This window comes from Haliotis cracherodii, unplaced genomic scaffold (assembly GCF_022045235.1).
Source record: "Haliotis cracherodii isolate W230 unplaced genomic scaffold, xgHalCrac1.p SCAF_7, whole genome shotgun sequence".
Taxonomy (NCBI): Eukaryota; Metazoa; Mollusca; class Gastropoda; order Lepetellida; family Haliotidae; genus Haliotis; species Haliotis cracherodii.
Window position 1 is genome coordinate 55,176,791 of NW_027266330.1, and position 72,089 is coordinate 55,248,879.

Sequence of the window (72,089 nt, forward strand, 5' to 3'; positions counted from 1 at the left end):
TATGTACACAGTGTGTCGTCCTGTATGTATGTACACAGTGTGTCGTCTTGTATGTATGTACACAGTGTGTCGTCCTGTATGTATGTACACAGTTTTTCATCCTGTATGTATGTACACAGTGCGTCGTCCTGTATGTAAGTACACAGTGTGTCGTCCTGTACGTATGTACACATTGTGTCGCCCTGTATGTATGTACACAGTGTGTCCTCCTGTATGTAAGTACACAGTGTGTCCTCCTGTACGTATGTACACAGTGTGTCGTCCTGTATGTATGTACACAATGTGTCGACTGTATGTATGTACACAATATGTTGTCCTGCATATATGTAAACAATATGTCATCCTGTATGTATGTACACAGTGTGTCGTCTTGTACATGTATACACAATGTGTCATCATGTATATATGTACACAGTGTGTCGTCTTGTACATGTATACACAATGTGTCAACCTGTATGTATGTACACAGTGTGTGATCCTGGATGTATGTACACAATGTGTCATCCTGCATGTATGTACACAGTGTGACGTCCTGTATGTATGTACACAATGTGTTGTGCTGTATGTATGTACACAGTGTGTCATCTTGCATGTATGTACACAGTGTGTCGTCCTGTATGTAAGTACACAGTGTGTCGTCCTGTATGTATGGACACAATGTGTCGTCCTGCATATATATACACAATATGTCGTTCTGCATGTATGTACACAGTGTGTCGTCTTGTACGTATGTACACTGGTTCTCGTCCTGTATGTATGTACACAGTGTGTCGTCCTGTATGCATGTACACAATGTGTCGTCCTGAATGTATGTACACAGTGTATCGTCCTGCATGTATGTACACAGTGTGTCGTCTTGTATGTATGTACACAGGTTCTCGTCCTGTATGTATGTACACAATGTGTCGTCCTGTATGTATGTACACAGTGCGTAGTCCTGTATGTATGTAAACAATGTGTCGTCCTGTATGTATGTACACGGTGTGTCGTCCTGTATGTATGTAAACAATGTGTCGTCCTGTATGTATGTACACAGTGTGTCGTCCTCTATGTATGTACACAATGTGTCGTCCTGTCTGTATGTACACAGTATGTCTTCATGTATGTATGTACACAGTGTGTCGTCCTGCATGTTTGTACACGATGTGTCGTCCTGCATGTGTGTACACAGTGTGTCATCCTGCATGTGTGTACACAGTGTGTCATACTGCATGTGTGTACACAATGTGAGTTTTTACATAGGAACTATGCTCGGGCACTCTAACACTATACACACACACTTTACATAAATAAAAGCGACATATGACATTTACATAATCTTAACTAAAAATATGTACTTGACCAACATTACATGGGTCAAGGTGACCTTCTCGCTATGTCATTGTCTATGTACATTATGCAGTCTGTCCCTTCTGAAGTACGAGTTGCGAAGCATATGACTCATGTCGCATTCACCTGGCAAGGTTAATGAAAACATCTGTATACGCCCCCAGGGCATGCCGTGGAGACGTAGCTTCACATCAACTAGGCGATAAAAAAGCACCAAGCCACTGTGGCTCACCAGGTTAATTCAAAATGTGTGTTGTTTAAAGCCACACTCAAAAATATCCCTGCTATATGACAGTAGGTACATTTTCGAGTCTGGGCTAGATGATGCAGTGACTGAAATCATGAGCAACCATCCTTGTCGTCGGGACACGATGACAGGCCACCAACCACGTCATCAAGCCTGAACACTCGATTCATTATTTCGCCCCTGACGTTCAGGCATAGGTTGCTGGGTATCAGTTCTAACCCGGAATCCCCACTGGGAAAAAAATCAAGGTGAGTTAACTGCTGTGTGTAATTATCCATCATGCAATGAGGGAGTGGGATGGGTCTGGGATTGGTCGGTGAGGTCAGTATGACGGTCAATCAATGTGCCATATTCTTTGAACATTACCATCGCATTTAATAACATTGCTATGGTAACAGAAGTTCATGTACATTATCACTGCATTTATTAAAGCAGTTTCCGAGATGTTGGCCACATATATCTACACTGTGAGTCTTTACATGAAATCAATGTTCGGGCACTCTAAGCAAATTTCAGTTACGTCGTTCAAACACTATATTAACACAGACAAACTTTACATAAATAACGACATAAAACATTTACATAATCATAAGAAATCTTAACTACAAATATGTACTCGTCCAACAATTCATGGGGCTAGGTGACCTTCTCACCATGTCTTTGTCTGTGTCCATTTTGCAACCTGACACTTGTGAAGTACGAGTTGCGGAGCAAGTACTCACGTCGCGTTCACGCCCTGGCGGCATGCTGTGGACATGTAGCTTTACATCAAATAGAGCGACAAATTAAAGCGCCAAGGCACTGGGGCTCATCAGGTCAATTCAAACTAAAACATATCCCTGCTATTTGACAGTCGGTACATAATCGAGTCTGGGTCAGATGATGCATTGATTGATATCAACCATCCATGTCGTCGGGACACCAAGTCTAATCACTGGATCCATTATTTCGCCCCTGACGACCAGCATAGGTTGTTGGGGATCCATTATAAACCGGAATCCGCACTTGGAAAACATTAAGGTCAATTGACTGGTGTGTGTTGTAATTACCCATCATGACCATCAGTATGTTGTCTATGTACTATATTCTTTGAGCATTGCTGAACATTACTATGGTAACAACAATTCATGTACATTTTCACTGCATTTATGAAAGGAATTTCCGAGATGTTGGCCAGATATGAGTGAGTGAGTTGGGTTTAACGCTGCTTTTAACAGTATTCCAGCTTTATCGCGGCGTGTCAGCTTAATGTGGGAGGAAAGCTCGAAGTGATGCAGGTCTCAGACGTTTACCACTTCGGTGAAACCCCCGAGCACGGGTATGGTGCTGACAAGCCTAGAAACATAATTGGGGCGAACCGGGATTCGAACCCACAATCATAGGTTTCTGGCGTGTCCAAGGGACGCAACTCTGCACAGCGAATAAAACGTAAAACGTCACAGCAAAATACATCCTATAGTTTATACGTGCTTCACGCAGCAGCGCAACACACGTGTGCGGGATGCAATTCCTGATTGTGACACCTTTATGGAAGGTCGATTAATCTCTGTGGACCGTTATTTCCGTCAATCTTATTGAATCTGTTGATCATACGCTTGTGATTTACTTCATATCATTCAGTGTTTCTGTATGAACTAGCGATCTGGCGTCAGCAACGCGCGGGGCCGTCTACGAGCTTGGGACGTGCTTGAAACTGACAGAATATATATATAAAATACAAAAGTCCAAAGATGAGCTGTATTATTACTCAACCGGTTTCACGCATGTGATTTTCAAGAGTACAGTTATACCGTTACGCTGTTTTGGCGTCACAGTACACTCTAACATAGTATGACGTCATAGTGTACGGCGTACGACACATACAGAAATAAGTATTGTAGTGGCAGTAAAATGTACAATATATAGAATCAATGTCTGTACAAATACATTAGGGACAGGGCCGCCTAAGGTGGATAACTTTTGCCCAATCCCGTTGCCAATTAGGTATGTTTAAAACAAACCGACCATTTCATATTCGGGGTGGGTGGGCTTGGTAATGTACCGTAAAATATAAAATGTCCCAGCTGGTAAACAGTAACATCATGCTACAAACTGCTGAAAGACGGTTAGATCGTCTGCCACAAAAATAAATTTTTGCATTGTTTTATTTTGCCCCATATTTTTTAATCTAGTCTGCATTAAATATCTAAAAATCTCAACCCTCGAATAACCCCCACCCCCTACCCCCTATCTATATTACTGCCTAATAAGGCTTCTAGAAAGGCAGGGCAATCTAATGGTAGAACCGTGTTGACACAACGCACACACTGTTAAATTCAAAGCCATGTACATATATAAAGGACATCTGAGCCTGGGTAGTACACAAGAGAGGAGATCGCTGTCATCATGGCACGCTGACCTTCTCACACACTGCATCAGGTCTCACAGCAGGTAGGTAAACGCTAAGAGCGCAGCTATGAGCTGATATTGCAAGGTATGTTAAACGATTTGAGTTAAAATGAGATTGGGTTCAATTGCAAACGTCGTGAGATCGTTGAAAGACGGTTGTAAAATTAGGCTTAAGGTATGTATGCCATAGAGACACGAGATTACGATGCATTCTGATAATGGTTGTCATTTAGATACAGGTTTTGTAAGGATCGCTTGAGCCACTACTTATCTTGCCCCTTCCTACCCCTCCCCCCCCCCCCCCCCCCCCCCACACCACCACCATCCTTCTTTTTTCCAGCTAATCTAACATTTTTACATTCGGACATTTTGCAGATGATCGGGTCCAAGTTATTCGTTTTCAACAACATTTACTAAAAACATTCCCCCCCCCCCCCTTTTCCCCTAATATCTGTAACCGCGCCACCTGCATCAGGTACTGCCTCACAAAAGACATTTTGTTTACAGATTGCAAATTTGCTCTTCACCAAACTGGACGATTTTGCCCTGTGTTGTATAAAGGTGAGTAATGTTTGTTTATAATGCTTTTCTGGTTGAATGAGGAAAGGTCAAACAACGTTTCCATGTAGCCATGGTCATATATTGCCTTCCGAATGATATTGCTGGAATATTGCTTACTCACAACTTTAGTTTTACATTTAGACCAGGTCTAAAAGTTAAGATAGTTCTTATTTAGAGACTCCGTCCATGTTTACCATGCGCTATGTTTGAACCGACCCTGTATTATAAAACACCTGCCGCTTATTTCATTTATCAAAGCTACCCATAGGCCTGACTCATAATAAAGAAAATACGGTATACTCTAAGGCTAATTCTATGCGATCATGATCTTTGTGTTTGATATTGGGACTATTTAGATTCACATATTACCAATTATCATATAATGGATAGGTTTCTCGGCAGGATAAAGCCAACGGATAAAAACGATATCCGTTGGGGTCATATGCGGTTAGAGGTGCAAATATCAAAGGTCAAGTAGGACTACTTTCTCTGTTTATAAACAAACATGGTGTCGCCCTCGTCATTCGGCGATCGAGTCAGAATTAACCATCGGGATTCTGGATAAACTGAAGGGACAATTGCTATCATTATCAAAAGAACAGTCTAATATACTGAAAATCAGTGTCTAACCGTGACGTAGCTAAGGCATTTGATAAGTTTTGGCAACTTTGGAGATATAAATTTCGACACAATTTTGCGAGGGCACGAGGCCTAGCCAAGCGGGATCAGTAGCCATATCTGTGCTTGTAGACCTCTGCGGCTTGAAACCTTCTCCACAAATAAAAATAGTTGGATTTGGCCGAAATATCTTTGAATTGTTACCTTTGTTTCGTTTTGTCGCTGTGTGTACATGTGACTACACTTCTGAACATTATGACAGGGCAGACCGACTGTCAACAACGTCTGACCGTGGCCGTGACGTTTCATAGACTAGGGTTAGAGTAGCTTCTTTGTGTAAGAAAAAGGTTTCAGTTGGAACTATTTGTCTACTGGCACAGTCACATCACTTACCCTGTGACGTAATAAATATTAATGCGTGCATTCCAGGAAAACTCGCAATATTTCGGTAATGTTTGTGAGAGAGGGAAAGCGGTTTTAAAGCACAGAATTAAAGAATGACATTATATGATAAAGAGGTTATAAGGAATAAACACTATGTATTTAACTCGCCAAGGCTCGCTAAATACAATGTTTATTCCTAACTCAGGATATTTACCATCCCCAAACACACAAGCGTGATAACCTCTATATATTTAAAGTGTACCGGTACTTAGAATTTTACAGGCCACCGTCGCATGGCAGGAGTTCTGCCACATAAACACACACTTACGTGTTCACGCAGATTGTGTGAGTGCCGGGTACTACTGGTAGGGCTAGGCACACGTACCATTGTCGCGAACTTAGTGTCACCACTGGTACTCGAGACCGGTAGTTCTCTGGCGTCGACGTTTTATATATTTACACAAGTTACCGTGAAATGTCGGTTGATTTTCTTTCCAAATTAGATGTGAATATCAATTTGAAAGGGAAAACATTTTAAAGCTTTAAGTAGACAACAACGAAGTAAAACAATTTCAAGCTACCTTCCTCTGTCTTGACAATTGGATTGTTGTGTACACAGTTAAATATTTATGTAATCAAAACCTCATGCATGTTCAGTTATACATAGATCATTAAGATCACAGTTACGTTTGCCAACTCTCTTAACATCGTGCTGTACCGTTTGTATCAATACAAGACTACCCCGTTGTTCCTTTGCAAACAGTGAAGACGCTACGATAACAAGGATGCACACGGACGACATCATCGAGGCCGTCGGGGGCATGTCCCGCTTCCAGATCCTCATGGTTGTCTTCATATGCGGTCCAAAGATGCTGATGGCGTGGGGGATGTTAATGATGTCGTTTGCGGGGACTACTCCAGATTGGTGGTGTGTCCCAGCTACAGCGCCCTCTGTTGATGGGACCGACTACATGAACAACGTCACATTGAAATTGTGTCCTTCCTCGGACAACATCACCTGTCAGGTTGTGTACAGCCAGGATAAAAACACTGTCGCCAGCGAGGTAGGTAACCATAATTCAGTCCTTTTTAATTGAGTTATTGCAACCGTGTAACATCTAAGGTGTGGTAGCGAGCCATAGTATGATATGGATGCAACCCAGACTTGAATAGAGAGCCACAGTATGACAGTGATGGGTGCAACTCGTATAGCACGCCATACTGTGGTATGTACACAACCCAAACTTATGTAACGAGCCATAGTATAATATGGATCCAGCCTACGCTCGTGTATCAGTATGATATAGATACAAGCCACACTTACGTAGCGAGCCACAGTATGATATAGATACAAGCCACACTTACGTAGCGAGTCACAGTATGATATAGATGCAACCCGCAGTCATGAATCGAGCCTCAGTATGATATAGATACAAGCCACACTTACGTAGCGAGCCACAGTATGATATGGACGCAACCAACAGTCATGAATCGAGCCTCGGTATGATATAGATACAAGCCACACTTACGTAGCGAGCCACAGTATGATATAGATGCAACCCGCAGTCATGAATCAAGGCTCGGTATGATATAGATACAAGCCACACTTACGTAGCGAGCCACAGTATGATATAGATGCAACCCGCAGTCATGAATCGAGCCTCAGTATGATATAGATACAAGCCACACTTACGTAGCGAGTCACAGTATGATATGGACGCAGCCAACAGTCATGAAGCGAGCCTTGGTATGATATAGATACAAGCCACACTTACGTAGCGAGCCACAGTATGATATGGACGCAGCCAACAGTCATGAATCGAGCCTTGGTATGATATAGATACCCGCCACACCTACGTAGCGAGCCACAGTATGATATGGACGCAACCCACAGTCATAAAGCGAGCCTCGGTATGATATAGATACAAGCCACACTTACGTAGCGAGCCACAGTATGATATAGATGCAACCCACAGTCATGAATCGAGCCTCGGTATGATATAGATACAAGCCACACTTACGTAGCGAGCCACAGTATGATATAGATGCAACCCGCAGTCATGAATCGAGCCTCGGTATGATATAGATACAACCAACACTTACGTAGCGAGCCACAGTATGATATGGACGCAACACACAGTCACGAAGCGAGCCTCGGTATGATATAGATACAAGCCACACTTACGTAGCGAGCCACAGTATGATATAGATGCAACCCGCAGTCATGAATCGAGCCTCGATATGATATAGATACAAGCCACACTTACGTAGCGAGCCATAGTATGATATGGACGCAACCAACAGTCATGAATCGAGCCTCGGTATGATATAGATACAAGCCACACTTACGTAGCGAGCCACAGTATGATATAGATGCAACCCGCAGTCATGAATCGAGCCTCGGTATGATATAGATACAAGCCACACTTACGTAGCGAGCCACAGTATGATATGGACGCAACCCACAGTCATGAAGCGAGCCTCGGTATGATATAGATACAAGCCACACTTACGTAGCGAGCCACAGTATGATATAGATGCAACCCGCAGTCATGAATCGAGCCTCGGTATGATATAGATACAAGCTACACTTACGTAGCGAGCCACAGTATGATATGGACGCAACCCACAGTCATGAAGCGAGCCTCGGTATGATATAGATACAAGCCACACTTACGTAGCGAGCCACAGTATGATATAGATGCAACCCGCAGTCATGAATCGAGCCTCGGTATGATATAGATACAAGCCACACTTACGTAGCGAGCCATAGTATGATATGGATCCAACCCACACTCGTGTAGCGAGCCATAGTATGAAATGGATGCAACCCACACTCGTGTAGCGAGCCATAGTATGATGTGGATGCAACCAACACTCGTGTAGCGAGCCATAGTATGATATAGATCCAACCCACACTTGTTTAGCGAGCCATAGTATGATATGGATCCAACCCACACTCGTGTAGCTAGCCATAGTATGAAATGGATGCAACCCACACTCGTGTAGCGAGCCACGTATTTTATGGATCCAACCAACACTCGTGTAGCGAGCCATAGTATGAAATGGATGCAACCCACACTCGTGTAGCGAGCCACGTATTTTATGGATGCAACCCACACTCGTGTAGCTAGCCATAGTATGATAGGAATGGGAACAATCCACATTCGTTGAAAGAGCCATAGTTTGATATGGATGCAAACCACATTCGTGTAGCGAGCCACAGTATGATATAGATGCAACCCGCAGTCATGAATCGAGCCTCGGTATGATATAGATACAAGCCACACTTACGTAGCGAGCCACAGTATGATATGGATGCAATCAATACTCGTGTAGCGAGCCATAGTATGAAATGGATGCAAACCACACTCGTGTAGCGAGCCATAGTATGATATGGATGCAACCAACACTCGTGTAGCGAGCCATAGTATGATATGGATGCAACCCACTCTTGTGTAGCGAGCCATAGTATGATATGGATGCAACCAACACTCGTGTAGCTAGCCATAGTATGATATGGATGCAACCAACACTCGTGTAGCTAGCCATAGTATGATATGGATCCAACCCACACTCGTGTAGCGAGCCATAGTATGATATGGATCCAACCCACACTTGTTTAGCGAGCCATAGTATGATATGGATCCAACCCACACTCGTGTAGCGAGCCATAGTATGATATGGATCCAACCCACACTCGTGTAGCGAGCCATAGTATGATATGGATCCAACCCACACTCGTGTAGCGAGCCATAGTATGATATGGATCCAACCCACACTTGTTTAGCGAGCCATAGTATGAAATGGATCCAACCCACACTCGTGTAGCGAGCCATAGTATGATATGGATCCAACCCACACTCGTGTAGCGAGCCATAGTATGATATGGATCCAACCCACACTTGTTTAGCGAGTGAGTGAGTGAGTTAAATTTTAAGTCACATCGGCACTATTTCAGCCATATCGTGACTTGAGCAAGTTGTGTATTTATATAATATATTAAAACCTGTCGTCGACGGACAGTATAACAACTAGCAAAATATCACAGATTCTAATTGTAAAACTAGTTTCAGAGCAATAAAATAAGCAGATCATAACAAACGACACAATTTAAAAACGGGCTATAGATCGTCAGCAACTGAAGGCAGACCACCATACTGGGGACCATGGGGACTTACAGTACCTTTGCTACCTGCATGGACCCCAGCAGGATTTACATCATACCCGCAGCAACTGGCGATTGTTTGCAAAGTTAGCCACAAGTAAAAAGACAAATATACTACGTTTAAAACACTAGTATCCAGAAATATTCTTTGAATGACATGGACTTACAATATCCTCTCAGGGGGACAATAATTTTACACTACGTCAACCCCCTTTGAGGATACGGCCAGTAACAAACTCAGATATAATTTCGTTCTACTAATTCTTAAAAGGTCATTCATTTTATACAATATATATCATCAAAATTTGTGAAACAATTGTATCTCTTTTAAAAACCCAATAACTAAATGAGAATTAATATTATAAAAAAGATCCTTGAGAGATGATGATTTGAAATATTCATCCCTTGTGATGGCAAAATCAACACAGTCAAGCAAGACATGCTTGACCGTGATTCTGTCATCACAAGGGATACAAAATGGAGGATCTTCACCTTTCAACAAATATTCGTGAGTGTATCTGCAATGGCCAATACGACATCGTCGTAAAATGACCTCCTCAAATCTGTACAGACAACCCAAGTAGGTGTAACCGATAGTTGGTTTTATTGCATGTAATTTATTTGTACCTACTTGGGTGTCCCACTTCTTTTGCATAAGGTCTTTGATATAGCATCTAATTAAAGGTTTGTAATCGCTGTATGGTATAAGAAGTGGGGTCACAGATTTATTTAGAGCTGCTTTTGCTGCAGCATCAGCCATAGAGTTACCCGTGATTCCAACATGACTGGGTAACCAGCAATAGACGATGTCGTATTGGCCAGTGGCCAGAGTATTGTGTAATTCTAAAATATCAAGAATGAGTGGATGACTTGAGTGGACATTTTTTAAAGCCTGTAGACATGACAAAGAATCAGAGAGGATGATGTAGTTTTTGCAGATATTTTGTGTCTGAATATATTCCAAAGCTGTTTGAATAGCCTTGGCCTCAGCAGTAAAGATAGAACAATTGTTTGGTAATCTGGAAGAAATAGTTTTTGACCCAACGATGGTAGCACTGGCAACTTTGCCACCATCCTTGGATCCATCAGTGAAAATGGAGCGGTGAGAATCGTACGTTGATCTCAACTGGATATATTCTTGCTGAAAGACCAACTGATTTGTGTCTGATTTTTTAAAATTAGTAAGTGTGATGTCTACAACGGGGTGGACTAGTTGCCAAGGAGGTGTAGAGAGTAAACGGTATGGTGCAACAAAATCAAGGTCAATATTTGCTGCTGTTATATGAGGTTTTATTCTAATCCCTAATGGAGGAACAAGCTTCGGTTTTGTTTGGAATAAGTCCTCGTATGGAGGATTAAATATGCAATCATAGGCTGGATTGGACGGATTTGATTAATTTTGAGATATATTGTAAAGCAAGTTTTAAACGGCGGTGTTTTAATGAAGGTTCATCAGCCTCCACATAGAGACTGTCAACAGGAGAGGTCCTGAAAGCTCCAAGACAGAGCCTCAAGCCCTGGTGATGAATTGAGTCCAGTTTTTGTAAGTTACTTTTACAGGCTCCACCATAAATGATGGAACCATAGTCTAATTTTGAGCGGATCAAAGATCTGTATAAATGGAGAAGGGTTGTTTGATCTCCTCCCCACTTAGAGTTTGAAACGACTTTCAATAAGTCTAATGCTTTCAGGCAAGAAATATGGCAAGAATGTCAGGTGGCGGTCAAAAATAAGCCCCAAGAACTTGGTCTCCTCAACTACCTTTATGGGTGTGCCAGATAGAAATAGTTCAGGGTCCTTGTGCTGTCTATATTTCCTGAAGAAGTGTATACAATTAGTTTTTGTTTTAGAAAATTTAAAGCCGTTAGCAAGCGACCATTTCTGGATTTTATTGAGACAACTGCAGTTGTCTCTCAATAGTGTTCATGTTTTTCCCGCGACAAGAAATGTTAAAATCGTCCACAAATAACGAGCCATCAACTGAATCATTCAAAACGGTTGACAGACTGTTTATCTTGATACTAAATAATGTTACAGACAAAATACTGCCTTGTGGGACACCCTGATCCTGAGTATAATGGTCAGACAGGGTTGAACCCACTCGGACTTGAAATTGCCTGTCTGATAAAAACTGTGATATAAAATGAGGTAAACGGCCTCTCAAACCAAAATCATGTAAATCCTTTAGAATGCCGTGCTTCCAAGTAGTATCATAGGCCTTTTCAAGATCGAAAAAGACTGACACTACATGCTGTTTGTTTACAATAGCATTTTTCACAAAGGATTCTAATCGTACTAGATGGTCGATAGTACTTCGATTTTTTCGGAAACCACATTGGATATTTGTAAGTAAATTATTGGTTTCCAGATACCAAATTAATCTATTATTCACCATTCGCTCCATGGTTTTACACACGCAACTTGTTAAGGATATAGGTCTATAGTTAGAGGGATCAGTATGATCCCGACCAGGCTTTGGTATCGGAACTACAATGGCATTATGCCATGAAGGAGGAAAATTCCCAGATATCCATATTTGATCAAATATATCTAAAAGTGTCTCCAGACAGGATTCAGGTAAATGTTTTAAAAGCTGATAATGTATGTTGTCAGCTCCCGTTGCTGTGTCATGAGCTTGCCCAAGGGCGGTGTGTAGCTCATGTAATGAGAAGACTTCATTACAGTCTTCACCATTATCAGAAGTGAAATTTACTTTGATCTTCTCCTGTTGTTTCTTAATTTTTTGAAACTCCAGGACATAATTAGATGTTGAAGAATGTTTTGCCAACGTTTCTCCAAGCTTATTGGCAATGTCAGTTTTATCTGTTAATAACGTGTCATCATCCTTAAGATGATGAACAGAAGATTTTGAGCCTTTGCCTTTTATTTTCTGAACCATGTTCCACACCTTGGACATGGGCGTACGGGAATTTATTTTGGAGACATAGTTCCTCCAAGATTGACGCTTATGCTGTTTAAAAGCACGTCGTGCCTTGGCATTTGTAATTTTAACTCTATCCAAATTATGGACTGTAGGATGTCGGCGAAAATATTTTTCTGCTTTCTTCCTACACTTTCTGGCCTGTTTGCAGTCATTTGTAAACCATGGTTTACGAATATGGGGATTCGCTGAGGACTTAGGAATGGTTTGGTCAGCAATGTCATTCAGTAAATCCGAAAACAACTGTATCGGATCCGGAATATTCTGGAAAATATCATGTTTTATTTTGTCAGTACACAGTACCTCATATAAGGACCAATTAGCCTTGGCAAAATTCCACCTACATGATGGTGGCTCATCAGTAGGATTAACAGTTTTAATTAAGTGGGAAAATGATCACTCCCGCAGAGGTCATCATGGACTGACCATGCAAATTCATTATACAAGTTTGAGTCTGTGAGTGACAGATCGAGGGCAGAATACGAGCCCGTGGCTGGATGTAAATATGTGGCAGAATCATCATTAAATATACACAGGTTGTTGTTAGAAATAAATTCCTCAATGACTTTTCCTTTAGAACTTGTATTTGCACTTCCCCAAAGCGGATTGTGTCCGTTCAGATCACCCATGATGATACAGGGCTTTGGGAGCTGGTCATATAGATTTTGAAGATCAGACTGTCGCATATCAGAAGAAGGAGGGATATACAAAGAGCACAGCGTAAAAGCAATGTGCAGAGTAAGACGAACAGCAACAGTTTGAAGATTGGTATGTAGAGGGACAGGACTATGTATTATCCCCTGTCGCACCAAGATAGTAGAACCTCCCGTTGCTTTATCTCCTGGAGGAGAAAATGAATGATAGTCATTGTACTTTCGTGAGGTGAACTGATCTGTAGTTTTCAGGAATGTTTCCTGAAGACACAATGCTGACGGTTGAAAATCCTGTATTAATAATTGTATCTCATTAAAATTATGCCTAAGTCCTCTGCAATTCCACTGGATTATGTTGGACAATTGAGTCATGGTGGCTCAATTGGAGATCGCTCTCGTGAATGTGAGGAGGAACTACTCCTCCGCCTGTCCGGTGAGGACAGAGTAACCTCCATGTCCAGTGGCCCAAATGAGTTCTGTAAAGGAACCTCTGAAGGTGAAGGGACGATCGGTGCTTGTTTTCTATTCAATTTCTTTTTCCCTTTTTTTGACTGAGTTACTGGTTCTGTTGTTTGAGAATGTTTCTCAGGTTGAATCTCAGTCTGAGATCCTGAACTAGATTGAGTGGCAGGAATAGGTCGATGGATTTGAACAGTAACAACAGGTTCTTCTGACTTGACCCATGTCAAGTCAGTCTGACACGAAATGGATGATGTTGCTGCTGGGCGGGATACTGCAGCAGAGTAAGAAATAGTAGATTGAGTTGTTGACTGATCTTTGATGAGTTTTTTGGCATCCACGTAAGAAATGTTTCTTTCACATTTTAGTTTCATGTTTTTAGATTCCATTTGCCACACGGGGCAAGATTTAGATGAAGCAACATGTGAGCCAGAACAGTTAGCACATTTCAAATCATGATTACAGTCAGTGCTCTCATGATTGTCACCACAACGATGACATATCACAGAATTACGACAAGATTTGGAACCATGACCGAAATGTTGGCACTTGTAGCATCGGAGTGGATTGGGGACATACACATCCACTCCGATGTGGAAATAACCAGCTTTAATTGACTGGGGAAGAGAAGTACGGGCAAACGTCATGAGATAAGTATTTGTGTTTGTGACGACACCATCTTTCTTTATCGTGAAACGTTTAACCGCAGTAACAGCCTGGTCTTCCAACTCCGTAGCGATTTCTTCTTCAGACATGTCGGACAGACAACGAGCCCTGTCACGAACAATGCCTCGACATGAATTTAATGTTCTGTGCACAGACACAGCAACCTCAATATTGGCAAATGTAGAAATAGATAAAAGATTGAGAGATTGCTGTCTCCGTGCACACTCCACAAGAAGCGAACCACTACGGAGACGGGTGACGTTCTTGACTTCACCGCAAATCCCGGATACAGCCTTAGAAACAGCAAAAGGATTCAATTTGATGGGTAGGTTATCAGTAGCCTCAATCACCAGGAATTTAGCCCAGGAATCAATATTTTGAGAACGATTTCCAGCTGAAATTTCAATTTCCTCAAGACGTCTCTTTTTTTCATTACGAGATGAACCAGATTGTGGGAGAGCCATGTTGAAAAGAAAATGATTCAGCACCCCTGTTCCCCACCCGCCATCGAGTGTCAACAAGGACAATGTTATATTGCACCGGATATCCAGGATGCAAACACCAAGGATACAGGGATGTTATACTCCAGCGAATATGACTTGTACAGCTATATTTATCTACCAGATTTAGTGCCAGGCAGGTTCAGTCCATGACAAGAAACTGGAGACATACAGAATACAGAGGTCAACATCACCAGATTGGCCCATGAGCCACCGCCTTCTGGCGTAAGACTCTAGGCAATTAATTCCATCAAAAATTGTTAATACATACAAAGTATGCATGGCCAAGACCAAAATATACAGTATAATACAAGACAGTAGTGCATATACAATATTACGCACAGAGCCTGGCATGACCAGCCGATTGATAAGACCGGGCCCATCTTACCACCCGTCTAGGCGAAGTAAGGGTCAAAGTAGTGTGTTGGGCAAAGGAACACAGTTCCAGGAACCAGTGCCCTCAACTACCAGACTCCCGTCCTCCGCCGACACAGGGACGCAACCCACGGCAAACAGGTTGCCCATTTTAGTCGCCTCATACGACCAGCAATGGGAGGCTGTGGAAATATTCTGCCCCGGTTCCACACGGGGGAAGAGCTATTAGCGTTACCCAGCATTCACCACGAGGAGGTTGCTCTTCACGAGTGCCTTGTTTAGCGAGCCATAGTATGATATGGATGCAACCAACACTCGTTTAGCGAGCCATAGTATGATATGGATCCAACCCACACTCGTGTAGCGAGCCATAGTATGATATGGATCCAACCCACATTTGTTTAGCGAGCTATAGTATGATATGGATGCAACCAACACTCGTGTAGCGAGCCATTGTATGATATGGATCCAACCCACACTTGTTTAGCGAGCCATAGTATGATATGGATGCAACCAACACTCGTGTAGCGAGCCATAGTATGATATGGATGCAAAGCACACTCGTGTAGCGAGCCATCGTATGATATGGATCCAACCCACACTTGTTTAGCGAGCCATAGTATGATATGGATGCAACCAACACTCGTGTAGCGAGCCATAGTATGATATGGATCCAACCAACACTCGTGTAGCGAGCCATAGTATGATATGGATCCAACCAACACTCGTGTAGCGAGCCATAGTATGATATGGATCCAACCCACACTCGTGTAGCGAGCCATAGTATGAAATGGATCCAACCCACACTCGTGTAGCGAGCCATAGTATGATATGGATGCAACCAACACTCGTGTAGCGAGCCATAGTATGATATGGATGCAACCAACACTCGTGTAGCGAGCCATAGTATGAAATGGATCCAACCCACACTCGTGTAGCTAGCCATAGTATGATATGGATCCAACCCACACTCGTGTAGCAAGCCATAGTATGAAATGGATCCAACCCACACTTGTTTAGCGAGCCATAGTATGATATGGATGCAACCAACACTCGTGTAGCGAGCCATAGTATGATATGGATGCAAACCACACTCGTGTAGCGAGCCATCGTATGATATGGATCCAACCCACACTTGTTTAGCGAGCCATAGTATGATATGGATCCAACCCACACTCGTGTAGCGAGCCATAGTATGAAATGGATCCAACCCACACTCATGTAGCGAGCTATAGTATGAAATGGATCCAACCCACACTCGTGTAGCGAGCCATAGTATGATATGGATGCAACCAACACTCGTGTAGCGAGCCATAGTATGAAATGGATGCAACCCACACTCGTGTAGCGAGCCATAGTATGACATGGATGCAACCCGCACTTGTTTAGCGAGCCATAGTATGATATGGATGCAACCAACACTCGTGTAGCGAGCCATAGTATGATATGGATGCAAAGCACACTCGTGTAGCGAGCCATCGTATGATATGGATCCAACCCACACTTGTTTAGCGAGCCATAGTATGATATGGATGCAACCAACACTCGTGTAGCGAGCCATAGTATGATATGGATCCAACCAACACTCGTGTAGCGAGCCATAGTATGATATGGATCCAACCAACACTCGTGTAGCGAGCCATAGTATGATATGGATCCAACCCACACTCGTGTAGCGAGCCATAGTATGAAATGGATCCAACCCACACTCGTGTAGCGAGCCATAGTATGATATGGATGCAACCAACACTCGTGTAGCGAGCCATAGTATGATATGGATGCAACCAACACTCGTGTAGCGAGCCATAGTATGAAATGGATCCAACCCACACTCGTGTAGCTAGCCATAGTATGATATGGATCCAACCCACACTCGTGTAGCAAGCCATAGTATGAAATGGATCCAACCCACACTTGTTTAGCGAGCCATAGTATGATATGGATGCAACCAACACTCGTGTAGCGAGCCATAGTATGATATGGATGCAAACCACACTCGTGTAGCGAGCCATCGTATGATATGGATCCAACCCACACTTGTTTAGCGAGCCATAGTATGATATGGATCCAACCCACACTCGTGTAGCGAGCCATAGTATGAAATGGATCCAACCCACACTCATGTAGCGAGCTATAGTATGAAATGGATCCAACCCACACTCGTGTAGCGAGCCATAGTATGATATGGATGCAACCAACACTCGTGTAGCGAGCCATAGTATGAAATGGATGCAACCCACACTCGTGTAGCGAGCCATAGTATGACATGGATGCAACCCGCACTCGTGTAGCGAGCCATAGTATGATATGGATCCAACCAACACTCGTGTAGCGAGCCATAGTATGATATGGATCCAACCCACACTCGTGTAGCGAGCCATAGTATGAAATGGATCCAACCCACACTCGTGTAGCGAGCCATAGTATGATATGGATCCAACCAACACTCGTGTAGCGAGCCATAGTATGATATGGATCCAACCCACACTCGTGTAGCGAGCCACAGTATGAAATGGATGCAACCCACACTCGTGTAGCGAGCCATAGTATGATATGGAAGCAACCAACACTCGTGTAGCAAGCCATAGTATGATATGGATGCAACCCACACTCGTGTAGCGAGCCATAGTATGATATGGATGCAACCCACTCTTGTGTAGCGAGCCATAGTATGATATGGATGCAACCAACACTCGTGTAGCGAGCCATAGTATGATATGGATGCAACCAACACTCGTGTAGCGAGCCATAGTATGATATTGATCCAACCCACACTCGTGTAGCGAGCCATAGTATGAAATGGATCGAACCCACACTCGTGTAGCGAGCCATAGTATGATATGGATCCAACCAACACTCGTGTAGCGTGCCATAGTATGATATGGATCCAACCCACACCCGTGTAGCGAGCCATAGTATGAAATGGATTCAACCCACACTCGTGTAGCGAGCCATAGTATGATATGGATGCAACCAACACTCGTGTAGCGAGCTATAGTATGATATGGACCCAACCAACACTCGTGTAGCGAGCCATAGTATGATATGGATCCAACCGAAACTCGTGTAGCGAGCCATAGTATGATATGGATCCAACCCACACTTGTTTAGCGAGCCATAGTATGATATGGATCCAACCAACACTCGTGTAGCGAGCCATAGTATGATATGGATGCAACCCACACTCGTGTAGCGAGCCATAGTATGATATGGATCCAACCCACACTTGTTTAGCGAGCCATAGTATGATATGGATGCAACCCACACTCGTGTAGCGAGCTATAGTATGATATGGATCCAACCCACACTCGTGTAGCGAGCCATAGTATGATATGGATGCAACCCACACTTGTTTAGCGAGCCATAGTATGATATGGATGCAACCAAGACTCGTGTAGCGAGCCATAGTATGATATGGATGCAAACCACACTCGTGTAGCGAGCCATAGTATGATATGGATCCAACCCACACTCGTGTAGCGAGCCATAGTATGATATGGATCCAACCCACATTTGTTTAGCGAGCCATAGTATGATATGGATCCAACCCACACTTGTTTAGCGAGCCATAGTATGATATGGATGCAACCAACACTCGTGTAGCGAGCCATAGTATGATATGGATGCAAACCACACTCGTGTAGCGAGCCATCGTATGATATTGATCCAACCCACACTTGTTTAGCGAGCCATAGTATGATATGGATCCAACCAACACTCGTGTAGCGAGCCATAGTATGATATGGATCCAACCCACACTCGTGTAGCGAGCCATAGTATGATATGGATCCAACCAACACTCGTGTAGCGAGCCATAGTATGATATGGATCCAACCCACACTCGTGTAGCGAGCCATAGTATGAAATGGATCCAACCCACACTCGTGTAGCGAGCCATAGTATGATATGGATGCAACCAACACTCGTGTAGCGAGCTATAGTATGATATGGATGCAACCAACACTCGTGTAGCGAGCCATAGTATGATATTGATCCAACCCACACTCGTGTAGCGAGCCATAGTATGAAATGGATCCAACCCACACTCGTGTAGCGAGCCATAGTATGATATGGATCCAAGCAACACTCGTGTAGCGAGCAATAGTATGATATGGATCCAACCCACACTCGTGTAGCGAGCCATAGTATGAAATGGATGCAACCCACACTCGTGTAGCGAGCCATAGTATGATATGGATGCAACCCGCACTCGTGTAGCGAGCCATGGTATGATATGGATCCAACCCACACTCGTGTAGCGTGCCATAGTATGATATGGATCCAACCCACACTCGTGTAGCAAGCCATAGTATGAAATGGATCTAACCCACACTCGTGTAGCGAGCCATAGTATGATATGGATGCAACCAACACTCGTGTAGCGAGCGATAGTATGATATGGATGCAACCCACACTTGTTTAGCGAGCCATAGTATGATATGGATGCAACCAACACTCGTGTAGCGAGCCATAGTATGATATGGATCCAACCAACACTCGTGTAGCGAGCCATAGTATGATATGGATCCAACCCACACTCGTGTAGCGAGCCATAGTATGAAATGGATCCAACCCACACTCGTGTAGCGAGCCATAGTATGATATGGATGCAACCAACACTCGTGTAGTGAGCCATAGTATGATATGGATCCAACCCACACTCGTGTAGCGAGCCATAGTATGATATGGATCCAACCCACACTCGTGTAGCGAGCCATAGTATGATATGGATCCAACCCACACTCGTGTAGCGAGCCATAGTATGAAATGGATCCAACCCACACTCGTGTAGCGAGCCATAGTATGATATGGATGCAACCAACACTCGTGTAGCGAGCCATAGTATGATATGGATCCAACCCACACTCGTGTAGCGAGCCATAGTATGAAATGGATCCAACCCACACTCGTGTAGCGAGCCATAGTATGATATGGATGCAACCAACCCTCGTGTAGCGAGCCATAGTATGATATGGATCCAACCAACACTCGTGTAGCGAGCCATAGTATGATATGGATCCAACCCACACACGTGTAGCGAGCCATAGTATGAAATGGATCCAACCCACACTCGTGTAGCGAGCCATAGTATGATATGGATCCAACCAACACTCGTGTAGCGAGCCATAGTATGATATGGATCCAACCCACACTCGTGTAGGGAGCCATAGTATGAAATGGATGCAACCAACACTCGTGTAGCGAGCCATAGTATGACATGGATGCAACCCGCACTCGTGTAGCGAGCCATAGTATGAAATGGATGCAACCCACACTCGTGTAGCGAGCCATAGTATGATATGGATCCAACCCACACTCGTGTAGCGAGCCATAGTATGAAATGGATCCAACCCACACTCGTGTAGCGAGCCATAGTATGGAATGGATCGAACCGACACTTGTGTAGCAAGCCATAGTATGATATGGATGCAACCAACACTCGTGTAGCGAGCCATAGTATGATATGGATCCAACCCACACTCGTGTAGCGAGCCATAGTATGATATGGATCCAACCCACACTCGTGTAGCGAGCCATAGTATGATATGGATCCAACCCACACTCGTGTAGCGAGCCATAGTATGATATGGATGGAACCAACACTCGTGTAGCGAGCCATAGTATGAAATGGATCCAACCCACACTCGTGTAGCGAGCCACAGTATGAAATGGATCCAACCCACACTCGTGTAGCGAGCCATAGTATGATATGGATCCAACCCACACTCGTGTAGCGAGCCATAGTATGAAATGGATCCAACCCACACTCGTGTAGCGAGCCATAGTATGATATGGATGCAACCAACACTCGTGTAGCGAGCCATAGTATGATATTGATCCACCCCACACTCGTGTAGCGAGCCATAGTATGTAATGGATGCAACCCGCACTCGTGTAGCGAGCCAAAGTATGAAATGGATCCAACCCACACTCGTGTAGCGAGCCATAGTATGATATGGATGCAACCAACACTCGTGTAGCGAGCCATAGTATGATATTGATCCAACCCACACTCGTGTAGCGAGCCATAGTATGTAATGGATGCAACCCGCACTCGTGTAGCGAGCCATAGTATGATATGGATCCAACCCACACTTGTTTAGCGAGCCATAGTATGACATGGATGCAACCCGCACTCGTGTAGCGAGCCATAGTATGATATGGATGCAACCCACACTCGTGTAGCGAGCCATAGTATGAAATGGATGCAACCCACACTCATGTAGCGAGGCATATTATGATATGGATGCAACCCGCACTCGTGCAGCGAGCCACGTATGTAATGGATGCAAGCCGCATTCGTGTAGCTAGCCATAGTATGACATGGATGCAACCCACACTTGTTCAGCGAGCCATAGTATGAAATGGATCCAGCCAACACTCGTGTAGCGAGCCATAGTATGATATGGATCCAACCCACACTCGTGTTGCGAGCCATAGTATGATATGGATGCAACCCACACTTGTTCAGCGAGCCATAGTATGAAATGGATGCAACCCACACTTATGTAGCGAGGCATATTATGATATGGATGCAACCCGCACTCGTGCAGCGAGCCACGTATGTAATGAATGCAACCAACACTCGTGTAGCGAGCCATAGTATGATAGGAATGGGAGCAATCCACATTCGTTGAAAGAGCCATAGTTTGATATGGATGAAAACCACATTCGTGTAGCGAGCCATAGTATTTAAAGGATGCAACCCACACTCGTGTAGCGAGCGACAGTAGGCTATGGATGCTACCTACACTCGTGTAGCGAGCCACTGAATGATAGGGATGGGAGCAGCCCACATCCGTGTGGCGAGGGAGAAACCTTTGAACACTGCATCTCTGTATTCACTTCCTGACATCATCATCGAAAAATTCGTTGGGTCATCGGGTGAAACGTGAAACTGTTACTAAGAGACTCTAGTGCAGAGATGAAGTACTTAGTATTTATGTCTTGTTGATCATACAGGAATAGAAACAGGGTACCCTATTCCAGTGTGATAACACAGTACATACTGTACATAACTCATCGTGTTACCCAGTGATATATTTGTAGATGATCTAGATAGACGTGTTCGACTTCGATCACAACAGGCAGTGTTTGTATCCCAGGCACTTGGAGGATATACACGACATGTGTAACCTAATGGTCAATTGTTCGCTCTGACGTCATCAATGACAGTTGCATACTTATAATCTTCGAGCCATTGAGTATAATACCAAAAATGCTTGTTTTTTTGTCTGATATAACTCTCGCCTTTTGAGCTAGCCGTCAAATCAGGCGTACAGCCGCCTATACCAATAAAGCAACAAAACCCTTTCCATATGCAATAGATATATCTGAATATAGCAAAGGAATTGTACAATTCCAATCTTATCGTGAGCGTGTGTTTATGAATCACAATCAAATAGTGATGATACCAGGTGATCGCGAAAAGGCGAGGGTATCCTTCCCCACCGTTGGCATCTGTTACAAACACATGCAAAGGCAAGTCAATTGTTCACCTGAAAAAAAACATGGGTTAATATGGTACAAGTCTAAATAGGGAATTGCACTGGACATCATTGTTGGCACTGATGCGTGAAATTTGGAAACGTTGTCCTCATGCCTACCATAAAACTTTTGTTGTAACCATGATCAAAGAACTTCTGAGGAAGAGTCGTATGAGCTCTTTGAAATCTTGGTCGAAAAAGCATGCTCGATTGTATCTCAAAAGTTCTGTATCTTAATGCAAGGATCTAAATATGAAACATATGAGGCGGTCTCACTGGTCTCCTTTATTTCTAATTCAGACGTGTAAATCAGTGGAAGGGAATTGGCTACTAGTATTTGATTGTTATTGCAGCCTAGCTGCATGATCAAATGAACTTCACACCTTATGTTTATGTAATGTATACTACAAAGCCATACGTTACATGGGTTCAGTTGATCAACTGCCTTCTTATCTCATCAACATTATAACAAATAAAATGTCTTTTTTTTCTTCCAGTGGGATCTCATATGTGACCAGAATATTCTCAAGTCCATTATCACATCAGTTCAAATGGCCGGGGTGTTCTTTGGGGCACTGTTTGGCGGACAGTCTGCTGACGTCCTAGGTCGGAAGTGGACTTACTTCATCAGCCTGGTCCTTCAAAGTGGATTCAACCTGGTGGCAGCATTCTCCGTCAACTGGCAGATGTTTACAGCGTTGCGTTTTCTCATCGGGATGACGATTGGCTCTCTTCTGGTTGTAAGCTACCCGTATTTCATGGAGTTCATTGGAAGGAAATGGAGACCAATTGCATCGGCAATGCCAGTCTGGGTAACGGGTGTATGTGTATTTGCCCTGTCCAGCTGGTTGAGGCCTGACTGGTCTGATCAACACATCATAGCGGCTGCCCTTCATCTACCCTTCTTCGCCGGATGGTTGTAAGTATCCCGGTATCCCGAAATTAATGGTGATATATGGTGATTGCCAATGTTCAAATCCAAAAAGTCTCATTTACGTTCTGCATTATTCAAAATATGTTTAGATAACCATCTAATAGTCACCAATGGAGATTCGGTTCCTCGTGCAAAATAAACGGTATACATCTCCTCCCACATTCCACGATTCTGAATACATCATGGATTCCTATCACAAAGTAATGACACAAGGTGTTCGCTTAAAGATAAAGGGATCCTGCCCTACCGGTGACTCTCATCAAAAGCACACGCCTGTGAAGTAAACATGGGGTAAAACACGAGAACATATGATACAAGTCAAAATGGGGAATTTCATCGAACATCCTTTTCGTCACTCATGCATCAAATTTTGAAAGTCCTTCAATTGTCCACCACAAAACCCCTTGGAAGATTTACCTTGGCCTTCAATGTTGGAACAAGGATTAAAGAACCTCTGAGCAAGAGTCGTGTGATGCTCTTTGAAATCTTGGTCGGAAAAGCATGCTCAATTGTATCTCAAAAGTTGCGAAATGTGTACATCAAAGGGTTGAGCTGCTGGAATATCGCTCAACAAAGAGCACGCTGTTTAATCCCATCTGTGCACCGTGACCTCACACTGCTCGACAGGTTCATAATGCCATCATGATGTATGGTGTTCGAATCCTGGATTAGAGATGGTTTCGGATACCCCTCCCAGCTCTAAGAAATACTTCAAACAAACGCAGTAAGCAGCCAGCAAGTCTTTAACCGCACCTGTCTGATAGGGTACCTTGTATACGCCTATTGTAAGTAGATAGGGGACCGATACAACCCCGTCAACGTCAAGACTGGCAGTCACCTCCAGTTAGGATTAGAGCCTAGCTACAAAATGCAGAAGTCTGTATCCGACTGACCAATCACAGACTTGTTCTTAGCACAATCAGCACACAGACACATGTAGAGCCGAGGTGCGAGGTGCGAATACTCCACGACTCGTCCAAAATTGCATATAACAGGATTGCATTTCCTGCTTTCATTGGTTGGGGTATGTATATTTGACACATAGTATATTGTTATATCAACTTTAAAGTAGCAGTTGTCTTAATGTAGACGATTAAGAATATCCATGTTCAGAGCTCACACATACACTTCTTTCTCCTTCAAACTCGCGCCTGCTTGTACAGTCTTTCAAATTGAGATTATTGCAAGATTCCACAGAAAAGATATTGTGATTTACTTCATCCCAAGATTGCATATAACTGCACCGCCACCAAACTGCACTCCAGCATCATCCGGAAAACGATAATGGCACCGCCAGTTAACAGGCATAAACTGGTCGTCGTTCCAGGCTGATAGATGACAATGGAATGTACATTCAATTTGTCATGACGTCACAGGTAGAAGTCGGTGAATTGGCTTTAAGAACAGTACGGGTAGCACACACAACTACTTATATATTAACAGTGGGGAAGCAGCCTTGACGTGGATAAATCTAGAAATAAAGCTGCCGGCGACACTGACATGACTTAAGAAACCTGTTACGCATGTCAAGGTCAACAATGTACAAGCCTGCCCCGGGGTTGTGACCCCGGGACTATCGACATGTGCAACTGGACCACGGGCTTGGTAACCCAATCCCAATCTCAGCGACGTCAACACGTGTCAGCACCTGCTCTTAATATCACCCTTGAGCATCCCAATGTTTCTAGCACGATGTTCAAGGCTTAGTTTCTCTAGTCATCTGCTAACTGAGTTTGGAATGTGTGCCCATATCTCGTTTTTAACGTGCACAAAATGAGTATTTGTTGTGTTCAGGTGTGACTCATTGTAACAATGAACGCAAGACAAGTAGTGACAATTTTGATCAGTGTTGAGCTGTTTCTATATAATTTATCCTTCTTCCCATATTGTTTCCATTATTAATGTCAAACATGTTCATCATCATTTGGTGTCAGACAACTTAAGGGTTGGGTATTTTCATTTTTTGTTTTCGAAAAGGAAGGCTTTCGCTCTACCAGTCTCAACCTTATTCGTTAAAAATATTATCTTGAAAATATAGCTAATGGTTTCAACATCCATTTTTTAGTTTTACTGATTTAATTCCATCGACACTGCCAGCTTTGTCCCAGAGAGTCTGCGCTGGTTGGCTGTAAAAGGGCGGACCGATGAAGCTGAGAAAGTCGTGGATCAGATGAGTCGATACAATAAAAGAGAGAAGCCCACCAACACACTGCAGCTGCTGAAACAAGTGGCAGAAGAGGAACAGAAATTGAGGGCGTCTGGCAGCAGGTACACGTACCTAGACATCTACAGGGGCTGGAGCATCTGCTGGAAGTCTCTCGTCATTCAGTTCATCTGGTGAGTATAGAAGTGGATCAGGTATGGGAGGGGGTAGGTACTATTCTGTTTATCTTGGGATATGGAGATTGAGTTATGAAACGGAACACATGTGTTGAGTGAAGAGAAGATGCCAAAATTTACAAATACTTGGCATTGTGTGACGAAATACCCAAGCGGTTCTATGTTAGACCAGTTTAATTACACGGGATGGATATGGAAAAAGCCAAAGAGTCGAATAACTTCGACAAGCCTTGTCTATAAGCATCAAAGATGAGGGCAAGTTCCCCCTCGGAAGAAGCTGACGCGCGTAATATCATGGAAATATTGTTCACAGATGTGTAAAATTACTCAAAAATGAAGGGGAATGCCTTTCTTCCCGATTGTGATCTGCATTTTATCTCAGGTGTCGTTTTGTTGGTGAAGTTTTATAAAAGGAAATTACACAATAATTTGTCCTACAGGATGTGCATGTCGCTGGTGTACTATGGGATATCATTCGGTGCAGGGAGACTCGCAGGCAACCTGTATCTGAACATCTTCCTTCTGGGAGTGGTGGAAGTGCCAGCCACTGTGATGACGTTCTTCATGAACAACAAGTAAGAGAAATCTGTCATGAAAACTATGACTTGATTATTTGCAAAACGCTGTCAAAAAGCTGGAATATTGCGGAGTTCGGCGTTGAATAACAAGAAACTACGTCACACGTGTGGCGTGCAAAGTCCACCTCGTTTTATTTGTTTCAGTATTGACATTTTATGATAGGTTGGTTGCATGGTTTGTTGTTTAACACCGCACTCCGTAATATTCCAGCTATATGACGGCGGTTTGTTAATAATCGAGTCTGGACCGTACTATCCAGTGATTAATATCATGAGCATCGATCCACGCAATTGGGATCGATGACATGATATTTTAAGAGCCAAAGCATATCAAACAATTCAAATTTAGATGCCAAGTAAAGGATCAGTTTGGTTACCAGATACATTGGAGAAAGGTAAAGGTCCAAGTTTACACTATGAATAAACCTCACAACTGAGTTATGTACAACCAGTACTGATATTGCAAACAAAAGGTATACAAAATAGAAATGCTTATTTCACCATTCTGTCCAGAGGTACGTAATATCGTATGTTGTATTTTTCTTTTGTGTTCAAATAAAAGCGGCAAACACTTTCCATATTCATAAGAAATCTCGAACAAAAGCAGAGTCGATTGTATGATTCCGACTACATCATGAGCATGTGTTCACTATCAAATAATAATGATAACAGGTGTTTGCGAAGAGGTGAGCGTAACAGTTGGCACCCTTCACAAACACATGCCAAAGCAAGTCATTTGTTTACCTGAAAAACATGGGGACATACGGTACAAATCAAAATAGGGAATTGCATCTGAAATCATTGATGTCATTGATGCGTCACATGAAGAAATGTCTACCATAATTACTTTTTACTTTACTGAGGTCTTGAACTTTTGAGCTAGAGTCGCCTGACGCTTTTTGAAATCTTGGTGGCCTAGCATGATCGATTGTACCCCTGAAGTTATATAAACACGAAAGCCTCGAGCTGCAGGAATATTGCTTGACATGATGGGAAAGTTGGCTTTTGGAACGTTGAGTGAGTGAGTGAGTGAGTGAGTTTAATTAAAGTCACGTCGGCAATATTTCAGCCATAATGTGACTTGAAAGAGTTGGACAAGATTAATAAAAAACTGTCGACGAAGGACAGTAGAATAACTAGCAATATATCACAGATTGACTTAAAACTAGTTGTAGAACATTAAAACTATTTGAACAGTTGGATACGACACAATATAAAAATGGGGCTATAGATCACCAGCAACAAGGTTAAGGTCACCATACTAGGGACCAAGGGGACTTACTGTACCTCTGCTACCTGCATGGTTCCCCAGCAGGATTTACACCTTTACCCAAGTTACCGGTGATAGTTTCAAGTTTAGCCAGAGATTAAAATCAACAAATATTCTGCAGTTAAAATAGAGGTAGATATAAATATACATTGAAAGAGGTGGTCTTACATACCCTCTCAGGGGGACAATAATTTTACGCTACGTCAACCCCCGTCAAGGGCATAGCCACGAACAATCTCTGTTAATAATCATACACTACCGATTCATAAAATACATATCAAAATTTGTGAACTAGTTCAATATCTTTTAGAAAGTTAAGGATTAAATATGAATTAACATTGTTAAAAAGGTCCTTAACTGTTTTGACACTGAAATATTGATCCCTTGTGATGGAAAAATCGATACAGTCAAGCAGGACATGCCCGACTGTGATTCTTTCATCACAAGGGATGCAAAACGGAGGATCCTCACCTTTCAATAGATAATCATGCGTATATCTGCTGTGGCCAATACGACATCGTCGCATAACGACCTCATCAAATCTGGACTGACAACCCAAGTAGGTGTAACCAATATTGGGTTGAATGGCATGTAATTTATTGTCTACTTTGGTGTCCCACTTCTGTTGCATTAGATCACGGATGTAAGATCTTATTGCAGGTTTCAAATCACTATATGGTAGCAGAAGTGGTGTCACAGACTTGTTGAGCGCCGCCTTTGCAGCAGCATCGGCCATGGTATTTCCAGATATGCCCACATGGCTCGGCAACCAACAAAATACGATGTCGCATTGGCCAGTTGAAAGATCATTGTATAGTTCTAAAATATGTAAAATAATCGGATGAGTAGAAGATACCTTAGTTAATGCCTGAAGACAAGAAAGAGAATCCGAAAAAATGATGAACTGTTTACATGAAGACTGTCGTTGAATATATACCAAGGCTGTAAGGATAGCATTGGCCTCAGCAGTGAAAATAGAGCTATTGTCTGGTATTCTAGACGATATAATCTTGGATCCAACGACAGTGGCACTTGCTACTTTGCCACCGTCCTTGGATCCATCAGTAAAAATTGAACGGTGAGTGTCATATTTGCTTCTCAGTTGTAAATATTCCTGTTGATATACTAGTTGATTTGTGTCAGATTTTAGAAAGCGTGTCAGTGAAATGTCTACTTCTGGCCTCACCAACTGCCAGGGAGGAGTAGACAAAAGCCGGGAAGGAGAGATAAGATCCAGATCTAGATTTGCATCAGTAATATGGGATTTGAGCCGGATTCCAAGTGGAGGGATCAGTTTCGGTTTCTTCTGAAATAGATTTTCATACAGGGGATTGAAAACGGAGTCATAAGCAGGATTAGAGGGGTTCGAACGTAATTTAGTAACATATTGAAGAGACAATTTAATACGGCAGTGTTTTAAAGAAGGTTCATCAGCCTCGACATAGAGGCTGTCAACCGGAGAAGTTCGAAAAGCACCAAGACAAAGTCTTAATCCTTGATGGTGGATTGAATCCAGTTTTTTTAAATTACTCTTACAAGCTCCAGCATACACAATGGAGCCATAGTCCAGCTTAGAGCGAATAAGAGATCTGTATAAGTGAAGAAGGGTTTTCTGATCCCCTCCCCACTTTGAGTTTGAGACGACTTTTAGCAAATCTAAGGCCTTCAGGCATTTTGTCTTTAGATATTTAATATGTGGCAAAAAAGTTAGATGATGGTCGAAAATTAATCCTAAAAATTTGGCTTCTTTTACAATCTTGATTGGAGTGCCATCTAAAAAGAGTTCAGGATCTTTATGAGGTTTATATTTCCGACAAAAATGGATACAATTGGTCTTGGTCTGTGAGAACTTAAAGCCATTCTCAAGACACCATTTATGAATTTTATTAAGACACAACTGTAATTGGCGTTCAATAGTACGCATATTTTTACCACGACATGAGATATTAAAATCATCCACAAACAAAGACCCATCAATTGAGTCATTTAATACTTTAGATAAACTATTTATTTTTATGCTAAACAATGTAACAGACAAAATACTGCCTTGTGGAACCCCCTGATCCTGATTATAATGATCAGACAGGGTTGATCCAACACGAACTTGAAATTGTCTGTCCGTTAAAAACTGCGATATAAAATGAGGCAAACGGCCTCTGAAACCGAAGTCGTGTAAATCTTTTAAAATACCATGTTTCCATGTTGTATCATAAGCTTTTTCAAGATCAAAAAAGATTGATACAGCATGCTGGCTATTTACAATGGAATTTTTAATGAATGATTCTAAACGAACCAGATGGTCAAGAGTACTTCGATTTTTGCGGAAACCACATTGAATATTGGTAATAAGATTATTGGTTTCTAAAAACCATACCAAACGGTTATTGACCATGCGTTCCATGGTTTTACAAACACAGCTAGTCAACGAAATAGGTCGATAGTTAGATGGATCAGTATGATCCCGGCCAGGTTTCGGTATAGGGATAACAATGGCATTGTGCCAGGAAGGAGGAAAGTGTCCAGTTGTCCAAATATGATCAAAAATATTTAGAAGTGTTTCTAGACATGGATTGGGTAAATGTTTAAGGAGCTGATAGTGGATATTATCAGCTCCTGTTGCGGTATCACGAGCTTGCGTTAGGGCAGTATTGAGCTCATGTAGTGAAAATACTTCATTGTAGTCTTCACCATTATCCGAATTAAAGTTAATAGTTTTCTTTTCTTGTTGATTTTTATATTTCTGAAATTTAGGATTATAATTGGCTGATGAAGAGTGTTTGGCTAAAGTTTCACCCAACTTATTTGCGATGTCTACTTTGTCAGTAAGTAGACCATGACCATCTTTAAGATGATGAACGCCAGAATTTGAACCCTTCCCTTTGATTCTTTGTACCATGTTCCACACCTTTGTCATTGGTGTACGGGAATTAATCTTTGATACAAAGTTTCTCCAAGACTGTCGCCGATTTTGTTTGAACGTACGTCGAGCCTTGGCACCATTTATTTTTACATTATTGAAATTGTGAACTGTAGGGTGACGGCGAAAGTATTTTTCAGCCTTCCTCCTATTCTTCCTAGCCTGTTTGCAATCATCTGTAAACCATGGTTTACGAATGTGTGGTTTAACAGAGGACTTAGGAATAGTTACATCAGCAATATTATTCAGCGTGTCCGTGAATAACTGAAGAGGATCAGGGACGTTAATGAAAATGTCAGATGTCAATTTGTCAGTACAAAGTGTCTGAAATAATGGCCAGTTGGCCCTTTTAAAATTCCACCTTGACACAGGTGGCTCATTATTCGGGTTAATAGCAGAAAGTATCGTTGGGAAATGGTCGCTTCCACATAGATCATTGTGGACTGACCACTCAAATTCGTTATATACATTTGGATCTGTGAGTGACAAATCAAGAGCAGAATAAGTTCCAGTAGCGGGATGTAGATATGTGTCTGATCCATCATTATATATGCATAAATTATTATTTGAAATGAAGTCTTCCAGGAGTTTCCCTTTGTTGTTTGTATCTCTGCTACCCCACAGAGGGTTATGCCCATTCAGGTCACCCATAATGACACAGGGTCTTGGGAGCTGATCAAACAAATCCTGAAGATCAGACTGCTGAAGAGGAGACGATGGTGAAATGTATAAAGAGCAAAGTGTGAAAGTTATATGTAAAGACAGACGGACAGCAACAGCTTGAAGGTTGCATTTAAGAGGGACGGGGCTATGGATGACATCCTGCCTCACCAAAATGGAAGCGCCACCTGTTGCCTTGTCACCTGGAGGTGAAAACGAATGATACGAATTGTACTGACGAAAATCAAATTTATCTGTATTTTTCAGGTAGGTTTCTTGTAAGCAAAAAGCTGATGGTTTAAAATCTTGTGATAATAACTGTAGATCATTGAAATTGTTCCTAAGTCCTCTGCAATTCCATTGTATTAAATTGGTGGCTCCACTCATGGAGGTTCAACTGGGAGACGTGAACGAGTAGAAGGAACATTCCCATGTACTGGGAGAGAAGGAGTGACCTCCATGTCCAATGGTTCATAAGAATTATGAACCGCTACAGGGCACGCGTCAGGAGAAGGCTCCTCCAAGTGCTGGAGTGCTCTGGCCTTTCTCCTCATTTGCTTTTTGGTCTGTTTTTTAGATAGATGGGCTTCGCCCTGAACTGATTCGATTTCCGTTATAATTTCTGGTTCAGTTGGTTGAATATGCGAAGTTTGCAAGTTTTCCGTTTGAGACGAAGACGTCGTTGTTGATGGCTTATCCGGAGACAATTTAGGTGCGTCATCAATGATGATCTGGTCATTGTGGACCCAAGAGATTTCAGTTTGACAATGAGTGGATCTCATGGTGATTTTGTGACCTTGACTCGGAGAAGAGACTGCAGCTGAATATAATTTATTTGAAGTGGTCTGAGAGGGAACAAGGAGTTTTTTAGCATCAGAGTAGGAAATGTTATTTGTATGTTTGATTTTTAGTATTTTCGATTCATGATCGAAAATCGGGCATGATTTGGATGACGACAAGTGCTCACCGCTGCAGTTAGCACATTTGATCTCATTTGTGCACTCTGTGCCCTCATGAGGACCACTGTAACGGGAGCATCTTGTCTTGGCCGTGCAAGATTTGGCCCCGTGACCGAAGTGTTGACACTTGAAACACCGGAGTGGATTTGGAACATAAACCTCCACTCCGATGTTAAAGTATCCAGCTTTTATTGATGATGGAACAGTAGATGTTGAAAATGTGAAAAGATATGTCTGAGTTTTTAATATATTTCCATCTTCTGTTTTGCGTGTGAATCGCTTGACAGCGGTGACACCCTGATGCTTAAGTTCTGCTGCAATCTCTTCTTCTGTCATTTCTGAAAGACATCGTGCTCGATCACGCACGATACCACGACTAGAATTCAATGTCCTGTGCACTGAGACAGCAACCTGCGTGTTAACAAACTGCTGGAGACCCAGCAAGTTGATAGATTGCTGTCTCCGTGCACATTCCACAAGTATGGAACCAGAACGAAGACGTGTAACGTTCTTCACTTCACCACAAGTACTTTGGATGCCCTTTGATATGGCAAACGGATTAAGTTTTAAAGGAGTTTCATCGACTGATGCGATAACAATGAACCGTGGCCAAGAATCTGCAACAATAGGCGAAACCTCATCGTCAGACGAAACAGAATCGACATGACGACGTTTGTTTGCTTTGAAAGAACCAGGGGATTTGTTGTGAGACATGGTGTGAGTATGTAATTCGACATCTCTGCTCCCCACCCGCCATCGAGTGTCAACAAGGACGATGCTGCAGAGGAAACCAATCTACAACACCAGGGTTACAAAGGTGTTATACTCAAGCAATATAAACATAGGTAGCTATTTTTGACAAACAGAAGTTAAAGTCAGGCTGGTTCGGCCCTTGACAGTAATCTGAAGTCACATAGAACCTAGAGGTTGATATATAGCCAGATTGGCCCATGAGCCACCGCCTTCTGGCGTAAGACTCTAGGCAATTTTTCAATACAAAATTGATAATTCACACAAATTATGTACGGCCAAGACCAAAATATACATAAAAATACAACACACGTGTGCATATACAATATTACGCACAGGGCCTGGCATGACCAGCCGATTGATAAGACCGGGCCCATCTTACCACCCGTCTAGGCGAAGTAAGGGTCGAAGTAGTGTGTTGGGCAAAGGAACACAGTTCCAGGAACCAGTGCCCTCAACTACCAGAATCCCGTCCTCCGCCGACACAGGGACGCAACCCACGGCAAACGGGCTGCCCACTTTGGTCGCCTCATACGACCAGCAATGGGGTGCTGTGGAAATATTCTACCCCAGTTCCACACGGGGGAAGAGCTATTAGCTCTACCCAGCACTCACCACGAGGAGGTTGCCCTTCACGAGTGCCTTTGGAACGTTGAATTCATCACTCTTGTTATACAATCTTGTAGAGAGTGTTATCAGTGCTCTGGATCTTTATGCATTGATCGATATGTATGAAACAGAATAACTATGCATTGGAGATTATGCCTATGTATTTAAGTACATGTTATATGGAAGCGACACAGTGAGTAAAAGACACATGTAATGCTTCTATGGAAAGTTTAAAATAATACAGACAAATTGACTTAATGTGAGAAGACATCCCCCTGTGATGTATAGCAAAGACGTTCCCAACTGTAAAGAAACCCATGGACATCGGTTATTTTTGCATAGACCATGATTTATAATTGGGATACCGGACAGTTTTTGATGAAAATGTTTATCCCTTTGTCTTCATGGAATAACTTCTTAGTTTATGTTTATAGATTTGGCAGAAGATGGACGGCTTTCATTTTCTTTGCTGCAGCCACTGTCGGTTCCTTTGGTGTTTGCATCGTCGCTAGAACAGGTGTGTAATCAAAACTTTTACTCCAATACCAAACATTTCAGCGTGTATATCTGATGGCACCTCCATAGAAGGTCGCATCAGCTGAACCCTCAGAGAACTCTGACTGCACAGTCTAAAGGACGGATGAGTTGTTCAGCTTTCTAAGACAACAAGATGCTGGGTTAATCGTCTTTTGAAATGATCAAGAGAATTCGCTCTGTACTTTTTAAATCCAGCATAATGTTTTTTTAAACTAAACTGTAGTTTTATCCATATGTAAAGAAAAGTGTAAAGACCAACGTCCTACTGTTAAATGCGATCGTAATTTAAACAAAACGGAACGCAAATAGTGACTCCTATTCCACTATTCTCATGAAACATTTAAAACAATAGACACAACTTTAATAACCATTCACAGTTTCCGGTTCTATGCCAGTGTACTAACACCATAAATACCATGTCTTCCGTACACATTGCGTTCTTCCTCTGCATGTTCAATATAGTCAATTCCGTTAATGTGTTCTAGTCGCTAAAGATGACCAAGGGATCATTATCAACGTCTTGGCTATGGTGGCCAAACTCGGTGTTGGTGCTGCTTGGTGTGTTATTCAGTTGTTGTCAAGTGAGACGTACCCGACTGTCACAAGGTAAATTGAATAGTGGGATCTCCCCCATCATTACAAATAGGAGTACATGTACCGGCTTATCCCACCTTCACAGGTTGGGGAACAATATGGCGGTTTATCAAACATTCACAATAAAGAACGTATTATAAGAACTTATCCCCCTCTCATTATAGTATTACGGCCGTGAAGATCCGGGATAGAATAAGTCTTCAGGAACACATTCTTGCCGTAACAGGTGTGCTTGTAGTAAGAGGCGACCAACGGTATCGGGTGGTCAGTCTCGCTTGGTTGATGCATGTCATCAATCCCAATTGCGTAGATCGATGCTCATGATGTCAATCACTGGATTGTGTAGTTCATACTCGATCATGTACAGACCCCCGTCATAAAGCTGTAATACTGCTGAGTGCGACGTTAAACAACAAACAAACAAAATCACATGGTATTGTAAATTTTGCTGATCTCTCTCAAAGGGGTTTTCAGGTTAGCATAGGTAAGAGCTCGAGGCGACTGGACGTTTCCCCTCGTTACACTCACACAACTGCAAGAATGCACTTGACAGTTATTAGTTTGTGCATAGATGCTTTTACGTTTTTGTTTTATCTATTCTTTTCAGAAATTTGGGTTATGGTGCGGCTAATACAGCGGCTCGCATTGGCGGAATACTTGCTCCATACATCTTTGCAACGGTAGGTTCATTGTGTTGGGATTCATCGTTTTTTAGGATGGTATCGTTAGCTGTGAATGTAGGCATAACATGAGACGAACTTGTGATGCAAACTTGACATGAGAAAGTGTTTCGTTGATCTTTGTTCTGATGAACATACTTGGGCACCGGCAATGTATTGACCCACACCAGATACATCCAAACGTGCATCGTCGAGCTAAAATGACAGCATGCGTCAGGATGCCATTTCAACAAAGGATTCCTCTGCAATCTAGTCCTACCTAACATATCAACCCAAACAATGTTCTCTCTTACCAACCTCAGATAAATTAGGCTGATATAGATATATTTTAATAGAAAGTCATGACTTTGTCTGCAGTTCCCCGTGTAAATACATTTATCGCTACTTAATAGAATGTTCATTTTATGAAACTGCATGGAAGATAATGTTTGTTATCTGAAATTTGTAAAACCAAGCTAGTCACTGGTGTATCAGTATTGTTAAATGGGAGTTCCAATCGCAGTTACAACGAAAATGTACAGTTATATCAACCACACTAATAGATTCAAGTATATGTGAAACCCTGTTTCCTGCTGCTTGTCTCTGTATAGACTCTGCCTTCAGTGGGTGTCTCTTGTGTTATTGCATAACTCTAATCATGTACATATTTAGGTTGGTTGGTTGGTTGGTTGTTTAACGCCGCACTCAGCAATATTCCAGCTATATGACGGCGGTCTGTAAATAATCGAGTCTGGACAAGACAATCCAGTGATTGACATCATGAGCATCGATCCACGCAATTGGGAACGATGACATGCATCAACCAAGTCAGCGAGCTTGACCACCCGATCCCGTTAGTCGCCTTTTACGACAAGCATAGGTTGGTACATATTTAGGGCGTGGAGTATGACTATGCCCTATACATCTAATTGTAAATAAAATCAATCCAAACTAATCTACTTTTTTAACTATTCTACTTGTCTAGGATGGGGTCTTAATTTGAGAAGCTTCTCGATAACATCCGATGAAGGTCAAGGTCACCAAGACCATGTAAAGCATTGAATAATTGATTTTAATCCATGATAACACACAAAATAATATCACTTTCTTTTATACTTACCATGTGAAAAGGCCATGTCAAATGTCTAGGTCATTCACACATTGGTTGAGTGAGTGAGTGAGTTAAAATTTAAAGTCACATCGGCAGTATTTCAGCCATATCGTTCAAGAAGAAGACTATTATTAGCGTATGATTATACACGTTGCCAAACAAACACACGTTCACAGAACACTTTCCATATCAATGTTCATTACATGTATCGTTTAATTCTCAATGCTGTGGATTATATTAAACAAACGAATACATATCTTACAGCTTCACTGTGATGTGTCATCACCACACCTGCACATACAATATACGATTCCTTGCGTGTCCTTTGTATGAACTGTTGAGGGGTGTGGATGTGAACTGTCCAATAAAACCTCATTTGATAATTATGTACAACGTTATGTCCACAGGGAGGAGATGGTGATATCGTGGTGCCTTTCGTCATTGTTGGATCAACCATGGCCGCCTGTGGAGTGTTATCTCTGATCCTGAAGGAGACGGGGGGTAAACCCCTCGCCGACACCATTGGGGGCCAATTGAACTCATGTGGGGATGTGCAGATGGTGGTGACAGCAGCTGACGTGGAAAAGACGAAGCTGTAAACACACTGGCTCAAACAAACCGGCCACAATCCGATGGACAGACTCAAAAGAAACAAATATCTAACTTTTCATATCCAGTGAGAGAGAGAGAGTGTGTTAATTGTACTACATGACGACAGTCTGAAATAATTTAAGTTTGGACCAGACAATCAAGTGATTGACTACATGAGCATCAATCCACGCAATTTGGATATGACGACATGCATCAACCAAGTAAGCAAGACTGACCGCCCGATCTCGTTAGTCGCCCATCACCACAAGTCGCCTTTTAGAACAAGCATAGGTTGCTGAAGACCTATTCTAACTAGGATCTTCGCTGGTTGCCATGTCCAGCAATGGCGTATCACAGGTTATAGCACCTGTAAACCTCAGTGACAGTCACTGACTCTAACACAATTATTTTTACACACCACAATCAAAATCTTGCAAAGTATCCAAAACGTGTTTTGTTGGTGAGCATAAAGGAACCAGTTTTCTACTGACAGCCAGACTTGGTATTACACTCTTCAAAAAAAGTAACGCACAGGTAGATTTTAAGTAAATTTATTGTAAATAAATCATGGCTATACATCTCCTCGGCACTGACTGGATAGGTGTACAAATTCTGTCCTGCGGAATTCTGCGCCCTTCTGCTTGCAACGAGCTGGCCAGTTGTGGCAGTGTCTTCGGCGTGTTCTCACGTTGACGTACACGTCCATCGAATTCAAGTCAGAGGTGTTCGATTTGGTTGAGATCTTGAGAACTCGACTGTCAGGGCAAGACGTTGATGTTGGCATTATGTAGGTAGTCTACAGTGACACAGCTGTGTGCGGTGGAGCGTTGTCCTGTTGAAACAGCTCCCTCTGGCGGTAAATGATTGGAAGAAGGTGAGGTTGTAGAATTTGATTGATGTAGAGATTTTTTGTCATATTCCCGTGAACCACAACCAAGTCAGATGTCGTGGTATAGGATATGACACCCCACACCATGACGCTGCCGCCACCGAATTGTCGAATTCAGGTATACAATGAGGGGCAAAACCTCATTTCGATGACGATAAACATATTGTCTTCCATCTCGCCGGTGAAGAAGCAATTGTGATTCATCGCTAAACCACACTCGTCTCCAGTTTCTTAAATTCCAAGGCTATAGGGTATGACACCAACGCAAGCGTCGCTGTCGATGGATCTGTTGCAAAAACAGGGACGATGATTGGTCTTCTGGTCTGATTCCAGCCTCGCAAATATGGTTCCTGGCAGTCTGGTGTGATATCCTCCTCAAACCAGGGATGCGTCCTGCAGTCTCTGTGGCTGTAACGATCTTGCTCAGGGGTGGTAACTCTTGTTCGGCCAGTTCTCTCGGATGGTCTGCAGTGGAATTGAACTGTGTGTATCGCTCACAAAGGAGGCAAATGGTTCTGTGGTGGACGTTGAAGCTGCCTTCAACGGAAGACTGCGATTCCTCTCTTTGGATACGTCCTATGGCGATGTTCCGATGTGCCGATTCTCGGCATTTTTAACTTGAGAAATATTTACATTTGAATGACATTTTTGTCAATTTTTGGCTCATGCTTGCCTTTTGATAACCACTATCACGAGTTACGAATGCCATAACATGCACAGGCATTTCAGGCCACCAACATTTTCAAATAAGATATATCCAATTTACATACCGGATTTTTTTATTTCGTTAGGTTCAATGAACTACACACTACTTGTGCGTTTCATATTTTGAAGAACGTTGATGATTTGCCTGAATAAGAAAGTGTTTTAACTACTTTCAAGCGTTGTCTATAGGTTATGGAGTCGAGCCACAACCAATGCCCTAAAGTGTGCACATATAGCCAGGATAACAATTAAATTACAATGGTTTTAATAAATATAACACTGCATAACTCGCCAATTCACGAGTATATAAACCCTTGGAGCCCTCCGGGTGAGGCCCAGAACAACCCATTCTTATCATAAGAGGCGGCTAACTGGATGGGGTTGTCAGGCAAGGTAACTTGCTTTGTTTGCATGTCATCGTATCCAATTTGCGTGGAGAGATGCTCATTATGTCAGTCACTGGACTATCTGGCCTAGAATAGAGTATGTACAGACAGTCATTATATACACCGTTGAGAAAAAGAAATGCTTCCACTCAGTTTATTCTATGATATGTTTGATATCAATTGAAAATATCTTTTCCTAGCATTATTGTATCCGAAAAATGAACTGTACTGGCACTTGGTCAGCACTCAAAGAATACTTTCACTTGGTTTTATTTTGAACTATATAATTTGATTTTTAAACTTAATTATTTTTTTTAAAAAAACATTCGCGTCATACTTATCTGCTGATGGGTATCTCTTATCTTTGACATTTGCATTATTCGGCACAACTTTAAAACATTAAAAAATGTAGAGGTGATTGGGTTGCAAATTCATTTCTCACCACAACTTTCATTGAACTATAATTTCTTTTGGCATACAAATTTCCCACCCAACAGATAACTTTTTGAAAACCATGTTGCAGGAATGAGTGATGGTTAAATAATTAAATTTGACAGTTCTTTCAATTTTCCATAACATAATAAAGAAACTCGCTTTTGTTTCTTTTGCCACTCACTTGACAGCGACAATAAACAACGAACCAAAGTATTTGGGTTTTTTTAAAATGAGATACATAAACGATTCACACAGCTACTTTTCAAATGATACAGAAACAATTTCACATCTCTTCTTCAATAATAAAGCTCGATCTGGTTCACTATGGAAAACTGGCTTTCGAAAGGGGATATTATCACATATTTTATAAGGATATACGCTACAGAATACCAATATAGTTAAGACAATAATAATATTAATTTTATTCGTTTAATATAAGTTACTGTGACAACATTCTGAGAAATCCAGCTGGAGATTACTAAGTACTACCTGCTCACAAAGCATACAGCAATAGCTAAACTTATAACATTGGATACTTCAACAGTCATTGGCCAAGCTGTCATTTACACTTTTCTTTCTGTATTACTCTATTAACTTTTAAGCGTGCGCAAATGTGACACGTGACAACAAAGGTATAAACAATTTTATATATTTAGAGCTTATAGCGGGCTGGTCAAAAAGTTCTAAGCCTGACTAACTTTCAACTGTGGGCCATAACAAAGTGAACTTATCAATGTAGTACATTGTTTGAATAGTTCATTGCAAGTGTATTTGGTCTGTTGAGGCCGTTTGTATAAAAGTGATACACTGTTGAACATGACAGGGGTCCAAATGGACACAGAAATGGAAAAGAATGAGTACCGAGCAGTCAGTATTCAGAAGTTTTTTACTTTCGAGAAAAATACTCTCCAAGAAATTCATGACCGGATGGCTACAGTGTATGGGAATAAGTGCCCTAGCTATTTAATGTTTAACGTTTTGTAGCTATGTTTAAGGCCTTGATGATGACGACCCTATGCCTCGACGTACTTCAACTTCCATCAATGGAGATTCAATCAAGGAGAAAGAAAAATGTATACTGTCAGATAGACGTACTACCATTGCTAAACACGAAGAAGACACATGTCTAAGCCATGGATCCATTGACACTATTATTCATGAACATTTTCATATGAATAAGATATCCGTTCCTGGTGTGCCAAAACTTCTAAATTCTGATCTAAAGGGAAAAACCCTGACATTGCCAAGGACAATTTAGAGCTAACTGAGGAGAGTGTCGTCAAATTCAAAAAGAGATCAGTAAGGGGTGATGAAAAAATGGTCTACCATTATGATCCCGAGGCGTCAATGCATCGAATGGCACCATTCCACTTCTCCGACACCAAAGAAATTCAAGTCCTCAAGATCAGTAAAGAAACTTATGGCCAGTATTTTCTGGGATGAAAGGGAGTGTTCCTTGTTGATTAGAGACTCTATCAAAGAAAAGCGGTGGAATGCTGACTCCTGGAGTTCTTCTACTTCGTGACAATGCCTCTTCTCACACCTCTCGACTTGCAAAGGCTGCTGTGCGACAATGTGGGTCCGAAGAGCTTCCTCACCCTCAACACTCGCCAGACCTGGCACCAAGTGAATTCTGCCTGTTTCCTAAACTTAAAGAACACCTTCGTGGAACGTGCTATGGCGACAACAAAGACCTCAAAATTGACAGGAATGGGTTTTTCAGGGTGGCTTCAGAAAACTGCTTCCTGACTGGAATTGAAAAGATTCACTAGCGATAATTGAAGTGTATTGAAAAGATTATGTCGAAATCTAAAATTAAAAACACTTTCACGAGTGTTGGTTTTGTTTCTTAGGCTAAGAACTTGTTTACCAGCCCTCGTACATGTAGTGCCGAATGGTCAAACTCCATATGACAATGAAATTCACACATTAGTTTCCTCTTTGCATATGAATCACTCTGACCTTTTAGCGAACACCTGGTATCATAACTATATGCTATAGTCGGAATCGTACAATCGACTCGAGAGTTCTTATGAATATGGAAAGGGTTTTGTAGCTTTTATTTCTAATACTCAAGAAGTAATGTGAATATATTGCTGCACGCTTATCTTAATCATTAGATGTTTATTTATCGTGTTACAAGATCGTGAATGTAAACAGAATTATGATTTTATGTACAGTAGAGATAGTTTACATATGGGGTCGTTATCTTCATGCCTCCAACAGATTCGTCAGCTGAAGTGATGTCAGTACAATCTAGAAACATGTCACATAGGTCATTTTCAGGAAATGTGTTACCAAATAAAAAATATATATTCATGTTTTTTTAAGTGGATATAATAGAATCACTCTTGGTCTACGTATTGCAACAGGAACACATGAGCCATGTGGTTAAAATGCCTTTTTCAGAGAGAGTGAGTGAGTTATAATTTTACATCGCATCGGCAATATTGCAGCCATATCGCGATGAGAACAAATTGATTATATTAAAATTTCTGTTGTCAAAGGACAGTAAAACAGTAAGGTAATTATCAGTGGAGACAGAAAACTTACCTGAGCAATAGTAAAAAAAGACGTTTTCAATTCAGTTATTAGAAAGTAAAACCTGGCTAGAGAGCACTGGCGACTAAAGCTAGACCACCTAACTGGGGATCATGGGGACTTACAGTGCTTTTGCTTCCTGCATGATTCCCAGCAGGATTGATGCCATCACTTTGGTCACTAGTGGTTGTATGAAATATCAACCAATATTAAAAAACAAAACACAATCAAGGAATTACCTTTTAGGTATTTTATATGTGGAAGGAAAGTTAAGTGGTTATCAAAAATAAGTCCCAAGAACTTGGCTCCTTAACAACTTTGATAGGAGTGCCATTCAGAAATAGTTCAGGGTCCTTATGTGGCTTATATTTTCTGCAGAAATGTATACAATTAGTTTTTGATTTGGAAAATTTAAACCCGTTTTCTAGACACCACTTGTGAATTTTATTAAGACATAATTGTAATTGCCTTTCTATTGTGCGCATTTTTTTACCACGACAAGATAGATTAAAATCATCCACAAAAAGTGATCCATCAAATGAATCATTTAAAACTTTTGACAAACTGTTAATTTTTATACTGAATAAAGTGACAGACAAAATACTGCCTTGTGGGACACCCTGATCCTGATTATAATGATCAGACAGGGTTGTACCCACTCGGACTTGAAATTGCCTGTCTGTTAAAAACAGGGATATAAAATGAGGCAGACGGCCTCTTAATCCAAAATCATGAAGATCTTTTAAAATACCATGTTTCCATGTTGTATCGTAAGCTTTTTCTAAATCAAAAAAGATCGATACAGCATGTTGTCTGTTTACAATGGAATTTTTAATGATTCGGGCAAGTGTTTCAGTAGCTGATGCAGCAGCAGCAGCATAAGATTGTTTGGATGAAGGTGTCCGGCTATCAAAGAGTTTTTTGGCATCGAAGTAACTGATGTTGTTTTGACATTTGATTGTCAAAATGTCTTTTTCACGTGTCCAAAAAGGGCAGGATTTAGATGATACTACATGTTGACCCTTACAATTTGTACATTTCAGGTCTGCTGTACAGCCTGAACCATCATGATTTCCACCACAACGGTGGCAAACAGTCGGACGATCACATGATTTGGAGCCGTGCCCAAACTTCTGACATTTGTAACATCGGAGCGGATTGGGGACATACACCTCCACTCCCATGTTAAAATAGCCTGCCTTAATAGATTGTGGAATTGTTGGAAGAGAAGTGAGCGAGTATGGTTTTACGCCGCTTTTAGCAATATTCCAGCAATATCACGGCGGGGGACACCAGAAATGGGCTTCACACATTGTACCCATGTCGGGAATCGAACCCCGGTCTTCGGCATGACGAGCGAACGCTTTAACCACCAGGCTACCCGACCGCCCCACTGGAAGAGAAAAGGAGAACAAATAAGTATTGGTTGGAACGATATTTTCACCATCTTTTCTATTGAAACGTTTCACTGATGTGACACTTTGTCCTTTGAGTTCTTCCAAAATGTCTTCTTCTGACATTTCTGCCAGGCAACTCGAATTCAACGTTCTGTGTTCGGAAACAACAACTTCCGTGTTAGCAAAGCTAGTACATTTTAAAAGATTAATAGCCTGCTGTCTCCGTGCACACTCCACCAAAAGAGAGCCGCTCCGGAGCCGTGAAACATTCTTCACCTCACCACAAATCCCTTCAATGGCTTTAGATATGGCAAAGGGATTGATTTTCAAAGATAGTTGATTTTGTGATTCCACTACGATAAACCGAGCCCAAGAATTTGAATTTTGTGAAATAGATACATCGTCGTCAGATGAGAAAATCTCAGCTTCTAGACGTCTCTTCTTGTCATTGCGGTTTGAACCAGATATATAGTGAGCCATGATGAAATAAATGTATTCAGCACCCCTGCTTCCCACCCACCACGGGGTGCTACAAAGAGCGATGTTTTCCTGCACCGGATCTCCAGCATGCAAACATCAGGGATACAGAGGTGTTATACTCCAGTAAGAACAACATGAATAGCTGTATTTGTCTATCAAATAAAATGTCAGGCTGGTTCGGCCCATGGCAAGAAATTGAAGACATACAGAACTCAGAGGTCGAAAGTACCAGATTGGCCCATGAGCCGACGCCTTCTGGCGTAAGACTCTAGGCAATTTATTCAATCAAAAATTGAGAATTCACACAAGTAATGCACGGCCAAGTCCAAAATATACATTAAAATACAACACAGGTGTGCATACACAATATTACGCACAGGGCTTGGCATGACCAGCCGATTGATAAGACCGGGCCCATCTTACCACCCGTCTAGGCGAAGTAAGGGTCAAAGTAGTGTGTTGGGCAAAGGAACACAGTTCCTGGAACCAGTGCCCTCAACTACCAGACTCCCGTCCTCCGCCGACACAGGGACGCAACCCACGGCAAACAGGTTGCCCAATTTTGTCGCCTCATACGACAAGCAATGGGGTGCTGTGGAAATATTCTGCCCCGGTTCCACACGGGGGAAGAGCGATTAGCATTACCCAGCACTCACCACGAGGAGGTTGCTCTTCAAGAAAGCCTTTAAGGGAGAAGTCGTAACCTTTTAAAGGGCCAAAACGCCATTGGAAGACCGATAAGCAGTAAGCCCCGTCGAATGAATGGATGTTTGACAAAACGTTGCATTACACCACAACGATTATCATCCAACTATTACTAGAAACTACTATTTTTTACAATTTTGGAACTTCTAAGTTATTTAAGGACTGACTGACCGACTTTTGTAAGCTGTGCGGATTCATCAGTTTACACATCAGTTTTTCAGATTAATACCTCCATGAACTGAAAAAAATACACCGTCAATGCTTGTGATTTTAATTCGAAAACATGTTTTATCTACAATAGTTTAACCAAAAACAGGTGTATATGTCAAAGCAGACAAAAATGAACACATTGATAAACATTCCAGGTGTGGGAATACATAGTGTACATGTGGCGTGACATGAATCAGGTGATTGTTTAATTTATGCACATAACTTGACACGCCTAAAAATTCTGTAGACAATCAACGGAGAGTAGGATCAAAACAATGTTCATAGGGCCTGTCAAATCTAGGCAAGAGGCGAAAAGAAGTGCAACAGTCAGACTGTAACGAACGGGAAGAAATATGACCGGGAGAAGGCGGCTGTTTCAAATCGCATGGTCAGCTACCTCCAGATTCAAACATTAGTTCCCTGAGAACGGGAAGACACGGTTGAAAAAATACTAGATCTCTAGTTAGAAATGAAATCTGAAGACATGAAAGTTGTGAAACCGAGGCGAGCGGGGCAAAACAGGCGTGCGAGCCTGCACGTTTGCTGTTTCATTCCTTCTCGGCCTTCGGTCTCAAAATGCATGAATTTCGCTAAATGTCCTGTGCATGAATCTCGATACTCTTAAGCATAAAGGGAATTGCCTCGAATATAGTTTTGGGATTCCCCTACATTCTGTAGTAACAATAGTAGTCCGCCTCGGTGGGCGTTGCTTATTTTTTTACATTCATTGGGAATGAATGAATGCAATAAAACGTGACCAATGCAGCTAATCGGAATGCAAGAATATCAATGAACACAACGAAAATTTAATTATAGTCCCCCTGAGAGGGAATTTAAGACCACCTCTTTCAAAGTATATTTATATCTAACTCTAATTTAACTGCAGAGGGGGCACGGGTGGCCCAGTCTTCTAAGGCGCCGTGATTCGCTGTGCAGAGCTGCCTCCCTTGGGCACGCCAGAAACCTATGATTGTTGGTTCGAATCCCGGTTCGTCCCGATTATGTTTCTAGGTTTGTCAGCACCATACCCGTACTCGTTGGTTCACCGAAGCGGTAAACGTCTGAGACCTGCATCACTTCGGGCTTTCCTCCCACATTAAGCTGAAACGCCACGACATAACTGGAACACTGTTAGAAGCGGCGTTCAACCAACCTCACACACTCACTTTAAGTGCAGAATATTTGTTCACATTAATTCTCTGGCTAAACTCGCAACAATCGCCAGTAACTTAGGGAAGTGTAAATCCTGCTGGGGAACCATGCAGGTAGCTGAGGTACCGTAAGTCCCCTTGGTCCCCAGTATGGTGATTTTAACCTTGTTGCTGGCGATCTATAGCCCCATTTTCATATTCTGTCGTACCCAAATAATCCGATATTTTAAATGTTTTACAACTAGTTTTAAGTCAGTGTGTGATATATTGCTAGTTACTATACTGTCCTTCGTCGACAGTTTTATAATATAATATTGTATAACTTGTTCAAGTCACATGATGGCTGAAATATTGCCGACGTGACTTTAAATCTAACTCACTCAATCACTAATGTGAAAGCTTTTCAAGTCTTGGTCGCGAGGTTTTACAATTTGTCAAAACCTTATCATAGGTTTTGAAATGCTCTTTTCAAAACTTAGGTTTTCATAGGTTTTGAAGAAACCTAATTTTCTACTGACTCTTTCTGCCTAAGGTTCATAATCTAATAAAATCTGTCATCTTGAAAAACTCATACAACCCAAAACATGGGGATATTATGGAACGAAACTGGTCACGAAGATAATACGAAATTAAAATTTGCTTTACCTTATGTACTTTCTCACAGCAGCCCCTAAATGTATGATCAAAATATATTAGACAAGATGAAAGTCAAAATATGCTGTTCCCAATGACACCTGTGGAACGTATATCAAATAAAGCACAACAGATGAGTTCATAGGTATCAGGCTTGCTATCAAGGTTCAGATAACGCCACTGGAAGTCTGATTTGATGAAACATTACCTTGATATCGCCTGAGATGGCAGTGATGTGTTGGCGGAACTTCAGGAAGACTCCTAACAGATTCAGATTCTTTATTCTCCGGCACCCGTGAAGAGCAACCTCCTCGTGGTGAGTGCTGGGTAACGCTAATAGCTCTTCCCCCGTGTGGAACCGGGGCAGAATATTTCCACAGCACCCCATTGCTGGTCGTAAGAGGCGACCAAAGTGGGCAGCCCGTTTGCCGTGGGTTGCGTCCCTGTGTCGGCGGAGGACGGGAGTCTGGTAGTTGAGGGCACTGGTTCCTGGAACTGTGTTCCTTTGCCCAACACACTACTTCGACCCTTACTTCGCCTAGACGGGTGGTAAGATGGGCCCGGTCTTATCAATCGGCTGGTCATGCCAGGCCCTGTGCGTAATATTGTGTATGCACACCTGTGTTGTATTTTAATGTATATTTTGGTCTTGGCCGTGCATTACTTGTGTGAATTCTCCAATTTGAATTGAATAAATTGCCTAGAGTCTTACGCCAGAAGGCGGTGGCTCATGGGCCAATCTGGTGATGTTGACCTCTGTATTCTGTATGTCTCCAGTTTCTTGTCATGGACTGAACCTGCCTGGCACTATATCTGGTAGATAAATATAGCTATTCACGTCATATTTGCTGGAGTATAACATCCCTGTATCCCTGGTGTTGTAGACTGGCTTCCACTGCTCACCGTCCTTGTTGACACTCAATGGCGGGTGGGGAGCAGGGATGCTGAAACTGATACTTACAACATGTTTCTAAATCTGCACTCTGGTTCTTCAAAAACAAACAAGCGTAGGCATACAGATTCTGTCTCATCTGATGAAGATGTCTCTCCCCAAGTGGCCGATTCTTGGCCTAGGTTCATCATCATTTCATCTGCTGATGGCTCTCCTTTAAAGCTCCATCCTTTTGTCATCTCCAAGGGAATCCAAAGTACCTGTGGGGAAGTCAAGAATGTCACACGTCTTAGTTCTGGCTCAATCCTTGTTGAATGTGCACGGAGACAACAATCCGTTAATCTGCTGGGTCTCCAGCAGTTTGTTAACACAAAGGTTGTTGTCTCAGTGCACAAGACACTGAATTCTTGCAGAGGTATTGTGAGAGATCGCGCTCGCTGTCTGTCAGACATGGCAGAAGTGTCAAAAGTTCGGCCACGGAGCTAAATTTTGCACTGCTAAGACAAGATGCTTCCGTTGCAGTGGAAATCTGATACTAACCAATTAATTTACCAACAAGAATACCATCAACTAATAAACAATTATGACACTTATAAATCTATATTTACAGATGGATCCAAGGATGGTGGCGCAGTTGCTAGTGCCTCTGTCATTGGCTCCAGAACAATTTCTTCACGTTTACCTGATAACAGTTCAATATTCACTGCAGAAGCAAACGCCATTTTTACAGCACTTAAATATATCAGTAATCAATCTAAACATAAACAATTCATACTGTTTTCAGATACTCTTTCATGCCTTCAGGCAATTAAAAATATGTTATCAAAACATCCACTTTTAATCCAAATTCTTGAGTTATTTAATGATCTTGCTACTGGCCAATATGGCATCGTCTTTTGCTGGTTACCAAGCCATGTTGGTATCATTGGTAACACAATGGCCGATGCTGCTGCAAAAGCAGCCCTCAACAAATCTGTGACACCACTTCTGATCCCATACACTGATTTTAAACCCATGATTCGATCTTACATCCGAGATCTTATGCAACAGAAGTGGGACGCCCAAGTAGGTATCAATAAATTACATGAAATTAAACCAAATATCGGTTACACCTACTTGGGCTGTCAGTCCAGATTTGAAGAGGTCATTATGCGACGATGTCGTATTGGCCATTCAAGATATACACATGAGTATCTTTTGAATGGTGAGGATTTTCCGTTTTGCATCAAAAAAGAATCACAGTCAAGCATGTCCTGCCTGATTGTATTGATTTTTCCATCACAAGGGATAAATATTTCAATGTTAAAACAATTAAGGACCTTTTTAATGATGTTAATTCTCGTTTAATGTTGTGTTTTTTTAAAAGAAATAGAGCTTTTTCATAAATTTTGATGTGCTAACTGTATTGTTTTAAAAATTGGTAGTGCAATTTAATAACTTAGATTGTTAGTGGCTATACCCTCGAGGGGGGTTGAAGAAGCGTAAAAGTATTGTCCCCCTAAGAGGGTATGTAAGTCCCATTTCATTCCAGGTAGTTTTCTGCATACCAGGCTTTTAAACGTAGTATATTTGTTATTTTAATCTAAGGCTTAACTGATACACTGTCGTCAGTGACTGATGGGATGATATAAATCCTGCCGGGGTCCGTGCAGGAAGCTAAGGTACTGTAAGTCCCCATGGTCCCCAGTATGGTGATCTCCTTTCAGTGGCTGACGATTTCTAGCCCATTTTTATATTGTGATGTTCATTAATGCTTACTGTTTTTATTATTCACAACTAGTTTTAAATCAAGTCTGTGATATTCTAGTTATTCTACTGTCCATCGTTGACAGCTTTTTATTTAGTCTAAATATATGTATCATAAATGTAACTTCACTTCGATGTCGGATATTTATTCCATTCGAATAAATGTATTTTCTGTCAGTTCTCGTCACGATATGGCTGAAATATTGCCTATGTGACGTTAAATAATACCTCACTCACTCACTCTTTATTCTCCATAGACCACCGACGGTGGTACAAGAGCATACATAAAGTACAGGGATGAATATAATATGTACATCAGGACAGCTGTGTGCATTGAGATTTAGCATTCAAAGTGTTAAATACAAATAATACATATTTTGATAGACGTTTTAGCTCGTTTAGTTTGGTCTTTGAAAATAGGCTTCTTGATAAAAAAACATTTGACCATGTTAAATGTCTTCTAGGAATAAGTGCAAGTCTTTTGTTATCAACAGCTGGACATCGAAATATATAATAGAATTCATCTGCTATTGCTGGTGAGTTACAGAGTGAACATAGACATTGTTCTCTGGGTACATTATTCCAACGGCCAGTCTCGACTGGCAAATTGTGGTTATTAGAGCGAAATTTTAGTGATGACCCAATGTTTTTCCCAAAAGAAGTTGATCGTTGAAAGATCGTCCTTTGTGTTCATGAGAACAGTCAAACACAAGCCTATGTTTTTCGTGTGATCTTACAAGTTGTCTTCTTAACGTATCTAACGAGCGAAAGCGAGTTAGATACGCTTTGAAACAACGAGCTGTACTATAAATGGTATCTGACAGGCACGAGTGCAGTATTCTGTTTCTTACACACCCTACAATCGCACCTTTTTAGCATCGAATCGATGCATTTCAATGTTCTCATGATCGCAGTGGCGCAATAATACATAACACCACGGTCATGAGTGACGTCATCCGACGTACTGCTTACTACTCATAAATAAGGTGACCCTTCAACTAAACCTAAAAACGTTTCCGCCATCTGTGGATTACAAAGGCGATGATGATAGTGCAAACTAGATAAGATCAAAGAACCCGCATGATACCGAGTAAAAATAATTACCTCAAAGAAATTACCAAATATGTACAACAATGATTACCACCGTATGACATCACTGCCGGTGAGCGAATTCTCCAAAATGGCGTGTTCACTGACAACAGTACGCGGGATTTTCAGAGAAGGGTTTTCGTTGATTGAGGGATGGTATATACATAAATGTGTCTTGTAAGTAATCAGAAACAATCAGACAATCTGCGTACTGTTATTTGTTTTTTTATGTTTTCCAATGTAACCAAGTGAATTTGTCAGAAAGGCAGATTACCGTCGTTATTGTGCCTGACGTTGCGTCAGGCATGGCGTCACACAGGACGGAAACTTTTACGATTTCTGTTGAATTTACCTGATCATTGTAATGTATATAATTTCAATTCCATAATTCGTGCTACGATACCACAATTTCCACGAATGTTCTCAAACGCGTCATCCAATGTATGCAAAAATAGGAAAAGCCATATGTTTACGGAAGTAACGTCACGAACGTAGGCAGAAACCTACAATGAACCAACAATGGCTGACGATAACAATGAGAAAGCGGTGTAGCATAGAAAGCAAACAATGGTCGGATTATGTACTTAGTATGCCAATCGAGACACGCAAACGATACGAGGCTCAGCTGAAATATCGCCAGTACACTTGTTCTCTGCCTGACCCGTATTGTTTGAGAAATGGCTGGGTTGATGATCCGACAACATGGCCAGGGATACGTTTCATATATATTTCTATCTGATAGACACTCCAGGTCAGTTTACCCACGAATCCATGAGAGCCTACAAGTTACTGAAGGCATATGAATATGTGGAAAGTGGACAAGTTTTTCATATACAGTACCACAAAGTCGATGATAAATCACCTTTGTGTTTGATGAGAATGAAGGGTACCCCATCTTTGCGACGCTGTGATAAACCACATCAGCCATGGGCCAACAAGGCAAATGGAACAGTGTACTGTGCACATGTATGGCAGGGTATGTATATATCTATGTTATATAAAAAAAAACCATCAAATTATGTTTAGTTTTAACTGAATTTTAGAATTTGCAATTGTATCTGTTTCTTATGATATGACGGTAAGATTTGTTTTGGCAAATATGACAGAAAGTACATTTCAGGCTAGGGGAAGTTTGCAGTCAAAAAGCAGCACTGCTGTTCAAGGTAGATCTGGGAGTGAGAGCTGTGAAAGGCATGCAAGTGGGATTCGTCTTACAGGAAAGAGGTGTATATGTGTACAATTTGAATCTGTATTAAAATATTAAACTCAATAAACGGTAAACAGAGATGTTCAAATTTCTTGTATATTAAGGATCACTATTTAATTTGAATTGTTTATTTCATATATATCCTATTTATTTTGTATATGACATGTCAGGTGTCTGTTCTGGATTTCATTGTTAGGTTCACACACACACACACACATATATACATGTATATATACATTTTATATCTTGTTTTCAGCTTCATCCCAGCCCGATTAGTGAGGTTCAGTCTCTTTTCAGTGGCAGACGGACGCAAGAAGTGAAGACTGTGTCAGCTACTGGTCGAGCGCCACTTCCTGATTTAGATGTCCTCCGGTCACTGAAAGATTTCTGCCCTGATGCTGTTTTACCCCCACTGGATGCAGAGGAAACTGACAGTGCTGATGAAGAGGACATAAATTCATTCCCACCTTCGCTTAAAAGTTTATGGCAATATGTGACAACTGACGGCAATTTGGTTTCAAATTGTGAAAAGAAATGAAATAATTATCACTGTGAGCCTGCCCAAATACAAAATCTGGAAGAGGTGACAAGAAAACAAGCAAGAAGTCCTTTGTGATATGAACACAGGAAAGGTCGGACTGGGACTAAAGCTAATGACATCCTTGTAATGAAGGACACCACTGACCCCACAAACACCATCAAAAGGATTATTGGTTGTAGCACTCGAGACCTCACATAGACAATGAGGACAAGGCCCGTAACTGCTACTCAAAGTCAGGCAAACAGCATGTCAGCTTCAAATGTAGGCGTGCCAGTAAGCCAAGTATTGGCGCTTCCGGTGATAAAAAACTTATGGTGTGATTGTTGTGGGAAAGGCTGCCTTGAAATCAAATGTCCTTACAAACTCACAGACACCGATATCACCACAGCGGCTCAAGACAAAGGATTCTGTTTCGATGGTGACTTGATGTTGAAGACAGGACATAACTATTACACCCAAGAGCAATTGCAATTGTATGTTCACAATGTGACTTTGTTGTGTATACAAATGTGGACATGGTTATTGCGAGAATACCCCGAGATTATAGTTTCTGTGCCAAGCTGGTCACCAACTGGGAAAATATATTTTTGAAACATGTTCTGCAAGAGATCTTTTCATGCAAAATTGATAATTCGAAGTCAAATACTGAATGTGACACTAACAACGAGGAAGCTGAAAACAATGTTTAATGTTTTTGTCAGCAAGAAGAGCATGGACTCGTGATAATGTGTGAGGGTGCGAACTGTTGATATACTTAGTTTCACTATCCACGTGGGGGCATTCGCAGAAAACCTAGAGGAACTTGGCTTTGCCCAAGCTGTGTGATGGGCTGATTGAATCAAATGGCAGCTTGGGTGCACCGACATGTATTTCATCACCTGAAATATGATTTCACCCGAGAATGAACACATTCATCCTAATTACTTGTCATCGGAATCGTTTGTGCAGCCCATGTCCTCAAAATGTTATACTTTCTTAAATATTTAACAGCTATTAAAGTTTGTAATAAACATGCTAAATGCAATAAAGAATGTCAGTTCAATCAATCTTGCTCTTGTATGTACAGGTTGTCATAATGTTATGTTCTTTGGGCACGTGGTCTGTAACTAACTGAATAAAGGTCTTACACAATGTATAGATAAGAAAACGAAGTTGTGATTGCATTAATGTATTACAATCATTGTAATAATTTGAATTTTTCTACAAATGACACTATTACAGTGTGTCAATGCCCAAGATGATCCAGGGTAGTATATGTCTTCAGCAATCCGTGCCTGCCTTAAAAGGCGACATACACGATCGGGTGGTCAGGCTCGCTGACTTGGTCGATGTATGTCATTGTAACCCAATGTATTTATGCTCGTGATGTCATCACTGGATTGTCTGGTCCAGACTCAATGATTCAAAGGTCGCTTGAATATTGTTGAGTGATGCATTAAATAACCAACAAACAAACAAATACTGTGTGACAAATTTGTGATGTATTTCTTCTCTGGTACATTTAAAATTATGAACAGTGACCATCGTGCAATTCACAATCTAGCATTAGTCTCAAATGATACATTGTTCATTAATGTGTTACAACTTCACCAGCATGACTGATCAGAGATCTCATTCCACAAATTTAGGAAGTAGATTGTTGATGGCACTGCAGGTGGTGATTATACTATGAGCATTAGGCACCATGTTGATTTTCATTGTTGTACTTAGAATTTTATAACTTTTCAGTCTGTCAACGGCCTTCTCAACATGTCTCCTCACTCTTGACAATCTCCGTCCATTTTCAATCTCTTTGGGGCGAAGTTGTGCCTTCCCTTTGGTAAATGCTGGAATAGCAAGCTGGGCTCCACACGCAGACAGATCATCAGATAGAAGAAATCCACGGTTCGCTAAAACAAAATTCCCATGTTCCAATATTTGCAAAAATCCAAATCGTTGTGTGAGTGAGTGATTGGTTTTAACGCCGCCTTTAACAGTATGTCAGTTAAATCGCGGCGTGTCAGCTTAATGTGGGAGGAAAGCCCGACGTGATGCAGGAATCAGACGTTTACCACTTCGGTGAAACCCACGAGCACGGGTATGGTGCTGACAGACCTAGAATTATAATCAGGACAAACCGGGATTCGAAACCACAATCATAGGTTTCTGGCGTGCCCAAGGGACGCAATTCCGCACAGTGAATCGCGGCGCCTTAGACGAATTGGCCACCCGTGCTCCCCCAGATCGTTGTGTGATGACCTTGTCAGATACCCTACCACCAAATGCTCTTGATACAAAAGTTATTGATCCATTTTGACATTTGCCCACAAGAACCTTAACAGTGTTTGCAGTTTGAAAAGGTCCTTGCCCAAGCTGTAAAATTACCGGGTCTCTGGATAAAAACTTCAAAACAGTCAATAATAACTCAGCATTGTTTGTAACAGTTCTTAATTACCTTGGACATACCTAACAACGTCTTTCTCAGGCCGGTGAATGAAAGAGGACAGCTGCTGTGCTAATAGGGCAAGGGCAAGGGCAAGGGCAAGGGCATTGTTCAACAGATGGTTCACATGTTGTTTTGAAACTCCAAATCTGTAGGCCAAGTCCTGATTGACTAATTCTTATCTTAGCTTCATCAAGACAAGCATCAGAACACTTGCTTGACAGAGTTGCATCGATGTTTTTAACAGACGTACATAACTGAACCAGGAACAAAAACATTGCATGATTTTTTTACGCCAGTGTAAAAAAAACAGTCCTCGCATCCTTCTTGTCACCTGCAAGAATGGAATCTCCAAATTTACCCTGATCAAGCTTTGTCTGGTTTCTCTCAACTCTTTCTATACTGTTCCCACTTCTTCAAGCAGTTGCTTATTTTCTGTTTGAAGTCTACGGATCTTTAGTCGACAGGGGTCATGTATATCTGCCAAGAGAAAAAAATATTTGTCTGAGATAACTGTTGAAGTGACATACTTGAAACCTGGATTGTTTTGCACCTTGAAAATATTGCAAGTGTCTACCAATAGCCGTAACGGAAAGTTTTGCGACACCCTGTTGACGAGATTACCAGAGATCAAAGCTACATTTGCATGTGTGATTTCATAAGTAGGAACCGTTGTGATGAAATGGTAACTCAATGTAATTTTAAAAAAATAAACTGTAGATGCATGTGTTGTTGTAGCTGACGAGGATGTTTGGAGTAGTGTTTGTCTAACATGTAAGACTGGCAGATGTGGCAGATTAGTGCCTATTTCCCGATGAGAAGAGTGACATTGAGTGACAATGTGTAAGTAAGGTAACAGGATGTGAGGGATTATATATTTAATCATACATTGTCTTGTCTGACAATGTGTTGAAGGGAATATAAGAAATATGCCTTTGTAATCTTTTGTTTGTTTTTGGTTTGCAAAAAGAAAGCGTCGTGGACCTATTGCAGTGTATGTCACTTGCCGTTTTGGTATTACTTCCCTGTTCAAAAAACATGTCAGATTTACAGTATCAGGGTTAAGTGAAGCATGTAATCTGGATTAAGCATCAATACTTTGATTATTGTATCGAAATAAAGGTGTATTTCTTCAAGACTAGTTTTATCTCATCATACAACAAAAATATCTAATTTGCGCAAGTCAGAAAATAGTAGCTATAGCTTGAATACTAGGTATACCTGAAATTGTTGAGGGCCCATTTTCTCTATCCTCCTGCCTTTCTGGTATGCGGTTCTTGGTCGAAGTGTTCAGTGACAGCTCGAGGGGAATGGGGACAGCATCTTCCTTTTAGCGAAGGTCAATCTCCTTTAGCAATTTGTCGTCAACCTGCCTTTGGGCTCTGTGAAATCGTTCCCTTTCTGCCTCAGGTGGTCAGGGATGTGGAATGATATCCCGTATTAAGATGTGGAACCTAGTAGGAATTCTTGTGCTCAGAGCTTGTGGAACCTATAGCTGTGTACAAAAATGAAAACAATGTCAAATGTGACGCACAATTTAATAGACAATCACCTGGCATTAAAAAGAATTAAGATAAAAACTTGAACTTTTCAGATGACTTAAATAAATCTATGGGAATTGAGACTTTATATGAAATAGTTAATAATTATTATTTGTACCATAGTATTAAGATGTTAATAATGTAGTATATTGAAGAAATAGTTATAAGTAATTGATTACTAACATTATTAGGATGTAACAACATTGGTGATCGGAAACAGAACAATTGTTTTTTGCTAAGGTAACCATAGTCGAACTTCTCAATTGTATTGATACAGTTTAAGTATTAATCAGTCTTATACCTGATATGAAACGATCTCCGCATACCCGATCACCACTGTGTTCCGGTGATAGTTTCAGTCGGTATGCGATGACATTTCACGCCTGAACCTCTCTTAAAACGAATCGCACAACCCACTGCTACACAAGAAATGACCATCTTGTCGTAATAATGAGCATCACAAGCAAAGATTAAATCGGGAAGTGTTGTTACGTATCCAAAGTCGATGGTCAAATGTGCAGACAGTGTGTCTGACTGATATAGGAGATTTAACGTGCGCTTTCCGACTGTAGCGTATTTTCGCACACGGGCCTGGCCGGCCCATTTAGTGTGAAAGTGGGGTGTGCAACCCAAGAGGGGGCTTTAAGGGGCTGCTTGTATTGAATTTTTGGAATTTTTAAATTTGGAATAAATGCCGAGGTGGGTGGAGGAGGGAACTAAGAAAGCCGGGTGAGGTGGGTGTTTGTATGTTTATTGGATTTTGGATTGGTAGATTAATGAGTTTTTAGATGCGCTTAATTAGATCTGTTTTGATTAGGAATACGCCTAGGGCCTTGAAGTTTTCTAGTTTATTTTGAGGGTTTAGTATTTTATCTAGCGTATGAGCCTTATTCAGATTGAGGGTGGTTTGTAGTGTGGTTCTGTGTATTTGGTAGTGGGTGCAGTGGATGAGTGCGTGTTCTGTGGCTTAGAGTTGTTTGCAGTGGGGGCAGTTTCCTGAGGTGTGTCTTTGAAGTTTTTTAAGGTGGTTATTTAGGTTCGTGTGTCCTGTTTGGAGTTTTGTAATTAATCTGTCAATTTGTTTAGAGGGGTGTAGGATTTTAGGTTTGGCTAGTGGTTTTCTGAGTACTTTTTTGATTTGGCTATTTGAGTTTTGGTTTATTAATTTAGGTCGGTTTTGATATTTTTGTTTTGGAGGGCTTGTAGTCCACTAAGGGAGTCGGTGAGAATTAGGATTTTATTGTTGTTTTTAGATTGTTGGTTATGCAGGGTTGAGGCCATGCCCATAAGTTCAGCCGTGAATATAGATTAGTTGTTAGGGAGTCGGTAAGATTGTGTGGATTTAACTGGTTGTGTGGTATGGACTCCGAAGCCTGTGTGGTTGGAGATCGGGTCTGAAGATCCGTCCGTGTATATGTGGCACCAATTTGGCCAATTTTCGTGTATGTATGCCAGTGTGGTGGTTTTAGCTGTGTTTGGGTCGGTTTGTTTATTTATTTGGTTAGCTAGCGTTGTTTCTATATTAGGTATTTTGAGTTAAGGGGTGAAGATATTTGATTTTTTGCAGTTTTGTTTAAGATTTTGAGTTTGGTGTTCATTGAGGTAGTTAGTTATTCTTTGGAATATTGGGATGAGTAAGGGGTGTTTGCGAGCTAGAGCTTTGTTTCTTGGGCTAATGTTTTGGTTAGTTAAGATTTGGATGAGAGGGTTGGTTTGGGACGCGGCCCAGAAATTAAGGCTTAGATGTTCCCTGCGTAGATTTAGTGGCATTTCCCCTGTAAGGGCCTGAAGTGAGGTGTAGGAGGTGCCATGTTGGGTGCGTGTTATTAGTTTAAGAGCTTGGTATTGTATTGAGTCAAGTTTGTTTAGATGGAGAGTTGTTTAGGGTATTGTATATGGCGCAGCCGTAGTCTAGTTTTGATCTAATTAGAGCTGTATAGAGTGAGAGGAGGGTATCTTTGGAGGCTCCCCAGTTAGAGCTGGTGAGACATCTTAGTGTGTTAAGGTCTTTGCTGCATCTAGTTCTTAGGTTTTGGACGTGAGCCTCCCAGGCGAGGTGTTGATCGAAAATGAGTCCTAAGAATTTGGTTCGTTTTTTTTAACTTGATTGTTTGGTTGTTTAGCTGGAGGATTGGGTAGGCAGGTTTCATGATATTATGTTTGAATACTACTCCTGTTGTTTTATCTTAGTTAAGGGGGGAGCCCCATTTGTCTGCCCATTGTTGTATTTTATTTAGAGATTGTTGGATTAAGTTTTCTGCCGTTTTAATGCATTTAGTGCGCATCCATAGGGATCCGTCATCCGCGAATTTTGAAGTGTTTACTTTAGGGTATAAGCCCTCGAATAGATCATTTATCATTATATTGAAGAGGATTGGGCTGAGGATGCTGTCCTTGTTCTAGGGGACACTGGTCCGATAGCGTATGGTCTATACCCACGGTTTCTTTGCGATTGTTCAGGAAATCTTGGATGAAGTTTATTATTTGACCTTTTAGTCCTATTTTTTTTAGTTTTTGTATTGGCCCGTGGTGCCATACCATGTCGAAAGCTTTAGAGAAGTCGAGGAATATGCCTATGGTTTATTGCTTGTTTAGTTGTCCTGTTTTTATATCCTGTTCTAGTAGAGCGAGGTTATCGAGAGTTGATCGGCCAGGAGTGAAGCCGCTTTGGTCGGGGTTTATGATGTTGTTTTGGTCTAGGTAGTGCTGTAGCTAATTTTTAGTCATAAGTTCCATTATTTTGCAGAGATTTGAGGTTAGGGAGATGGGCCTATAGGAGTTAGCCTGATATGCTGGTTAATTTGGTTTGGGTATTGGGATTACTAGAGCTTCCTTCCATGAGGATGGGACCTGTCCGTTTAGGTAGACTAGGTTGTATAGTTTAAGTAAAGTTTGGAGTAGTCTGGTAGGTAAGTGTTGGATTATTTGGTAAGAGGTGAGGTCTAGGCCAGGGGCTGTTCCTTTTTTTTTCTATTGTTTAGTACGTGATTTAGTTCTTCTATGGTGTAAGGTTGGTTTATTTCTAGGTTGTCTTGTCTGTTTTCTTTGGAGAATTTGGTTCTTTTTTTAGTTTAACTTGGAATTTCTTACTGAAGTTACTGTTGCTACTAACTTTAGAGAAGTGTTTGGCTAGGTTGTTGGCCTTTTGGGTGGGGTTAGTTGAGTTGTTCATATTGGGGCTTTTTTGTACCGTTTGATGCCTCTGATGGCATGAATTTTGCGCCACACCTTCCTTGCGTCGGTGTGGTGGTTTAGCTCCTCACAGAATTTTGTCCAGTTTTTGGTTTTAGCAGTTTTAACTAGGTTTTGACTTGGTGGTTAAGTTCATGGGCTGTTTTGAGATGAGAGGGGTCTCGTTTAGCCCTGTTGAAAGCTGATTTGCGTTTTAGTCTAGTTAGCTCTATTTCCTCATTCCACCAAGGGACAGTGGGTTTTCCTAGGTTGAATGATTTGAAGGGGATTGCGGCTTTGGCTGTGTTGATTATGAAGTTAGTTAGGTTTTGACAGAATGTTTCAGGGTCTTTTGTTTCTAAATCGTTTAGATTAGCTTGGTTGCATAATTCTTGGAAATTGTCCCAGTTGGCGTTTTTGTACTGAAATTTAGGTTCCTGTTTAGGGGTTTGATTTGGTATTTTAAGATTTCTTAGGATTATATTTATGGGGAAGTGGTCGCTGCCCAGTGGTACTGGGTGGACGTCCCACAGACTTTGTGCTAAGTCTGGCGTACATATTGTTAAGTCGATAACCGACATGGTGTGGTGGATTTTGTCATATCTAGTTGGTTATTGTTTGATAGTATTAGGTCATTTTTTTCGATCCACTCTGATATTAGTTGTCCATGGTTGTCTAGTTTATCTGCAATGCCCCAGGTAGGATGATGGGCATTGAAGTCTCCTAGGAGGATGGTCGATTTATTTCCTAATTGGTAAAGGATGTCCAGGTCTGTATCTTTAATTGGTTTTAGTGTTGAGTGATAGATGTTAATGATTTTAATTTATTGGTTATTGATGGTGACTTGGATTCCATTAGTGAGTGTTTACTTTAACTTCCTCGTAGTTAATATCTCTGTAACGTAGATGATTAGACCTCCTCCTGTTCTGCCTGGGATGGTTTTGGACCTGTCGGTTCTCACTGTGTTATAATTTGGTAGGTTGAACTAAGTTTTATGTGAGAATTTGGTTTCTTGAATACAGGCTACATGGGGACCTTTATCTATTTTGAATTTAGCTTTAAGATCAGAACCATGGCCGGCGGGGCCATTGGCATTCCATTGAAAAATGTTTAGGCTTTCCATTGGGAAACTGGGTGGATTTATGTTTGGTTTAGGTATTTACTTTAGTAGGTCATTAAGATTGCTGCTGAAAGGGTCGAACGGGGTGGTGACGAGTTTTAGTTTATGTGCTACACCAAAGAAGGCTTTGGAGCTGGCTTCTGGATTAGACTGCTTTAACATGTAAGCTAGTAGGAAGACTAAGTTGTTTAGTTTTTTGCTTACTACGTTTTGGGTGAGTTTTTTCTATAGCTTTTGCTTTTGGGGGCTGGCACTATCCAAATTCTTAGGATGTGTATTCGTCCTCTTCGGTTAAGTTATCTTTAGTTTGGTCACTCTCTTCGGTGGTGGGTTGCGTGCTGGGTTTGGGTGTGAGAGTCTGAGTGGTTTCTGTAGTTTCCCTGTTGACTGGATGTTCGGGGGGTGCTTGTAGGTTTTGGGGTGTTGGTGCCCTTGTGGCTGTGAGGGCTTGTGTTGGTGCTTGTTGTGTGGTGGTCGTTGTGCGTTGGGTTTTGCTTGCGGGTGTTGATGTGGTAATTGTGGGGTGAGAGACGGGGAGGGTGAGAGTGGGATGTGTGGGGTATTTGTTTCGTTTGCGATGTATGCATCTTGCTAATTTTGGTCCCATACGGAGTCTGGGTATACTGTTTTGTGTGCGTGAGTGTTGTTGTTAGTAGTGGTTTGTATGCTTGCGATGTGGGTTTTTTGGTTTGGATTTTTGCCGTGTTTATGTCTATATGTTTGTTGGCCTGTTGGGTGAGTGATAGTCTGTGGGGGCATTGGTTGGAGAGTGATGAGTGTTTTATGGATTTGCAATGGATGCACCAGGGTGTGCACATGCCTGGGCAGTCCATTTGGCACAGTTTTTGCATTTAGTTTTTTTGAAAGTACATTGGTTAGCGGTGTGATTATATTGTAGGCAATTAGAACATTGCTTTACTTGCTTGATGTATGGTTCGACCTCTAAGTCATGGTTAGCGCCGAAAGTGATATGTTTGGTGGCTTCAGGGTGTTTAGATGGTTTTTTTAAGTTTATTATTACAATAGATGTGGGGGTGGTTTTCCCGTTTCTGTTTGATTTAATCCTGCGGAGGCTAGATATTTGTGGTTGGGTTTGGATAGTGTTAGCTTCTTGGGCGTATATGTCGAGGTCCTCGTCGGTTTCCCTTGGGTGCACTCGAATAACTCCCCTAGTGTATATTTGCCAGTTAGGTTTAGAGCTATTTACGGTGAATTGGAATATTTGTTTAATTTTAGTTGCTGCCATGTAGGATTCCTGATTTGGGAAGAACGGCCCACGTGGTGATGATGGCTGCGGGTGAGAGGGTGGGTGAGGTAGGTGATGCCGATGTGTCTAGTTTGCGTTTTTTTAAGCTGCATGCTAGGGGAGGTGTGTGGTCCTGGGTTGAGTGGACATGTAGGAGGCTTGAGGGTCTTGATCGCCGTAGCCTGTGGGTATGAGTGTGGGTGTTGCCCTGTCGGAGGTGTTGTTCGCCTCCGCAGGTGTAGGGGATGTAATGCCAGAGATTTCGCATATCTCGACTTGTTCGGTCTGCCATGCTGGGTTTGGGTGTATAAGATGTGTGCTTACTTACTTACTTACTTTGGAGATTTAACGTGCGCTTTCCGACTGATGCGTATTTCGCACACGGGCCGGCCAGGCCATTTAATGTGTTTCCGAAAGGGGCGAAGGTGGTCTGTGCAACCCAAGAGGGGGGTTTTAGGGGTTGCTTATATAGAATTTGGGAATTTTGAGGCCATTGGGGAGGAGAACTAAGGGAGCTGGGTATGGTGGATGTTTGTTTGTTTATGTGATTTTGATTTGGTAGGTTATTGTGTTTTTAGATGCGTTTTATTAGTTCCGTTTTTATTAAGAATACGCCTAAGGCCTAGAAGTTTTCTAGTTTATTTTGTGGGTTTAGTATTTCTTCTAGAGTTAGAGCCTTGTTTAGATTGAGGGTGGTTTGTAATGCGGTTCGATGTGTTAGGTAGTGTGTGCAGTGGATGAGTGCGTGTTCTGGGGTTTCTGGCTGTTTGCAGTGTGGGCAGTTACCTGTAGTGTGTTTTTTTTAATTTTTTAGGTGGTTATTTAGGTTGGTGTGTCCTGTTTGGAGTTTAGTGATTACTCTGTCGATTTTTTTGGATGGATGGAGAATTTTTGGTTTGGTTAGTGGTTTGCTGAGCACTTTTTTGATTTGGCTATTTGAGTTTAGATATAGGTTATGCCATTTTTTTGTGATTTTTTGCTTGTTTACACTTTTAATTTCTGATTTTGAGATGGGTAAGTTTAAGCTTATTTCTGGGATTTTGAGGGATAGTTTAGCTGCTTTATCGGCGTTTTCATTACCGTATATTCCTACGTGGGCGGGTATCCACAAGAAGGTTATTTGTTTGCCTGCCTTAGTTAGGTCGTTGGAGCTTTTAAGTATTTGATTTATTAATTTAGGTCGGTTTTTGGTATTTTTGTTTTGGAGGGCTTGCAGTCCACTTAGGGAGTCGGTAAGTATTAGGATTTTTTTGTGTTTTTTGGATTCTTGATTATGGAGGGCTGAGGCCATGCCCATTAGTTCTGCCGTGAATATTGATTGGTTGTTTGGGAGTCGGAAGGATTGTGTGGTTTTAGTTGGTTGTGTGGTATGGACTCCGAAACCTGTGTGTTTGGAGGTCGGATTTGAGGATCCGTCCGTGTAAATGTGACACCAATTTGGCCAATTTTCGTGTATGTATGCTAGTGTGGTAGTTTTAGCTATGTTTGGGTGGGTTTGTTTATTTATTTGGCTAGCTAGTGTTGTGTCTATTTTGGGTATTTTAAGTTTAGGGGTGAAGATATTTGATTGTTTGCAGTTTTGTTTAAGATTTTTAATTTGGTGTTCATTTAGGTAGTTTGTTATTCTTTGGGATATTGGGGTAAGTAAGGGATGTTTACGAGCTAGAGCTTGGTTTTTGGGGCTGATGTTTTGGTTTATTAAGTTTTGGATGAGAGGGTTTGATTGGGACGCGGCCCAGAAATTTAAGCTTAGCTGTTCCCTGCGTAGACTTAGTGGCATTTCTCCTGTTAAGGCCTGAAGTGAGGTGTAGGAGGTGCCATGTTGGGTGCGTGTAATTAGTTTGAGAGCCTGATATTGTATTGAGTCCAGTTTTTTAGATAGAGAGTTGTTTAGGGTGTTGTATATGGCGCAGCCGTAGTCTAGTTTTGATCTAATTAGTGATATGTAGAGAGAGAGGAGTGTATCTTTGGAGGCTCCCCAGTTAGAGCCAGTTAGGCATCTTAGGGTGTTTAGGTCTTTACTGCATTTAGTTGTTAGGTTTTGGATGTGAGCATCCCAGGTGAGATGTTCATCGAAAATAAGTCCTAAGAATTTGGTTTGTTTTTGAAATTTGATTGTTTGATTGTTTAGCTGGAGGATTGGGGAGGCGGGTTTCATGTTTTTATGTTTGAATACTATTCCTGTTGTTTTTTCTGAGTTAAGGGAGAAGCCCCATTTGTCAGCCCATTGTTGTATTTTATTAAGAGATTTTTGGAGTAAATTTTGGACCATGTTCATGCTTTTAGTGCGGATCCAGATGGCTCCATCATCCGCGAATTTTGATGTGTTTACTTTAGGGGATAGGCCCTCGAATAGATCGTTTATCATTATATTGAAGAGGGTGGGGCTGAGGATACTGCCCTGTGGAGTACCATTTTCTGGGGGCCATTGGTCCGATAGAGTTTGGTCTATACCCACGGTTATTTTACGATTGTTTAGGAAGTCCTGGATGTAGTTTATTATCTGACCATTGAGTCCTATTTTTTAAAGTTTTTGTATTAGCCCATCGTGCCATACCATGTCGAAAGCTTTAGAGAAGTCTAAAGATGCCTGTGGTATATTGTTTATTTAGTTGTCCTGTCTTAATATCTTGTTCTAGTCGGGCGAGGTTATCTAGGGTTGAGCGGCCAGGAGTGAAACCGCTTTGATCTGGGTTTATGATGTTATTTTGGGTTAAGTAATGTTGTAATCTATTTTTAGCCATTGATTCCATTACTTTACATAAGTTTGAAGTTAGGGATATTGGTCTATATGAGTTAGCTTGATTAGCTGGTTTATTAGGTTTAGGGATTGGTATGACTAGGGCCTGTTTCCAGGGAGTAGGAACCTGTCCGTTTAGGTAGATGAGATTGTATAGTTTGAGTAGTGCCTGGAGTAGTTTTAGGGGGAGTGTTTTAATTATTTGGTAAGAAGTTAGGTCTAATCCTGGGGCTGTGCCCTTTTTCCTGTTTTGGATTACGTAGAGGAGCTCCTCCATTGTGTAGGGTTGATTTATTTCTAGATTGTTATTGTTTGGTTCTTTTGTGGGGTTGTTTTCTGTTTTAAGTTTATCTTGGAATTTTTTACTGAAGTTGGTGTTACTGCTAACGGCCGAAAAGTGGTTGGCGAGATTATTTGCTTTTTGGGCGGGGTTGGTTGAGTTGTCAATGTTAGGGTTTTTTTTATGTCGTTTTAAGCCTCTGATGGCGTGGATTTTGCGCCAGACCATTCTGGCATCTGTACGGTTATTTATACCTTCCCAGAAGTTTTTCCAGTCTCTACTTTTGGCTATTTGGACTAGTTTTTGAACCTGGTGGTTTAGTTCGTGGGCTATGTTTAAATATTTGTAGTCGCGTTTTGCTTTATTGAAGGCTGATATACGTTTTCGTCTAGTCTGTTCTATTTCCTCATTCCACCATGGTACCGTCGGCTTGCCTGTCTTAGATGTTTTGAAGGGGATGGAGGTTTTGGCTGCGTTTATTATATAGTCTGTTAGGTTTTTACAATAGGTTTCTGGATCATTATTTTCTATTTCGTTTAAGTTAGCTTCGTTGCAGATATCTTTTAATTGGTCCCAGTTAGCTTTATTGTAATGGAATTTTGGTTCTTGGTTTTCTGTTTGGATTGGTACGTTTGTATTTCCTATGGTTATGTTTATGGGGAAGTGGTCACTACCTAGCGGGACGTCGTGCACTTCCCATTGAGTACTTTGGGCTAGATCTGCGGTGCATATGGTTAGGTCGATAGCCGACATTTTTTGGTTTATCTTATCGTACCTCGTGGGTTGGTTGCTATTAAGGAGTACTAGGTCGTTTGTTTCTATCCATTCGGAGATTAATTTGCCATGATTATCTATTTTATCATCTATGCTCCACGTAGGATGGTGAGCGTTAAAGTCTCCTAGGAATATAGTAGATTTATCGCTTATTCGGAGTAGTTTGTTTAGATCCTCAGGTTGGACTTTTTGTTCCGCCCAGTGGTAAATATTTATGATGTTTATGTTTCGGTTATTTAATGTGATTTTAATGCCGTTGGCTTCTAGGTTTGGCGTGTCTATTTTTATTTCTTCGTAATTTATATCTTCCCTGATAAATATGATTAGTCCTCCTGCGGCTCTTCTTGTTTTCGGTTTAGCTCTGTCAGTTCTAACTGAGTTGTAGTTAGGTAGTGTGAATTTGGATTTTTTTGAGAATTTGGTTTCCTGTATACAAGCAATGTGAGGGCCTTTATTTAGTTTAAATTTATTTTTTAGTTCATGGCCGTGGGAGGTGAGTCCGTTGGCGTTCCACTGAAAAATATTTAGTCCTTCGAATATTGGGTTCGGGTGATTGGTGATTTAGTTTTTAGTTTTTATTTTATTCGGTGAGTTCTTTTAGATGGAGGTTAAAGAGGAAGAAGGGAAGATCGGTTAATTTTACATTGAAAGCTACTTTGTAGAAGGATTTCATGCTAGCTTTTGGTGAGTTTTGACTATGCATGTATGCTAGGAGTAAGGTGAGGTTATTTAGGTTTTGGGTGTTGGCTGGTTGGGGAGTTTGGTTTGTTTTAGTTGGAGTAGTGTCTATTGTTTCCTCAGTAGTGGAGAAATCTTCGTCATCGGTTAGATTAGGTTTAGCTGATTGAGTTTCCATGGGGGAGGCATGTGATGTGGAGGATTGTGAAGGTGTTTGTGGGATGGGTGTAGCTGATGATTTCTTAGTGTTTGTGTTTTGTTGTTGTGCTTGCTTGTGGGAGAGTGTTGTTACCATATGGGCTGTAGGGTGCTTGGATGAGGGTCGTGTTGTGGTGGTCATTTTGAGGTTTGTTTTGCATGCGGGGGTTGATGTTTTGGCTATGTGAGATGTGGGAGGGTTCGTGGTTGGTTGAGTGGCTGCTTGTATGTGTGAGGTGGGTGCGGTTTCTCGGTAGGGGCCCCAGACAGAGCTGTCGGTTATGGGTGTGGTGTTTGTTTGTGGGATGGTGTTTGGGTGTGGTGTAGGGAGGAGTGGTTTAGATGCAGGTGTAGCAAATTTTCGTGTTTGGATTTTAGCCGTGTCTATGTTTATGTTTTTGTTGGCCTGCTGGGTGAGTGTGTGTCTGTATGGGCATTGGTTTGAGAGTGAAGTGTGTTGGGTGGATTTGCAGTGGATGCACCAGGGTGTGCATGTGCCTGGGCAGTCTGTTTGTGCGCATTTTTTACATTTAGTTTTACGGTATGTGCATTGGGAGGAAGTGTGGTTGTATTTGAGGCACTTTGTACATTGCTTAACCTGCTTTATATAGGGTTTGACTTCTTAGTTGGTGTGGGATCCGAAGGATATGTGTTTGGGGGCTTCAGGGAATTTAGCGGTCTTTTTGAAGTTGATTATGACAATAGAGGTTGGGACCGTTTTTCCGTTTCTAGTTGAGGTTATTCTTCGCGTGCTGGTGATTAGGGGTTGAGGGTTTTGGTCTTGGTTTATGTTAGCTTCTAGAGAGTATAATTGTAAGTCCTCAGTTGTTTCCCTTGGGTTAACCCTAATTACGCCTCGTGTATATTGTTGCCAATTAGGTGTTTGTTTGATTACTGTGACGTGGAATATTTGAGTTATTTTATTTGCTGCGTTGTAAGATTCTTGGTTAGGGAAGATTATCTGGTATCCTTTGTTGGCTTTTTTAATATTGTTGTAATTTATTTTTTCTCTTTTAAACCAAAGTCCTAGATGTGTGCTTACTTACTTACTTACTTTGGAGATTTAACGTGCGCTTTCCGACTGATGCGTATTTCGCACACGGGCCCGGCCAGGCCATTTAATGTGTTTCCGAAAGGGGCGAAGGTGGTCTGTGCAACCCAAGAGGGGGGTTTTAGGGGTTGCTTATATAGAATTTGGGACTTTTGAGATGTGTGTGTGAGTTGTGGTATTTGAGGTGAGGGGTAGTGAATGGAGGGTGTGCAGTTTTTTAAAGGGGTGAGTAGTGTTTTGGGTTTGTGAGTTGTTTTAGGCTTTGAGAGATTAATTAGAGTGTTTTTATTTGTGAGGTGGTTTTACCGTGTTTTGAGAAGTGTTTGTTTAGGTGGGATTTGTGAGTGTAGTTTTAGGTTTGGCTAGGGTGTGAGCGTTGTTTGAGAGGTGTAGGTTGTTGTGAATGGAAGGTGAGTGTTTTGATAATTACCTTTGAAGTTCTCCGTGGGCTTGCTATCAGCGGTGCTGTGCGTGGGCTTGAGGAGGCTTGGAGAGGTTTTGCTGGCTTGGAGTACAAACTGCAAACTGAGACAATGTGTTGTTGCATTAGGTGTTTAAGAGGTCGCCTTCTGCCTAGGCAATTTCGGCTGACCTGTCCCTCTTTGGGACTCCTGTGTGTGAGAAGGGTTCACATATCTATTGTGAGTTCGGTGTTCACATAATTTCTGTTTTTGCATTGATATGATTTCTATTTTCTTATATTGATATGATTTCATTTTTATCCTTGGCTGCTCTGTTTATATACGTTCGAGCAGCTGTCCATCTCTCAGAAATAGAGTTAGTTTGGCCTTCGCTATTGCATCTCTTGGCTTTAGGAGATCTATGACAGATAGCGGATCTAACTGCAATTCTTGTTTTAACCTAGCCCGGGCTGGGGCATGGTCTTGACATTCTAGTAACAGGTGGTCAATGGTTTCAGCCTGATTGCAAGATGAACAAACCTTGTCATAGTGCTTTTTGTGACCAAGTCTGAGGCGTGAGATAGCAGTTTCAATTTTCCTTTCATTTGAGTATGAGTTTCGCTTTTGTTGGACCTTGGGTTGAATTTTGTATAGCCATCTGCCGATCTTTCTGCTATGGAGGCTTTGATTTTGCTTTTTATCTCTAGTTTACTAAAGGGAATAGGCTGTATATCCGCTTTGTCTAGAGCTAGCTTCGCCAGTGAGTGTGCTTTTTCATTTCCATGAATATCTATGTGAGAGGGGATCCAACACAGCTCCACCTGTTGCCCTTGGTCTGAGACAATGTTGTTGTTGTTGTTGCATTAGGTGTTTAAGAGGTCGCCTTCTGCCTGGGCAATTTCGGCTCACCTGTCCCTCTGGTGTCTAGCCGGGAGAGCCACATTTCAGAAATGGCTATTGCCGGTAGAGCCACATTTTCAGCTGAGTGCATTTCACCTATTCTAGCGGGTAATTAATTAATCCGATTACCGATACCTGTATATGAGTGTCCCACATTTTAATTATACGCCTAATTTAATACTCCCAGACTGAGGGAGGCGACCAGTTCCTACACCGTCTTAGTGACGACATCCTCATCTTCACTACAGACAAGAACATTGAACATTTGTGTACTGCAGACATTGTATTTTGTGATGGTAGATTTTATGCCTGTCCCAAGTTGTTTGATCAGACTTATTGTTTACATGCTGAGGTGTTTGGCCATATGTTTCCATTAGTTTACGGTTTGTTGTCCAATCGAACAAAAGAGTGTTATGTCAACATGTTTCAGTACCTTGGGATTTTGCTAGTAGAGGAGGTCTAGAGTTTGCCCCACTTACCATTCAGTTGGACTTTGAACGTGCAGCTCACAATGCCGTTACTGATGTATTTCCTGGGACATTAGTTAGAGGGTGTTTCTTTCACTTCACCCAATGTATCTGGAGGAGGGTGCAGAAAGAAGGTCTGGTGATGGACTATAAGGAAGATGAGGATGTGAAGAAGCTGGTGAGAAGAGCTGGTGCCCTCCCTCAAGTACCTCGTGACAAAGTGGATGATGTGTGGCTTGATGCCATTGCTGACTCTCCTGCTGGCCCTAAAGTAACTGCCTTCATGGACTACGTGACAACCAGTTGGGTTCAAGGAGGGGCCTTCATGCCAGAGATTTGGAACCATTTCGAAAACCAAGGCTACCGTACCAACAATTCCCTGGAAGGGTGGCACAACAAGATAAAGAAACTTGCCAAGAAGTGCCACCCGAACATCTACGAGGTAGTGAAGCTATTTCAGCGAGAGCAGTCACTCAAAGAGGTTGCAGTACTGAGACTCTCACCAGCGGTGAGAACCTTCACGAAGAAAGAAGTACAAGGCAATCGATGCACGTATTGCAGTAATGCAGTAATGACATTAAATCCATTATGATATTCATATGCTATTCATATTCATCAATGTAAAGTTTTGATGAATATGTTATCCTTGTGTTGAATAATAAATGAGAAAACAAGACTTGTTTTGTTATATACGGTAACCTGTTAGAATCACAAAGCATGTTTTGACAGCATAGCCGCGAGAGCCACATTATACAATCACGCAACCATAACCATTGCCGCGAGAGCCACATCAATTTCGGTTATCTATTTCCGAAATGTGGCTTTGCCGGCCTGTAACCGTCCCTCTTTGGGACTCCTGTGTGTGAGAAGGGTTCACATATCTATTGTGATTTCGGTGTTCACATAATTTCTGTTTTTGCATTGATATGATTTCTATTTTCTTATATTGATATGATTTCATTTTTATCCTTGGCTGCTCTGTTTATATACGTTCGAGCAGCTGTCCATGTGTGGTTCTCTCGTGTTTATACTTACCTTCTGCCTACCGGAAGTTCTGAGCGCGTCATGTGATCAAAACACTGGCTTTTCCTATTGGACGAATTGATCTCTCAAAATAGGAGAGTGTAAATTCTGAATTTTGCTTTGTTTACATTTCATCAAGTACAGTTTTCCGAGCACAGTGTTCGTTTCCACACCTAATTTATTTCGCTTGATGTCACCTCGATAATTTCTATTGGTGACAAAGACCATTTGTCACTTGATTCTAAAATGTAGGAGGAATTCATGGATGTATGTATGTATATATGCTCCTTAACTCATGGCATTCATTCACCTGATGAAGGAGTAAGCATATACTCCGAAACTTTGTGTTCCTCATAATAAAGAAGTTGACATCCATATATTCTCTTCCTTATGTGTATCACTTCTAAATGCCTTTCAAAGACCCGAACTTCAAGATCTGTTGCTTCTCATGCTAATTGTTGGGATTATCCGGGCGCTTCAATTGATGTCGCCAAGTCCTGGCTCAGATTCATTGATCATTTTAAGATTTGAGCGCACTTAGTTCTCAATGTGTGCAGTGTCGATCGACCCTGTCACTTTCACGTGCACACCAGATGTTCAAGCTCATACAACAAAAACAATGGGAATATCACGGAATGAAACTGTTTCGGAAGATCATACGAAATGGGGTTGTTTACTTTATGTTGGTTGGTTGTTTAACGCCGCACTCAGCATATTCCAGCTATATGACGGCGGTCTGTAATTAATCGAGTCTGGACCAGACAATCCAGTGATTAATATCATGAGCATCGCAATTGGGATCGATGACATGCATCGACCTAGTCAGCGAGGCTGACCACCCGATCCCGTTAGTCGCCTTTTACGACAAGCATAGTCACCTTTTACGGCAAGTATGGGTTGCTGAAGACCTTTTCCAACCCGGAATCTTCACGGGTCGTTTACCTTATGCACCTTCTCACATGCGCTAATGGCAGCAACGCCAACGTTGTGTATTCGCAGTGCTACCGACGCCCCCATTCTAATGACCATCTGATGACTAGAAACAGTCCACCTGATGTTATTAAGCACTGTTAAAAAAGATGTATTGTTATTAGATGGGTGATATCTGTACGGATGAGCACATACATTTCTAGTTAACAGATAGGAACACCATGCATGTATTTCCCATTCACGGACGCGTGAGGCCCGTGAAGATCCGGGGTAGAATAGGTCTTCAGCAACCCATGCTTGCCGAAAAAGCGACTATGCTTGTCATAAAAGGCTGACTTGGTTGATTGCGTGGATCGATGCTCATGTTGTCAATCACTGAATTGTCTGGTCCAGACTCTATTATTTACAGTCCGATGCCATATAGCTGGAATATTGCTGAGTGTGGCGTTAAACAAACAAACAAACGCTCACGCAAGGCTTGTTCGAACAGATATTGCAAACTTGTCACTAAAGGTAGGTAACTCGTGGCTCCTTTTCTTATGCTTCAGATCAGCGTGTTTGTTCGCAGACAGACATTTTTGGGTGATTCTGTGGCCTTCTTTCAGATTCTTCCTCGGCGAAACAGGACTTAATGAACATGAGACGCGTCCACATGAATTATGAAGAAATCTTTTGGATTTTGCATTTTTATGGGTACCTAATTAATCGTGAAAAGCTTGAATCAGAAATGGATGACAGTAAATTGACTGGCGAAAGAAACGAAGGCAAATATACTGCCAAACACAGTATCGCATTATCCGAAAAGACAGCAATGCTATTCAAAACAATATCCTGGTAACGTGTAAAGAATATCAA

The 72,089-nt window shown here is 41.6% G+C and overlaps 1 protein-coding gene across 2 annotated transcripts; it reads left to right on the forward strand.

The window, feature by feature from the left end:
• Nucleotides 1-1,745: 1,745 nt before the first annotated feature.
• LOC139448087 (organic cation transporter protein-like) lies at nt 1,746-39,574 on the forward strand. 2 transcript variants are annotated; one of them, XM_071229600.1, is made up of 10 exons: nt 1,746-1,824; nt 4,472-4,525; nt 6,291-6,591; nt 23,274-23,695; nt 25,808-26,047; nt 26,491-26,625; nt 34,228-34,310; nt 34,816-34,936; nt 35,532-35,604; nt 37,102-39,574. In XM_071229600.1, the coding sequence occupies exons 3-10, from the start codon at nt 6,313-6,315 to the stop codon at nt 37,291-37,293; spliced, it is 1,545 nt and encodes a 514-aa protein (XP_071085701.1). In that variant the 5' UTR covers nt 1,746-1,824; nt 4,472-4,525; nt 6,291-6,312; the 3' UTR covers nt 37,294-39,574. The 2 variants fall into 2 exon arrangements, with proteins under 2 accessions (XP_071085701.1, XP_071085700.1); XM_071229599.1 differs by lacking the exon at nt 1,746-1,824 and adding an exon at nt 3,937-4,006.
• Nucleotides 39,575-72,089: the final 32,515 nt, after the last annotated feature.

Coding starts and splice junctions, on each gene's coding strand:
- LOC139448087 (XM_071229600.1), top strand. CDS start 6,313: ATGCACACGGACGACATCATCGAGGCCGTCGGGGGCATGTCCCGCTTC. Junction 23,696..25,807: donor CCCTTCTTCGCCGGATGGTT/GTAAGTATCCCG, acceptor CGACACTGCCAG/CTTTGTCCCAGAGAGTCTGC. Junction 35,605..37,101: donor CTCCATACATCTTTGCAACG/GTAGGTTCATTG, acceptor TTATGTCCACAG/GGAGGAGATGGTGATATCGT.